Source organism: Muscardinus avellanarius, assembly GCF_963383645.1.
Source record: "Muscardinus avellanarius genome assembly, chromosome: 16".
NCBI lineage: Eukaryota > Metazoa > Chordata > Mammalia > Rodentia > Gliridae > Muscardinus > Muscardinus avellanarius.
The window spans coordinates 40,622,881-40,694,969 of NC_137802.1; positions in this window are offsets into that span (position 1 = coordinate 40,622,881).

Below are 72,089 nucleotides of genomic sequence, written 5' to 3' on the forward strand. Positions count from 1 at the left end.
ATGCATAGATAGAAGCACAGGATGTACATAAGTGTACAATTTGATGCATTTCACTAAGAAAACATATTCTTGTAATCACTACTCAGATTAGGAAACAGAATATCACTATTGCTCTGGAAGTTTCTTTAGTTTTTGTAAAAATAATTAAATCACTTTTTAAATCTTCATATAATGATAACCTTTTGCATCTGGCTTCTTTCATTTGCTATTAGGCTTGTCACAGGCATACAGGTTGGTGTAGGTAGTGATAGTTCATTCTTTCTCATTACCGTTTGGTGCCTTATTATCATGCCATGATTCATTTGTGCAATCTGCTGTTGATAGGCATTTGTTTAAGCTCTAGTTTTTGGCTAATATGAATGGTATTGCAATGGAAAATTTTGGACACATCTGGTGAACACACATATGCATTCTATTGGGTGTGTAGCTAGGAGTGGAATTGCTGAGTTATGGTAGTGCTTGCAGATGTTCACATTTAGTAGATAATGTTAATTTTCTAAGATGATTGTATTACTTTATACTCCCACCTGTAGTTACATGAGAGTTCCAAGTATTTCACAGCATCATAAACAGATGGGATCTTATTTACTTATTTAGTTTGTGCAGTTCTGGGAATGGAACCCAGGACCTTGGGCATGCCAGGCAAGTGTTCTACCTCTGAGCTACACCCCTAGCCTAGGATTTATTCTAATAAAGGAAGTATTTCTCTTTAGTCTTAAAAAATTTTTGTGAAAGTTTCTTCTCTTGTTAGTGCCCCCTTGCCTTCCTGTCTATGTGATTCCTAGAAAATTATCTCCTTTTTTAAATTCCCTCTTTTCATTCTGTCTTCTCTCCTACTCTTTTTTATCAATATTTTTACTGGTTCATTGTAATTAATATATCATAGTGAGGTTCAGAGTGATAAAAAATACATGCACACAGCACTTAGTGTGTTTCTCTCCATGTTATATATCATTCCGCCCTCCTCTAGATACATATTAGATTGGTGATGACACTTCCATATATACATGATATATGAAGGTATCAAATTGCATCATTTGAGCTGTTTGTTCCAACAATTCTTTTTCCCTTCCCTCCCTTCCTCATTTCCCCCCTTCCCTAGTCACCTTCCACTACTTCACTGGTCACTCTCTTCATTTATTTGACGTTTTTTGTTTGTTTGTTTTGTTTTGTTTTCTGTTTTCTTTCTAGCTTCCACATATGATAGAAAACATCCGACCTTGATTTTCTGAGATTGGCTGATCTCATTTAGCATAATATTCTCTAGTTTCATCTATTTTTCTGCAAATGACATCATTTTGTTCTTCTTTATGACTGAATAGAATCGCACTGAGTGTATGTAGTACATTTTCTTTACTCTTTCATCTGTTGACAAATACCTAGGTTGGCTCAGTAATTTGGCTACTGTGAATTGTACTGCCATCAACATGGATATGCATGTATCACCATAAGATTATGATTTTAATTCTTTCAGAAAGCTACCAGAGGAATGGTATAATTAGGTTATGTGGTAGTTCTATTTCCAGTCTTTTGAGAAACCTCCGTACTGATCTCTATAGTGATGGCATTAATCTGTAATTCCATCAACAGTGTATAGGGGTTTCTTTGTCCCTCCATCCTCACCAGCGTTCTTCCTTCCTTTTCCATTTTTGGTGCTGCCTTGAACCCAGGGATACAAGCTATACCTCCATCTCTTTTTATTTTTTATTTTGAAACAAGGTGTTGCTAATTTTCTGAGGTCAGAATTGAACCTGTGATCCTCCTGTCTCAGTTTTCCAAGCGTCACACACAGGGATTACAGGTGTGTGCCACCCTGCCTGGCTTGTCTATAGCATTTGACATTGATAGACATTTACTGCTTTAAACGTTTTCTTCTTTAGGGCCCTTGTACTGTCTTTGTTCTCCTTCTCCTCTGGATCTTACTTTGCCCCTATTTTCTTTTTCTCTACTTATTGACTGTTATTTTTCCAAACGTTGTGACGTTTTCTCTTTTCTTCCCTGTGTTCACTTTCTTCCTTGGTTATTTCATCCATTCCCTCTGATAAAGAATGCTATCAAACCTATGCTCCTACAATTAATTTGTTCAAACCTCTAGTACTGGGTTTCTATTCAAGTACTAGACTAGAGGTTGCAAATGGGTGGTCTAGAGTTCTTTTAATTTAATTATATGCATTCCTTTAAATTTTTAATTAGTTGTCAACATTAAAAAATTGGGGGATTTTACATTAAAATGTATTTATTCTTGTCTTTATTATAGGTAGCTGCAAGGTCTGTGTGACCTATACATTTGTAAGTGTCCTACCCATGACCTTCATTCATTCATGACCTTGACACACCCACCACCTAGACATTAAAATGCTTTAAACTCAGCAAATCATTTAACCAAATGTTTAAGCAAATAATTTAACCAAACATTTAACCAAATGTTTCCACCAGATATTCAAATGCTTTAAACTCAACAAATCTGAGATTGCCATCTCCCTCACCCACTCCCTAACACTGTCAAATGAGCTTAAACTCTGAAAAAAATATTGGTATTGAGGATAGAACCCAGTGAGGCTCTAATCTTGAATTACACTCCTAGCCCATTTTTTAAAAAATTTGAAATAGAGTTTCTCTAAGTTTCTGAGGGTCTCAGTGAGTTGCTAAGTTTAACCTTGAAGCTGTGTTCCTCCTGTCTCAGCCTCCCAAGTGCTAGGATTATAGGCATGTGCCACTGTGCCCAGATTTTTTTTTTTTTGGTTTTGATAATACATGAGTGACAGTCCACTGATCCTATTTGTTCTTTTCCTTCCATGATGAAACATCAACTTTTATAAGTTTATTCATTCCCACTATCCTTACTCAGAATGCCATTTCTGCTGAAGCTACTGCAATAGTCTCTTTCATTGTTGCTAAGTTTTAATTGTTTTCATTAATGCAATCCATCATATAAACTCCTATTTTTTAGTAATCCTTCATAAAGTAATAGCTACATTATGCCATTTCCTGATGAAAAATTATTTGCTAGTCCCTAGTGATTAAAGTCTAAGTTCATCATCTTGTCAGTCATGACCCTCTATATTCTGGCTCCAATTTTATTTTCCTGACCAATTTCCCTCTCCCCCATAGACACTGTGACACCTACCTTTTGTGCTTTGCTCAGGTTTTTCCTTAGCCTGGGTTGTATCTCCTCCCTGAATTGTCTAACTGTAGAAATCTTATTTATTACTTAGAACTATATTGACAGTTATGACTTTCCTAACTTGATCCTGATAATTCCATCATTACAGGTGTAAATTTTCCTGCCCCTTAACTAAATTACAATTTTTCTAATTGGCATTTTTGAGAATTTGACCAAACATAAGAATAATCTGAGCTTTATAAATATATTTAAGTTTGTAAGTATTGGCAAACCCCCCAAATCACAATCTCTACAGAGTATCAGGTATGAAACATCATATTACTATAGAAAACACGCTGGTGTTTCTTTTAATATATCTCCTTATATGCTTAAAATTTTTGGTGTATTATGTGATGTTGTGTACTACATTGTTTAGGGCTTAAGATGGATCTTTATCATTGTGTTTTATGTATTTCTAAACAGTTGTTTGCATGCAGAACCAGAAGTTAAATAAGTAATGTAATTTTGCAGGAAGTTAAAGTGATTATTTTAAAATTTTAGTCGGCCGTGGTGGCGCACGCTTGTAATCTCTGTGCTTGGGAGGAAGAGAGGAGGATCGCACAGGTTTGAAGCTAGCTGTGCTAAGAGACCCTGTTTCCAAAGTTAAGTATAAAATAGGTCTGAGAGTGTAGCCCGGAGGTAGAAAGGCTTCCAGGAACCCCAGTACCACCAAAAAAAAAAAAAAAAAGAAAAAAAGTTTTTATCAAATCACTCCAGTCAAAGCCTATCTCCTCTTGTCCTTTCTCTATTTTTCCCCCTGAAATATCTTCTATCACTCTCTTATTTCTCCTTTTGGCTAAGACTGGTCCTTTCATAATTGGTCTCAGTTCCAACATCTTCCAAGAAAAAGGAAAGCAATTAATTGTATGTCAATATTTCTTATCACTGTGAAAATCTATCTTTGAATCAATTCAGTTACATTATTTTGGGTGAGGGAAGGGGATATTATTCACTCCCACGTATTCTTGTAGCCCAGAGAATGATATGAAAACCATGACTATAGAATGACCTTCCCCCTGTGTGTAAAGATAGAAAGATATCAAATTGCCATGGGTGATTTGTTCGTACAATTGCTCGTGGTGATTTAGTTAACTTCAAGCCTCTTCTAAGTTTTCCAAGGAAAGATAAGGCCAAATTACCTGCTGGTGCCTAATTTTGCAGTCCAATTACTTAAGAGAACACTTCGGGGGCAGTTTTCCACTTTGATGATATTATGGTGCATTCACCACTTAACAATGGTGAGATGATTGTCATTTAGGGGGCCCATCCAAAGAGCACAATGGTTTCTGATTAAGATAAGACCGCAATTGTTGTTGATGAGAGTAATGCACTGTGGTTGGCTGTTCGTGCCCCGTATCTTCTCAGAAAAAGGTGGCACCTGTAAAAATCAATAATGCATGAGTTGAGAAAACTCTGAGATGGCATTTCTGTTGAGTCCAGAAGGGAATCAAACTTTCCCAGTCTCCAAGTTTCTTGGTTCATTCATATCAAAGAGTTTGTATCAGACACCTGTGCTGTGCTTTTCACTATGCCAGCAGCTGTTATAGATCAGACAAGATAAATATAAGGTATTATTCCTACCCTCAAGTAGTTTATCATCTCATTGGATGAGACAAGACATTTAAATATATACAATTAAAAGGCAATGCAAGGGAGTATGTGGGTAGGTTGCAAAGTATGTTATGCAAATAGAAAATGTGACCAGGTTTAAAAGAGAAAGAAGAAAATGTGCCATCCTTAAGGAAGAGTATACTTAAGTCTGGTCCTTGTTTTATCTGAAATGAAATAAGTCAATAATGAACAAGGCCACTGATTTTTTTTTTAATGTCTTTTTCTTCTGGGCCAAGGTAGCTAAATGCTGGCTAGGAAGTCTAAGAATTCTTAAGTGGATGTTTATAGAGTATTTCTTAATGTATGTCGTGTTCATTACCCCCAAAGGTGCCAGAATAGGAACAACCTATTTCTAATAGTGGAGTCTCAATTTGCATTCTCAAAGTGACTTTAATTATATTGGGCTATTTAATTAATTATTATTTATTTAATTATATTGGCTATCTTCATCAGGGGCAACCTTTGAGCCATTTATTTTCAGTCTCCATATTCTGGCATTTTCCTGCTGTCTCTCTTTGTGAGTGTACTTCTTTCTCTGCAGTGATCTATGGTGCTCAAGAAAGGATTTTTAAATTGACAGGCTGAATGATACAAGAACCCAGGAGAGTTTATTAAACCCACAGCCAATGAACTTGGTTCACGCCAATGCCTTTAAAAGAATGAGTGTCTGAGAAGCTGCAGGGCGCTGTATCGTTTTAGCACTGAAAAATGAGATAGGGATTTTGAACAGTGTGAAATGGACATTCTGTTCTGTACTCAAAAGAGAAGATATTACACCAGTAGAAGAATGGAGAAGAAAATACAGTACGAACAGGGACAAATTTATGTAAGTGGCACTTTTCAGAGATTCTGGGGTCTGCTCTTTCCTGAAGGGTCACATAAGAGAGTAGGATTCTACTAGATGGAAACTGAAAAATTCATGGTAGAAATTACCAACAGAGGGAGATTTAGGCCCTCTCTTTATATTCCTGTTTTAAGAAGAAAAACGTGAAGATGTAAATGAAACAAAATCTCCTGGATTAGAGATCCTGCTTGCATGGATAGACCAGATGGTCCCTAAGACCTCATCCAGCCCCTGATTTTGAGAGACTTCATCTCATGAGAAAGCAATCTGTGTTTAATTTAAACATGGTTGAAGTAGAGACTTTTGAGTGTTCTACAATATTGGCCAAACAGCTCAAATAATAATGTTATGGATTGTGTTAAATGCACGTTTCCCAGTATGTTATCTGGATTCCCTCTCCGAACTGTTTCATCCATCTGTTCATTCTCATTTACTGAGCACCTCAAAGTGGCAGGAGACCAGAGTACAAAGATAAATTAGACATAATCCCTCATGACCTCAAGGAGCTTATAGTCCCAGAAGTCAGGCAAGGAATTTCCAAGTATAATTTGTGAAGGAAAGAGAGAGAAGAGACAACTGAACTAGGCTTGGATGTCAGAAATTCTTTTAGAACTGAGCTGGGGTTTGATTTCTTGTAAGAGTCTCCTGAATAAATATGGAAGGGACAGCAGATTACATAGCAGAGAACCTCAGTTAAATAGGTAAATTCTTATGATAGTGGGTAAATTTGTCTTTTGTACATCACACCTTACTGTAATATGCTGCAAATGTTACCAGTACACATGCAATAATAATAATTATAAACTCAAAGAAGAAAGTACTCAAAGGAAAGAAAATTCATTTAGTCATTGATAGTTTGGTATGTTACATATATTTGGATAACAGTTTTTCCTTGACTGAAATGCTACATTACTTTGTCCTAGCCTCTTGCAAGAGACTCAGAAAGTCTGAATACTATCTCTGCTGATGTGCATGTTCTTGAATTTTCATTTGATTTATCTGAATGTCTTTTGGGGGTATGGGCAGTCTAAATTTCAAAGGCCATCTGAAACAGTCATATGAAGAGACATTATATAATTCCTGTTATTTTGGGCTTTAAACTTGTGCTCTGGTGGCTGTACATCTATAACCAACTATCTAAGTGTATGGCTTTGGGAACAACCCTTAACATGCCTCCTTTCTTCTTCATCTATTAAATGGGGAAAAATATCATCTCTTTTTACTCACAGAATTGTGGTGAGGATCAAACAAAGCCATGCATGCAAAAGCTCTTAATAGACTACCAACTCTTTTTTTTTTTTTTTTTGGTGGTACTGGGTTTCCTGGAAGCCCTTCTACCTCTGAGCTACACTCCCAGACCTATTTTCTGTATTATTATTATTATTTTTTGAAACAGGGTCTCTTAAGCCAGCGCGGCTGGCCTCGATCCTCCTGCCTCTGCCTCCCAAGCGCAGGGATTACAAGCGTGCGCCACCACGCCCGGCATGACTACCAACTCTTATAGCATCCTGTTTTTATATCAGAAATACCAAGCAAAACTATCTATGGGAAGTCTTTACTTTCAAATTATTTTACAATGCTTTCAATATTCAATTTTCTATCTTCTTGCTTAAAAATAATAGTGCCTTGTGATTGTACATGATAGCAGGATTCACAATGATGCAGTCATATGTGAATATGACATTATTCAGTCTGTTTCATCTTACTTTTAAGGCACTTTTCATAAAATTTCTGTTTTTCTTTTCTTTTCTTTTCTTTCTTTTTTTTTTTTTTTGGTGGTACTAGGGGTGTAACCCAGAGGCTTTCTACTTCTGGGCTATACCCCCAGACCTAATTTTTTATATTTTATTTGGAAACAGGGTCTCACTAACTTGCTAAGAGCCTCACTAAGTAGCTGAGGCTGGCTTTGAACCTGTGCAATCCTCCTGTCTCAGCCTCCCAAGAGTGGGGATTACAAGCACCATACCCAGCCATATAAATTTAAATGACCACTGAAGATCCACTGATCAGAGCAAGCACTCTGACTTCTTCTTTTTTTTTTTTTTTTTGCTTAAATTGCTGCCCCCAGATCTCTCTTGCAGCTGTGTATCAAATTACAAGAGCTAGTGTGTTTATTGTCATTTACAATTTACAGTGATTTGTAAGACTGTCTAAGGGGCTGAATTACTGGAGGGAAAATATTACTCAGAGTGTTTGTATATAGATAGTGTCATTCAAAGTCAGATTTGACAATAATACATCAAAGAAATGTAGGGTGGCCATTCCAGTTCGATGTCCCTTATAGGAATGAGGAAGGTTTTCAGCTTGGATACTGTCTGAGGGAGAAATAAGCTCAGCTCTGTCTTTTTGACCTGTTGTGGAAATGATGCTAAAATGAATCTGGCCCAGCTTCTACCTAAAGGACCAGAACTCTAGCTTCTAAGCTTAGCACTCTTTCCAGATCATCATCATCTTCCTTTTTTTTTTTTTTCTCCCATGTTTTGGAATTTTACACTTCCCTGTCCAGGCACATTCTGTTTTTCTTCATAGTGCCAATGTGAGATTTGTCAGTTTCCTGAGAGCTTTCCTGCTGGGTTCATATTGTTCAATTCAAGGTTTCATCCTATCAGCCAGGAAGACTGATTTGTGTTTACTCATTCAGTATCATAATTTTGTCAAAAAATCGGGCAAAAACATTTAGCTCTTTATGGTGATCAAATGGTTCTATTGACATAAATTTATGCAGTTTATAAGTCAAACACATATAAGTACATTAGTGCATAGAAAGCCTGGGTTCTAGTCTTGTCCTGTCTATCATTTGGCTGGGAAACTGTTGGTATGTCATTTTATGTTTCAGAATCTCAATTTATGTTTCTGCAAAATGGGGATGTAATCACTAATTGTGCAAGGTAGCTGTATGGTTTGAAAGCATTTGTGAATAATAAAGTTCATATTGTCTGTAATGGATTTTGCAAATGCATCAATATTATTATTTATACTTTATTTGGAAACAGGGTCTCTTAAGCCAGCAAGACTGGCTTCTAACTTGCATGATCCTCCTGTCTCCGCCTCCCAAGGGCGAGGATTACAAGCGTGTGTCACCACTACCGGCCTCAATATTATTATTTAACTGCATGCTGCAGAACCCTCAAGCTCTACTGCCTCTGATAGGCAGTTGAATCAAGTCATGTCTAATTTGATCATTCTGATAGCTCCATAGGTTGTATGTAGGGTCTTCCCTAAAACTTATTTCTGATTATGAATCACCTTCCCTGACTTATTCAATAACACATGAATTCTACTCTTTAAAAGCTTGGACTCTAGAAATGAAGACTAGCAGAGAAAAGAAATCTGTATTAAAACAAACAATCACAAATTAGATGATGCTATCAGGAAACTGAGGCACATTACATCATATGAAGGGGTTAGTATTCAAAGTCTTCAGATGAACTCCAGATTATTTTGAATGTTCATTTTGAAGCAGAATTTCTGTGACTTCCCCCATGTTCGTGTCCACACTAATGTTAACAGATGTCCCACCTTCCAAAACAGAGAGGCAAGCTTGGCAGCTCTTCTCAGCTCGAAAATTTAATTATGGCTGCAAATGTGATAATGGAACAACCTTTCCAAGTTTTAATTGGATCTGCATTTGGCACAAGAAACCTTCGTTTTCCCACCATATGGGTAACTGCGGAGCAAGGTGCCGTCTTGTGCCCTTGCTGTGTTAGCCGACTCCTGATGATAAGCAGAGGGATCGGCCATAGAGCAGAGCAGTCAGGGCTCCTCTACAGCTCCAGCCAGCGTTCCCTGCACCTTTTCGATAGCTGAGTTGCCTCCACACATCCGTCAAATGGTTTACTCTTGGCAAATGGAAACTTACTTTAATATCTACTTGGCAGCACACCGACTATTATACTTGATGCCAACTTATTCATCATGCCCCACCATCAGATAAACCATTTCAAATATGATTTCATGTGGTTTCAGATGTGTGTGGTGCTTTGCAGAATATAAAACAACTGATGGCCTGGTGAGGTCAGCATTACAGGTGAAGAAACTAGGGTTCAGACAGCTCAAGTGACTTGACCAAGGGCATCTTTTAAGTAAGGAGGAGGACTTCAGCTTTATGTCTCTACACCAGGGCTCTTGCTTCTGACAGTTTTCCACAAAAGAATGAGGGGGCTAATTAGATGATCTCTTAATTTGAATGACCTAGACTGAGGGCTCTCTTTATGATTACAGGTAACAGAGAGTTTGAGCTTGAAGAACCAAGAGTTAGGGTACCTAGGTAAAGAGGCAAGAAAATCTCAATATCATAGTTATTAACTTTCTAAATACTGTTCTCTGTCTTTTATTTTCTAAAAAAAACTATATTTTCATCCCAGACATAAACATACCAGACCTGTAGCAGTTCATGAAGTAAAGAGCAGGTAAACACAAGACATTAATGAATAAGTAAGAGGATCTAGGAATGCAAATCAGTGCTGGAGGGCATTTAAATGGTTGTCAGAGAAATGCAAAATGCAAAATATCAATCCCAAAACACATGTATTGGGTATCTGTTAAGTAGCTGCCAGATACTTGGCTGGCTTTAGAAGTAAAAGATAAAATAGAACTAAAATCTATTGCCTTTTAGATTCTTATTGGAGAGTGGGAAAGAAAGACATAGACAAATATAAAACCTGGTAAATAGAAAATTAAAGATAAGCCAGGCATGGTGGCACATACCTAATTCCAGTACTTGGGATGATGAAAAAAGAAGATTGCAAGTTCAAGGCCAGCCTCAGTAACTAAGCAGGACTCTTGTTTCAAAATAAAAATAAAAAGGCTGGGGGTGTAGTTTAGAGGTAGAATGCCCTTGGGTTCAATCCCCTTTACCCCCTTCAAATAAAGAAATAACTAAACAAATGTAAATTCGAAGTACTGTGGGAACCAGAAGAGGAAAAAACTAACTCATTATGGTTGTGAATTTTAATTTTTTCTTGCTTAATTTGGACTTGTGTGGGAGAACGGAAGCCTTTAATAATCATGAAATTAAAGAAAATCTCTTGAGTGCAATAAAGATATGGAAGCTAGATGTATAGAAATACTTAATCTTGCAAGGCTATAGCTGAAACCTGTATAATCAACTGTTTGGGCCATATTTGAACGAAGTCTTTTCATCCTTAGTATGAATAGTCAGCATAAAAGCGTGATGCCAAATAAAGCAGAGAAATGGCCCTCAGCAGCTACGCGGCACAGTTCTCTGGGGGATGCAGATTCAGATAACTGACGGCCTTCTATTTAAAAACATGCTTTAGTTGCAGCAACAAGGCACATGAAAATAGCCTGTTCTGGACACCAGATGGCTCCGGGGAGAGTTCGAGATAATGTGCTTTGGGTGGGGATTGGGGGTGGCAAGGATGAAGCCATTTTATGGGATGCCATAGGCCATCTAAGTGTAGGGCGAGGAGGTGGCCTGTCCAATTTGTCAAAAACTCATTTTTGGGCTACAAGGTCCTAGCAGCAGTATGCTTTCTGGAGCCTGCCCTCTCTTTCTGTGCCAGAATAGGAGTATTTACCCAGATGCAAATGACATGAAATGATGATATTTAAAAAGATTAGAGTGAAGCCGGGCGCAGTGGTGCACGCTTGTAATCCCAGCATTTGGGAGGCTGAGACTGGAGGATCGCAGTTCATGGACAGCCTCAGCTATTTAGTGAGGCCCTCTGCAACTCAGTGAGATCTGGTTTCAAAAAATAAAGAATAAAAAATAGGGCAGGGGGTGTAGCTCAGAGGTCGAATGCCCCTGGGTTCCACCTCCAGACCCGTAAAAAAAAAAGAAAAGAAAAGATCAGTGTTTAAAAATATGGATTTAATTAAGCATTCCTACCATTTGGAGATGGACGGATTCAGAGAGGCATGTGTAAGATGTTTCACTCTCTTGATACCAGGACTCCAATGTGGCCCTCTGTTTGGCTTTTCTGTGGGCTTAGTGGGTGGATGATGGTAAAAATGACTCCTCCTCCTCCTCCTCCTCTTCCTCCTCCTCCTCCTCCTCCTCCTCTTTCTCCTCCTCCTCCTCCTCCTCCTCCTCCTCCTCTTTCTCCTCCTCCTCCTCTTCCTCCTCCTCCTCCTCCTCTTTCTCCTCCTCCTCCTCCTCCTCCTCCTCCTCCTCCTCCTCTTCCTCCTCCTCCTCCTCCTCCTCCTCCTCCTCCTCCTCCTCCTCCTCCTCCTCCTCCTTCTTCTTCTTCTTCTTCTTCTTCTTCTTCTTCTTCTTCTTCTTCTTCTTCTTCCACTCTCTTTCTCTCTTCTTTCTTTCTCCTTTCTCCCCCCCCCCTCTGTGCCAAAATGTAGTGAGGACCATTTCAACACTCCAGTATTCCTGAAGAAGCATTATTTATTCCCAGAATCTCACATACAAATCCTTTATTGGTCCTAGTTTTGGGGCTTCTGGACATCATTTCTCTCTTTATAGGAGTTAGAAATTGGTTCCTATGTCCATCAGGAAGTCAGGTCCCTCTGTCCAGCAGTTCTTTCACTTCTCTTTCTCCTAAATATCTTATTCTCTAATTCTTTCCCACATATTTGTCTCAAGACTCCTTGAACTAAATTCTCCCCTTAAACTTTAGTGCTAACTATAATATTTTATTAATAGATGCTCCATAATGTCATTAGCCTGCTGATTCTATAGATAACTCAGTCCCGAGTCTCAGGTTTGAATCGCCACCCATGGAAGCTTTAGAGAAAGCAGTTATGTGCCCTTGGGAACTGGAAGGTTTCTCTAATTTGCATGCCACAGTGATAAGTTAGAAGGTAGTGATTCAGGTACTTATCAGATTAATTCCAAGAGAGATAAATGTAACATGCTTGGTCAATGCAAATCAAGCTTTGATATGTATATATGAATTTATTAAAGTGACACAAGTAGAAGAATAAAATTATAATTCTGTAAATGATAATGTTTGGAGTCATATTAGTGCCTATTAAAATACTTTTAGATCACTCTCACTTTCAGAAAGTCTTTTATTATTATTACTTATTTAATGATTGTTTTTGATACTGGGGATTTAACCCAGAAACAATCAACTCACACCTAGACTCTTTTATTTTTTATTTTGAAACAGATTCTTGCAAAGTTGCTGAGGGTCTAAGTTACTGAGGTTGGCCTTGAATCTGTGATTCAACTATCTCAGCCTCCCAAGTGCTGGGATTACAAGTGTCATCATTATGTCCAATTCAGAAAGTATTTTAAAATATTTGTTTAAAGTATGCTATAACTTAGGCATAATACTAACCAAATCATAATTGTACTTTATATGAAACAACAATAATTAATAGTAATGAATATAATGAATCATATATATATATATATATATATATATATATATATATCTTTTTTTTTTTTTTTTTGGTGGTACTGGGGTTCTTGGAAGCCCTTCTACCTCCGGGCTACACTCCCAGACCTATTTTTACATTTTCATTTTGGAAACAGGGTCTCCTAAGCCAGCGCACGCGGCTGGCTTCGAACCTGCGCGATCCTCCTGTCTCTGCCTCCCAAGCGCGGGGATTACAAGCGTGCGCCACCACGCCCGGCTAATGAATCATATTTTGTATTTACTGATATCTGGCACAGTTATAAGCAATTTATATATGTTAACACATCTAATCTTTACAACCCTCTGAGATGGGTACTGTTATTATAATTTCACAGATGAGGACAGTGGTGTAGAGAGTTTAAGAACCTTGTCAAAGTCACACAGCCAATAAAATGGTGAAAACTGGAATTTAAAAAAAAAAACTAGGCAATTTATTAATTTTGTTCTTCTTCTCTAATCTGTTCCTTTATATTCTTCGATAACACGTACTGTCTTGTGGAGTGAGTTTTTGTTTAATAGCTTTCTCCCCTACTAAGTGATTTCCCCTGATGGAAAGGACTATGACTTCTGCATAACACCCAGTATTACACACACCTCTCTGCCAAATATAGAACAAGTCATCAGGGAACCTTGGGACTGTTCATCAAATCTCTCCTTAGCATATGGAAAAGGCGACTATGCTAGGCAATGAGAAATAAAAAAAAAATAACCATGACCATATTCTTGTGTTTTTCCTCACCAATTTGAAAATTCCTCCCCAGATAAAGACTTATACAATAATTCTAAAGCAACAGTAATGTATGACAATGAGCCGGCACAGTTTGTGCCTAAGTCCTGTGTGAGTGACCATAAATGCCATGAGTCAGAGGGAGCAGCACTGGGGTGCGCCAAGCCACTCAGAACATGGAGTGAGTCAGGGTTGGGTAAGGACTAACACTGGAGTCTTTTGTGTATCAAACTATGGCTCTGCAGTTAGGCCAGTATGAGTCAGGGCCAGGCACCTACAAGAGAACTAGAGGATATAAGAAAAGTTACTCATTTCCAAAGGTGCCAGTGGTCCAAATAGCAAACTCTCTTGATTTGTAAAACTTCTGTGTTGGCATTGAAACCCTATGGAGTAGAAAAGAGAAAGGGGAAAGGCTGAACTCTTAGAGTAATTTTTCTGACCAGGTCATCATTTCTTGGCACAGCTTAATATTGTGGCAGATGTTTAAGAGACTGCTCATTTGAACTTAAATGCTTTAAATGAGGTAGAATTTCGTCCTTGACTAGCTCTATCAATTCAACTAGCATACTTTAAAGACCCCTATACTTAACATTGTGGGAATAAAGTTAAAAAAGTCCTGTACTGAAAAGATTGCAGTGTACTTCATTAGGTTTTATTGTGGGTCTATAAGCCAGATGGTGTGGGGGCGCAGACGAGGAGGATCTCTTTATGTAATATAGAATGAAGACTATTCTAATTTAATTGGCACCTTGGCTGAGTATATCTGGTCTAGTATCACCATTATCCACATCCTGCTCATCCTCTTGGCTGCTGACAGGCTTATCATTCCCTAGCCCTTTGCAGGTAGATAAGACAATGGAGCAGGTTTTGTTTATTAGGAAGTGAGCATCTGCTTAGCAGACTCTCCTGTGCACTACCCTCACTCGGTTTCTTCACCAGCTGGTAGAATGAGAAGACTTATGAATCTAGAGCTGGATAAAGCCAGGAGATGCCGGAAGCTGGAATGTATGATCAATTACCTACCCATGATGGAGTGACATGAGGGAGAAATTGTGCTAAGTCCCTGTGATCTGGGGGAGTTTGTAGGAATTGGCCTATCTTAGCAGTGTTTTGACTCACATAGTGGTATCCTATCCTGGATTCAGTGTTTTGACTTGCATAGGGCTAAATCTTAAAAGCCAGGATACCAGGTCCAGCCATAAGGAAGGCTAATAATAAAACTTATACAATATACTCAAATGTACAAAGTGTTTTCATGAACGCTAGTTCATTTTATCATTGGGTTTTATTATAAACATAAGATGATTGGGCAGGTAGCATTGTGCCCATCTTTATGGCAGAAAAACTAGGCTGTTTGTCTTAAACTGCATGGGATGATGATGACATCAAAACAAACTGTAGTTCATTTAGGAAAAGCTGCACAGTGCAACTTTCTGTCTGTGGATTAGAGATTTTGTTAAAACAGGCTTTAGAATAATTTACTAAAATTTTTTGTCACCTGCCCTCCTTCACTACTTTAATCTCATACGTGAGTCTGGGATGAAGGGTGAAGAACATAAAAGATGTGAAATCATCTTATGCAGGGTTCATGGGCTTTCTCTGACTATGAACTCATTGGATGTCCCAGAACTGTGTGTGTGGGTGGGGCACATCTACAGGCAGTCTCCATAGCATGGCACTACTAGACTTCTTCCTTCCTGGATCACTGTAATAGCTCAAGGGTGTCCACATTCTTTAGATACAACTTCTGAGAGTATAACATATCTCTTTCCACTTCTAAATCAATGTATGTAATTCTTCCTTCCCTAGGGTAACAAATTCTTGCACAGCCTTTGGTATATCATTTATTTTTCGTGAAGTGCTCAGGATTAGGCTCAGGGGTACTCTGCCACTGAGCTACACCTCCAACCATTTTAATTTTTTTATAACAGGATCTTGCTGCATTAGCACACACCAGCCTCAAACCTGTGATGCTCTTGTCTCAGTCTCTAAGTAATGAAATTATAAGTGTGTTGCACCCTGGAGGGCTCTTTGGCATTCCTTTTGCTTATTTTAGGCATTCATTGATATAATTTTTTTTTTACTAATAAAAGGAGATATTTCTCATGCAAAGTTTTCATATAGTCTGTAGTTGCACTGTTCTGGTGGCTAGCCTTCCCTCCTCCTCCTACCTAATGAATTTTTCTAAATCATTTAAATTATATTAATTTATGCCACTAATATATTGTTTTAGTCAACATTCTTACTGCTGTGACCCAAAGTACTTGATGAAAACAACTTAGAGGAAGGAGATTTATTTGCTTACAGTTCTTGAGTTTTCAGAGGTTATAGTCCATGTTAGGCTGGATGATATCTGCAGACAACAAGGCGTTTTGGCAGGAAGCAGATACAGAATAAATCAAGGCTCTGCTCTCACATGGTGGAGGCCAGGAGCAGAGAGAGAAAGATTTAGAAGGGGGTCCATACCTGCATACCTTACCACCTAATAAATCTATTAATCATTTAGATAGATTTTTTACTGATAAGATTGAATCCTCATGATTCAATTAAATCACCTCTGACCATCAATATATAAGCTTTTCATGGGACATTCTATGGCCAAATCATAACATACACCTAGCATTTCCTTAGACATGAGGTATAAGAAATTGAATAGGGGGTGATCTTCATCCTTACAAGAACAATATTTAGAGAAATTCACCTTAAATATTTTAAGCCAATTGGTATTAATATTTATTTGGGTTGACATCACAAATACATGCCAAATACCCTCAACATACAACTTATTGTTCTACATTGTACCTGAGCAGATTGGGATGAATAAAGCAGTAGAAGACATGAGCCTCATCAGAAAAGAAGCTCTAAGCTGGGCACGATGGTGCATTATTGTAACCCCAGCATTCAGGAGGCTGAGATAGGAGGATTGTGGTTCATGGACAGCCTCAGCTACTTAGTGAGGCCATTTGCTAAGAGTGGAGACCCTGTTTCAAAATAAAGAATAAAAAATAGGGCTAGAGGTGTAGCTTGGTGGTAGAATGCCCCCGGGTTCTATCCCCAGTACCCCAAAAAAGTAAAGAAAAAAAAAGAAACTCTCAAAATGAAGGAAAAGATGCACTTAGCCTTGTTTGAAACTACAGCACTTCATAAGCCTACTTTCGTGGGTTAGTCAGTCACTGTATCGATCAAGTCTTTTTTGTTAGTGAGTTACAGAAAATGCAATTCAAAGTGGTTTGAGAAAAAGGGCAATTATTAGCTCCTGTGACTGAAAAAAATCCAAGCCATGAAATTCTGTATTAGTGGGATTAGAGACAAATTTTCTAGTTTCAGAGGTGGTAATTAGAATAGATTCCTTTTCTTCTAGATCAGTGGGCCTTTTTTGCATAGAAATAGAGTCATTTAATATAGATAAAAACAGAAAAAGCTTTAAGGCAGCCATTTGTCTTTTTTAGTCACAGTAGTGAATAAGATAAAGCACTCCAGCTAAGAGGACATTAGAGGGTTAACAGATCCTCACCAGTACAACCAAGGAGGTAGAAAAGAGTCTATACATATAGTCCTCAATCCTTGAAGAAAGTTGGATAACATTTTTTGTTGTTGTTTTGCAAAAGATTTGTGTAGTCAGTGGATTCTAGCAGATAAAGTAGCAAAAAGACAGGCTGATGTATATCCTTTAACCTTGTGCTGTCCAGAGAGATGAACTCTTTCTCTCTTTTTTAAAAATACTATTATTGGTGCATAATAGTCTCACATTATAATGCAGTTCATAGTGATGATGACATAAATCATACAGAACTTGGTAGACTTTCCCTCACTCCCTTCCCACTTGCCCTCTCCCATACAGAATACTGAGACTGACATTGGTATTCTTACATATGCACACCATGTCAGGGAAGTAATTTCTTCATTGATTTATCATTGCCCTAGACCATTCTCCTCCATTATTTGAAGTCCCTCTGGTTTCACCAACTACTCCCTAGCTTATGTATATGAGAGAAAACATGACTTTTCACTTTCTGTGACTGTCTAATCTTACTAAGCATGGCATTTTACAGGTCCACCCATTTTCCTGCAAATAACATAATTTAAAAGAAATTGATGAGTAGAATTCCATTGTGTGAATATCCCATAATTTTGTAATTTAATCATCTGTTGTTAGATACCTAGGTTGGTTCCATAATTTGACTATTGTGAATTATACTGCTATAAACATGGATATACATATGTTACTATAATATTCTGATTTCTTTTCCTTTGGAAAGACGCTCAGGAGTGGTATTGCTGAATCACATGGTGGATCCATTCTCAATTATCTGAGGAATTTCCACACTGACTTCTATAGCAGCTGTACTAATTAGCAATCCCACCAGTACTGCAGAAAAGTTCCTATTTATCCACATTCTCACCAGCACTTATTCTTGTTTGACTTCTTGATGACTGCCGTTCTGATTGGGGTTAGATAGAATCTCAGTGTAGTTCTGATTTTCATCTCCCTGATTGCTAATGAAGTTGAACATTTTTTATGTATTTATTGGTCATTTGTATTTCTTCTTTTGTAAAGTTCCCATTTAGTTCAATTGCCCATTTCTTGATTGGATTATTTTTAAAGTACTTTGCATGTTCTAGATTTTAGCCCTCAATCAGAAAAATAGCTGGCAAAGATCTTCTCCCATTCTATAGGCTTTCTCTTTAGACTTTTGGTGGTTTCATTTGAATACCAGAAACTTTTTAATGCCATCCCACGTATTAATTCTTGATTTACTTTCCTGAGCTTTTGGGGTCTTATTGAGGAATTTTCTCCCTATACCTATATGTTAGAGTGTTGGGCCTATGCCCTCCTCTAGTAATTTCAAAATGTCTGGTCTAATTTCCAGGTCTTTTATTGTTGTTGTTGTTGTTGTTGTTGTTGTTGTTGTTGTTCTTTGATCTATCTTGAGTTGACTCTTGTGCAGGGTGAGAGAGAGGTAGAAATTTAATTTTTCTACAAATGGATGACCAGGCTTCCCAATATTATTTGTTGAAAAGTCTATCTTTTCTTCAACGTATGTATTTGACACCTTTGTCAAAAATCAAATGGCTATTAGTATGTGGTTTTGTTTTTGCATCTTCTGTTTCATTGGGTTGGGCGTATGTGTCTGCTTTTGTACCAATACAATGTTGATTGAAGTCAGAAATTGTGATGCCTTCTGCATGGTCCTTATTGCTGAGAATTGCTTTGGCTATTCTTGGTCTTTTGTTTCTCCATATTAAATTAAGGACTGATTTTTCTAGGTCTGTGAAGAATGACATTGGTTTTTGGATAGAAATTTCAGTGATTCTGTAGATTGCTTTTTGTAGAATGGCCACTTTGGTAATATTTATTCTGCCTGTCCAAGAGCAAAAGAGATCTTTCCATCTTCCAAAATCTTTTTAAATTTCTTTTTTTAGTATTTTATAATTTTCATTGTAGAGGTTTATTACTTCCTTGGTTAGGTTTATTCCTAGGTATTTTGTTGTTTTTGAGGTTACTAGAATGGAATTATTTTCTGTATTTCTTGTTCAGGGGATTCATGGTTAGCATATGGAAAAGCTGTTGATTTTTTTAGATTAATTTTGTACCTGGCTACTTTGCTAAATTTATTAATCAGCTCTAGCAGTCTTTTGGTTGAGTTTATATTGATCTTTTAAATAGAGGATCATGTCATCTGCAAATAGAGATAACTTCAGTTCTTTTTTTTTTCTAGTTTTAATTCCTTTGATATTCTTCTCTTGCCTTATTACTCTGGAGAAGTTTGAGGAACATATTGAAAAAGAGGTGTGATAGTGGGCATCCTTGTTTTTTTCCTGATTTTAAAGGGATTCCCATAATTTTTTCCCATTCAGTATGATGTTGGCTCTGGTTTTATTGTTTATTGCCTTAAGTTAGGTACTTCGTTTAGATGTTGACCTAACTTCCTTGTATTCTGATTTTCTACAGTTTTTTTTTTTAAACATGATTGGGTGTTGAATTTTGTCAAATGCTTTTCAGCATCCAAGATGATCATGTGATTTTTGTACCTTAGTTCTAGTTGTGTGGTGTATGACACGTATTTATTTGAATATGTTGAACCAGCCCTGCATCGATAGAATAAAACCACTGTGGTCATGGTGTAAAATTTTCTCAATATGGTTTTGAATATGTATTGCTAATATTTTGCTTAGAATTTTTATATCTGGGTTCATAAGGGATATTAGTCTGTAATTTTCTTTTCTTGAGGGATACTTTAAAATATCCATTTGTATTTCTTAGTTATAGTAGGAAATAGTATAACACACTTCTCATAGAAGGAATTTGGAAGGATTCCATCTCTTTCAATTTCACAGAATGAATTTTAAAGTATTTGGTTTAGTTCTTCTGTAAAGGCTTTGTAGAATTCATCTGGGAATCAGAATGGACCTGGGCTTTTCTTTGATGGAAGACTTTTTATTACCATTTCTATCTCCCAGACCTATTTTATATATTTTTTTTAATTTGGAAACAAGGTTTCTTAAGCCAGCGAGGCTGGCTTCACCAATGCAATCCTCCTGTCTCTGCCTCCCAAGCACGGGGATTACAAACGTGCACCATCATGCCCGGCTACTTTCATTTAATTATGATCTGAAAAGATGCAAGGAATTATATTACATTTTTTTAATTTGCTGGTACATGATTTGTGGCCCAGAATGTGATCTGTTTTGGAGAAGATTTCATAAGCAACTAAGAAGAATATATATCTAGCTGCTGCTGATTGGAATACTCTGTATAGATCTTTTAGTTCCATTTGGTTTATAGTGTTATTTAGTTCTGAAGTGTCTTTATACATCTTTTGCCTGAAAAATTGAGCTAATGGTGTGAGTAGTGTGTTGAAGTCTCCCAGTTTTATTGTATTTGGGTTAATTTGAGACCTAACATCCAGGGAACTTGTTTTATAAAAGTGAGTGCCCACGTTTGAGGCACAAATGTTTACTAGATTTTTCCTTTTATTGATAAGTGACTCACTTTGTCTCTTCTGATAACTTTTATCTTACTGTCTGCTTTTTCACATGAATGTTGCTATCCCTGCTTGTTTTCAGTATCCATTTGCATGGTACATCTTTTTCTATTCTTTCATCTTTAGCTTGTGGATATCTTTTCCTATAACGTGAGTTTCTTGCAAGTATCATAGTTAGATTATGTTCTTTAAGCCACAATACCAGTTCATGTCTTTTAATTGGGAGTTCAATGTTATTATTGAGAGATGATTTTGTTTTCTGCCATATTGAATTATATTTTCAGTTTGATATAGTGTTATTTTTTTCTTTTCTTAGTTGCTCGATGGTGGAATTAGCACCTTATCTGTCTCTGGTATTTATTTATATTTTCTTGTTAATAATTTATTTCTATAGATATTTTCTCTAGCTCCTGCTTGGTAGTCATGAATTCTTTTAGTTTCTTCTTGATTGGAAGTTGTTTTTTCTTAGGTTTGGAGCCCTTTTTTATGCAATCATCTATATATGAGTCAGGTATCTCACGCACATCAAGCACTGCTAGGTTTCTAGGCAATAGGGATGAATTCACCCCCAAAATAATAACAGATAAATAAAACTTCTTAAAATTTTTTTCAATATACCATTAAAACTGTTTAAAATTGAATTATCAATGGTGTTACCCAAAATACCAGAAAACAATCACTTGACTAAAGGAAAATGTATTTGCTCATAGTCTGGAGTTTTCAGAAGTTTCAGTTAATATTAGGCTGGGTGAAGTCTGTGGTGGTGCTGCTCAGGACAGGGCAGTGAGGAAGAGAGAGGAGAGAGAGAGAGAGAGAGAGAGAGAGAGAGAGAGAGAGAGAGAGAGAGAGAGAGAGAGAGGAAAATAAATGAGAGAAAAGGACAAGGGGCATACATGAATATATGTTCCCAAAGGCCACATCCCCAGTGACCTACCTTCCTTCATCTACAGTCTACTTGCCTAATTTATCAGCCAATCAATCTAATAATCCATCAATGCATTTATCTACTGATGAGATTAGAACCCTCATGATTTAATTTTTACCTCTAAATGTTAGTGAATTTTCAGTACATGAGCTTTTTCCAGGGGATTTTATATCTTGCCATAACAAAACCCAGCCACATTTAGTCATTTCAATCATAATAGTTGTACCTAGATTCAAATTGCTATGGTGTTGTCAAATTGAACCAGCCAGCTAAACTCTTTAATAATATTATGGCACTACCCAGAATACTAAAAATTTTCTTTTTACAAAATAGTGTTCATTTTGAGAGCCTCAGGTACTCATATCAAGATAATATTCAGATCTGGCTAGATCCAGGTTCTCAGGTGAAGTTTTTTTCTTCTCATTTGTTGGCTTTGCATATCTCCAGTTGGTTCCTTCTTAGAGAAGTTCTCTGACTAAGTTGTCATGACCTCTGCTAGTAGTACTTGTTTGATTTTCCGTTCTCTCCCTAAGCACTAGAAAGAAAAAAATCTTTCTTTTTAACAATTCTAACAAAAATCCTAGAGTTATTAAATGAACTTTTGCCATGAGCCTATCCTGATTAATCACTTCCAATGAGTCTCTGAGAAGTAATAATTAAGTGGGTCAGCCTGGATTGCATGCACCACACTACATGGATTAAGGGAAGGAAGAATCATCAAATCAACTACAGTAATTCACTTAATAGGCTTCCCAGTTTAGGATCATGGAAAGTCCTCAGTCCCTGATTCAGCTGATTCAGCAGTTCAGAACATTTTACTTACAGCTTTCTTTTTCTTCTCCTCCTCCTCCTCCTCCTCCTCCTCCTCCTCCTCCTCCTCCTCCTCCTCCTCTTCCTCCTTCTCTTTCTTCTTTTCCTCCTTTTTTCTCTTTCAACTAGAGGTTGAAACCAGACCCATTCTACCTTCAAGTTACACTCTCAGCCCTATTTTATTTTTTATTTTCAAACAAGTTCTCCCTAAGTTTCTGAGAGTCTCACTAAATTGCTAAGGATAACTATAAACCTCATACCGCGATCCTCCTGTCTCAGCCTTCCAAGTACTAGGATTGCAGGCATGAGATACCATGCCTGACTTCATTTTCTTAATATTTATTTTTGCTTGACTCCATATATTTTTTCTGAGTAAAAGAAACAAAAATCAAGTTAGAGCAACCAACACACCAACCAACTAACCAACCAACCAAACAAATAACCTTTAAATCCATAACTATTTGGAATGATCTTGGGATATTTGTCCAGATCAAAAGAAGTGTTGAATGAGGGTAGGGAGAAAAAAAAGTATTTGGAACTATCTCAAAGTAGAAGTTTAAGGTCTCTCCAGAGTGACAGTATCAACTCACTGCACTACAAAAATTTCAGTTAACATTCCAAATTCTCAGAAGAGAGAATCTGGTTATCCTATTGTGGGTCAAATTTAAACATTCGGATCAGTTGTGGATTTATTGGTGAAAAAATAAACCACACATTACAAAAAGAAACAGATCATTGCCCCTTTTTGGAAAAAGAAATGATGTTCACATAAACTTTTCTAAACTGATACAGCTAATAATAGCAAAACCAGTATTTAAATACAGTTTTGATTAAATGAATTGTTTTATAAATAGTATCACACCTCAAACTTACTGTGATAGGATCCTAAATGCACAATTCTTCAATGCCCTGATTTTGTTTGTACATTTGTGTGCCTTTCTTTCTTTGTATTTTGATAATTCCTTAGTATTAAGTAAGCTGTGCTCAAAACATACCAGTCTCTCACTCAAGACAATGACCATGGGGACTAAATATGAGTGGCACTATGATTAAATGTGGGATTTGCTCATCAGGGAGACAAAAACCCCTAGGGAGAAGTCTCGGTGAGACTTCTGGAGGGCTCTTCTTATTTTCTGTGGGATTTTGAGCTAGTCTATATAAGGAATGATTTTCTTATCACACAACTCTATTCCCCTTGAACATCTATAATTTAAAAATTTCAAATTCTGACAGTTTCTGCTCACAATATGTGGGAGAAAGAGTCAGAAGAACACTCACAGGAAGCTTAAAATGTGGCAAAACTTGATTAAAAAAATTCTGGTTTTGGCACAATCCGATTAGGAATGATAGAGCTGCTTCTTTCATCTATTCTGGGTACCAGATTTTGTATTATTTTTCAGTTCATTTTGATTCATGTCAGGAAATTTCCTGTCATACTTTTTGAAAGTCATATGCACATGCACACACCACACACACACACACACACACACACACACACACACAGAGTTCTGTTTATCTGTGGGTTTCCCATCTGTGGATGCAAACAGCCTCAGATTAAAAATAAAATTGTGTCTGTACTGAATACGTACATTTTTCTTGTTATTACGCTTTAAACAATAGCATTTACATTACATTGTTGTTATAAGTATATGAATATTGTATATGAAGGGATGTGCATAAGTTATACGGCGCTGTGTATAAGGAACTTGAGCATCTTCAGCTTTTGGCATTCATGACAGGGAGAAGGAAGCCTAGAACCAGTCCCTCATGAGTACCAAGATATTATGACATACACATGCCCACGTGTGTGCACAAACACATAGAGACAGAAAAACAATTGAAACCAGGACTAACTTTACACATTCTAGAAACATAACTATATAAAACAAATTAAATTTTATACAATATAGTTTTATGTGTTTGTTTTATTTTTTCATACTGTATTTTCAAAGTTAATGTCTAACATTCTTCACTGAGGAGAACTTAAAAAGCTTTTATGGTTCCTCTTCTTTCACCATTCTCCATGGGTGAGGTTATTTTTTCCTCCTAACCACAGACTGCTCACATCCTAAATAGTTAATGTACTTCTCTTTGTTAGAGAATTTTGGAATACAGAAGATTCAGTCTCCCAGCTGGCAGTAGTTAAGACTTCACTATTGAAACACAGCCTTCATCTTTGTCTACATCTTGTGAGAACTTTCTGTTGCCACTAGCTTCAGCATGGAGTTCCCTTGTGCAGGGTTCCAATTTTTTTGCTTGGTCTCTTTGATCTGCAGAAATGAATAAAACCATTTCTAACCATTGGATCACTTGGGAAGGCTTTCTCCTTTACAGCAGTCATTTGACTTTGGGCTAAAACTGTCTAATACTCTCTGCATACCATATCCCCTTGGCCTGCTTTTTATCCCTTCCCACCCACAATTGGATCTCTGGCTAAGTGGAGTGTTGCTTCTCTTAGCATTTCAAGCCAGCATCAGTGTAGTACACATTGACCTTATTGGCAGATAGTGATACGGGAGTCAAGAAACTTCTCACAAGACATTGAGGATGTACATAACTCTGATGCCTGACTTTCTCCAAAGCAATCTGGCTCAAGGAAGAATTAGAGATACATTTAAGAGATGACTTTCCCATATAGGAAAGTATAGTTAAAAGATTAGCACTTTACAATCTACAAAGCACTTTTATATGCATTATTGCCTTTAATGCTCACCACTGTGAGGCAGATGTTACTCTGATGCCTGTTCAGATGAGGCTCATAAAGGATATGACTTGGCTAAAATGTTTACAGCCAAAACTGGGTCTGAATCTCGGTCTTTGAGCTCTGAATCCCAACTCTCCCTGATGCTTTTAGGCTGTACCAGAAAAGGGAATATTTGTGATTTACTAACACAAATATATACCTTGCATTGCATTTTACATAGGTTTTAAGTATAGGTCTTTTAAATGATTGCCTTAAAGATAGACCAGACAAGCCAGGTGTGGTGGCCTACACCTATAATTCCAGTACTTGGAGGGTGATACAAGAGGATCACAGGTTCAAGACCAGCCTCAGCAACTTAGTGAGACACTCAGCAACCTAGCACAACCCTATTTCAAAGTAAAAAATAAAAAAGGGCGAAGGGTGTAGCTCAGAGGTAGAATGCCCCTGGATTCAACCTCCAATACCAATAATAAGAAGTAGAAAAAGAAGAAGGAGGAGGAGGAGGAAGAGGAGGGAGGAGGAGGAGGAAGAGGAGGGAGGAGGAGGAGAAAAGACAGACACCAGCCAGGTCAAAAAGCCAAAAAGACATCTGTTTATAGTACAAGGAAATCTGCCATAGATTAAGAATCAAATGGTGGCGTGTACTTGTAATTCCAGCATTTGGGAGGCTGAGACAGGAGGATCATGGTTCACGGCCAGCCTCAGCTCCTTAGGCCCTTTGCCACTCGTGATACCCAGTTTCAAAATAAAGACTAAAAAATAGGGCTGGGATGTAGCTCTGAGGTAGAATATCCCCGGATTCCATCCCCAGTAATGCAAAAAGAATCAAGGAAACACTGTAGGCAAAGATCAAAACACGCAGAAGGGGAAAACAGGCTATTTTTTTTCTTGTAATCCATCCATCTTGGACCTTCTCTAACAAACTGAGGAACCCTAACTGCATTCTTTTGCATGATAATATTCTGCTCATATGAATTTCTGAACATCTATATTTAAAAGAATTTAAATATTACATCTTTAGAAGAAAGTCTTGAAATTCTTCAGAATAAACATTAGCTGAGGTTATGACTAGCAATAGCAAAACAGAAAAGTGGAGGGTTCTTGCAAGGAGAACCTGCTGTGGGAGTCAGAGACATTCCTTTGTAGAGCAGCAAAGAAGCCCAGGATGTGCAAGAGGCTGTAATGTAGGTGATCAAATAGGAGACATTCTAAGGTCTTTTCTCTTTTTGATTCTAAGTATGTATGTATGTATTTCTTCTTCTTCCCCATTTTATGAAAAGCCCGATATTTTAGAAGCAGTCGAGTCTCCTTTTCTCTGTGTGACAATGCTGCTGACACACAGCTGGAGACTGATTTATCATTGCATTTAAGGAAAGCTTTTAACAAACCACGGCACATATGGACATTAGGCAGTTTTCTTTCCTCTGCATAAAGCAACGTGACAAACGGTGTGTGAATTTTAGAGGCATTATCCATCCGATGAAAACCCTCAAGTAGGTGAGTTAAAATATCTGAGAATTGCCGTTTCAAATTTACAAGGCGTTTCATAGCAAAAGATTGAGTAAAGTTAGTTGAAGTCTCTACGTTTCTTTTCACCTCCATGAGGTCTTACATCACCATTTCCATGCCTCATGTTTATAAAATGCGTTGTAAACTTTTTTCACCCAAGGCGAATTGATTTTGTGACTAGTCTACCATCCTTTCCATATATATTTAAGATATATGTATATTTAATATATACTAAGGTATATGTGTCATTTTAATATTGATATTTAAATTAGGCTTCTCTAAAGCATATCAGACCAGGAGCATACCCTTGATCCATGAATCCTTGATTTCTATGAGAGAAAATCAAGGTCAAGTCAAGAGAAAGTAAAGTAATATTTCAGTGTTTTCTATAGGACCTGTCAACATGGTATATATGGCAGCTGACTTACCTGCTTGCCTCCATTTTACACATATCTTCAGCTTGAGATTTGACCCCCTTGAGACTCTAAGTTATTCAGCATGACACCAAGACCTACACCAGTGACTGGCAAACATGGTCATACAACAGGCCAGAGCTAGCCTACTGCTGGTCTGCTGGTTCTTATAAATAATTTTTTTTGGTGGTACTGGGGATGGAACCCTTCTACCTCTGGGCTACACTCCCAGACCTATTATATATTTTATTTGGAAACAGGGTTCTCTTAAGCGCGCGAGGTTGGCTTTGAACCTGCGCGATCCTCCTGTCTCCGCCTCCCAAGCGAGGGGATTACAAGCGTGCACCACCACGCCCGGCTTGTAAATGGACGGCACCCATGCTCATTTGCTTATGAGTTGCCTATTATTACTTTCACATCACAATGGGAGTAGTGAATAGTTGTGATGGTTTGAGTCAGAAATGCCCACAATGTTTGCTATCCTGTCCTTGAAACAAATAGTTTCCTTCTGCCTGTTCTAGCCCCATTCAGGCTGAAGTTAATAGGGCTGAAAGCAAGAGATTTTTCTTCCCCTCCTGATTCTTTCATACATAGAAAACTATTTCTTTTTTCAATTTATTCCCTATTATTTGATAATTCACCAGATCTGGCTATAATCCAGATTCCATTTTGTATATTCAAGAGAAAACCATTAGTGCTGACAGACATTTCTCAGTCTGCAACATTACTATTTTGTCATTTTAAAGTACTTTAAATATAAAGATAAAAAGGCATTTATTGAGTACATGGTTAGCTTTACAAATCTTCTCCTTTCCTGCCAATGCTGGATGTAATTTCCAAATGATTTTATCAGTGTTTTCAAATCACCAAACTTCTACTGATCATGTCCCATTCCATTCCTCTTCTCCCATATGTAACTACCTTTCCCAGGGTCAAAATGAGGCAATCCTGAGGACCTGAGAACAGGAAGGGTTAAAGAAGCCATCTGAGCCAGCTGGTGGCGCACACTTGTAATCCCAGCATTCAGGAGGCTGAGACAGGAGGATCTCGGTTTGAGGACAGTCTCAGCTACTTAGTGAAGCCCTTTGCAATTCAGTGAGACCCTGTTTAAAAATAAAGAATAAAAAATAGGGCTGAGGGTATAACTTGGAGGTAGAATGCCCCTGGGTTCCATCCTCAGTACCTCAAAAAAAAGAAAATAAAAGGAGGCCACCTGTTTCAAGGACAAAAACAGGGAAGTTTAACAATATATACGGGTAACAGTGACTAGGCAAGGGCTATGGAAACTAAAACAAAACTTCAGCTCCTTCTCTGGGCTGCATTCTGAGGACAAATGTGTAAACAAGGATGGCGGGAGGACAGCAGACAAGTGGACGCAGGAGATTAAAGCCCAACAACCCATGATTCAAATCAAGGATTGAAACTGGTCAAAAGACATTGAGCCCCCAATACCCAGGTCTAATCAATCACAAAAGAGCAGAGATGGTGTACCACAAGGAAATATGAAAGGTCACCTCCCAAGAATTTCAATGGTCACTCTCTTCAGGGGACCACTCCCTCCTGTGTGTGGAAAGCTGTTTTTTTTTTTTTTAATCTTTTCCCAGCTTACAAATAAACTTTTATATTTTTATACCCTTCTTAGTCCTTAGACTTCATTTGTCAGAATGCACCGGATAAGAACCCAGTAAAAGGAGACACACTGTATCATTTTGGTATTGCAGTAAGAAAGGAATTTGGTTATAGAAATGCTTGGTTCAAATAGAAACATCTAGATCAAGCAGAGAACCCTTTTAGGTAAAGCAGCTCTAATTTTTAGGGGACTTTTCCTTGTTGCACAAACTAAGGTTTCAACAACAACAGCAACAACAGAAATTGACATTCTTTTTAGTTGGTTTGAGTTGAGAGCCTGAAACTTAAATTTTCTCCAAAGAGCTTACTCATAAATCCTTTTGAGCAGGGAGCCTCTAGCATAAGCTCCTATAAAATTAAATATCAAGCAGACCTAGGAAAAACTGGTAGTTATTTTATTATAAGGTTGGGAAAGAGAAGGTGCACAGGAATTTGAACCTCTAATTTTTCATCTTCCTTGGTTGCTCTGCCAGTCTCAAGAAGAGCTGTAGAAACTGTGCTCTCCTATGCGTGGCCAGGTTTTCTGTCCTCAGTTCTGTTACCAGGTGCCAATGTTACTTACTGAGCATGAGAATTCAGTGCAGGTTTTCTTTAGTATTGGTGACATTTTTCCTTTGAAGGAAAAATCTCCACCTTTGGAACACTTGGCCACACATCTGAGGCAGTGAACAATTCTGCAGCGACTCAGCAACAGGTAAACTTCTGTATCAGATATTTTGTTTTGATAATTCTGTAAGCCAGAAGTTAAGCTCTCCAGATCTGTATTCCCTCCAAAATTAAAGAATACAAAAAAATCAGTGTAATATCAAAAGGGAACTAGAAAAATTAGTCTATTCCAACAGCACCAAACACTTAGGTTATCTGGACAGTAATTGAGTTCTAATCATTGTCTGCCTCCAGCTAGCTATATGATTGAAGAGAGCCATTGTGAAACATGGTGTCTTTTCTCTTATTGGGCTCTTGTCCAGCAGATTTTGATGAATGAAGTCCAAGGACTAACAAAGGGGACAGAAGTATAAAAGTTTATTTATAATCCAAGGAAAGATAAAAATCAAAAATAGCATTCCTCACATGGAGAGAAGGGTTCTTGAAAGAGTAATCATTAAAGTTCTTGGGAAGTGAGCTCTTACTCCTGCTTGTACTCCCTCATCTGCTCTTTTGTGATTAGTAAGAATTGGGTCTTGGAAGCTCAATGTCCTTTATCCCAGTTTCAATCTTTAATCTGAATTTTTATTCCAAAGGCCACTGGGCCCTTCTAACTTCTGGTACCATTTGTCCACTCTCCTTTGCATTTTTTTTTATTATTCTTGGGGCTGAAGTTTTGTATTAATTTGCATTGCCATCCCATATGTCTTAACCTTCCCTATTTCTGTTCTTTATACTGATGGCATGTGTGTGTGTGTGTGTGTGTGTGTGTGTGTGTGGTCCTGGGGATGGCACCCAGGGGCATTTATCTCTGAGCTACACTCCAGCCCTATTTTTCATTCTTTATTTTGAGACAGGGTCTCCCTGGGTTGTGAAGGGCCTCATTAAGTAGCTGAGGCTGTCCGGGAACCGTGATCCTCCTGTCTCAGCTTCCCAAATGCTGGGATTACAAGCGTGTGCCACCATGCCTGGCCGATGACATCTTTTAACTCTTCCTATTCCCAGCTCTTCTGCCCTGACTCAACTTTACATCATCTTGTTTTTTTTTTTTAATATAAAGAGGAGAGAGATCCAACTTGATTTTTAATTATTTTCTTGCACACATATTCAGGTTACTCTCAAATTCTGAACTCTGAGGGCTGTCAATCTCTGGAACAGGATTTTAGAGAAAGGCAGTCTTGGAAAATTTACTGTGTTATGTTCTTCCCCTACTGGCCTTGACTAAACTTATTTAGAACTTGCAGGATAGCACAGATCCTTGAACACCCCTGATAAGATAAATGGCACTTCTGTTTAGAAGCTTATGTCCCTTGACCAAATATACATTATAAGTAGCTTTCCAGGTAGAAGGATAAGAAAAGAAAGTGGCAACCATCTTGGTCTTCAGAGAAGACATGTGACACACAGATGGCCTTCACATGACAAAAGTTCTTTCTGTACCATTTTACACATTTTCTCATCTGGAGCCAAAAGAATTGAGAATAAGCTAAGTGACTTCTTTCCGAGGCCTGTAATTTTATGATTTTTATAGGTAATAAGGCTCTGATTTTCTTGTCTATAATTGAAACTTTCATAAGCACACATTTTTATTGAGATGAATCTTGCCTTAACAGCTGCAGGTGGGACATAGTTCATTAAGACCTCTATATTAAGAGATATGTAATCCTCCCCTTAGTTTTTATAGGAAAAAAATCTCAGCAGTGACACCATAATATTTGACCTTAATAACTGCACCTGGAGTCATTCACCAAGAATACCACAGGAATTTTGCCAGCAAATTTAGCTCTGCACATTAGCAATACAATGATTCTGAAATTACATTCATTTGTACTTCTTAGGAGGTTCTAAAGTAGCCTTGATGAATTAGTTCCTTCTCTGAAATAGGGGGATAGCATAACTCATTATTAGTACAATTTATGGAAATGGCATTAATCCAAATTGTTAGCAATTTAAGATGCATATTTCAAAAGCACATGATTTAGAGTAGTGAAATGGAGAAGATTAAAAGTAAATTTGCTCTAACCTCTTGTCATGAATGAGTATAGAGACGTTGTAATGAATGTGGGGTGGTCTTGGCAACATGGCACACTTGGGGATTTAAGTCAATGGATGTCTTTTTTTACCATTGATGTTCCATTCAGGGCTACTGGTTACAAGCAGACCTCTTTCTCACCATGGAGACCAGTGAGTCTTTCATATTCTTGTTCTAGGTCAATAAACATCAGGATGAATCATTCTTGAGGTTATTGAGAAAGATGTGTCTATTGAGGACTAGAATAAATTTAAAAAAATACACATTGTCCAATCCCCAGGAAAAATGCACAAATGCATTTTTGCATCTTGGTCTCCCATATATAGTTAAAAGAATGAAAGTTAGTCTTCTGGAAAGTCAAACCAAGACCTTTCACCCCACCTACAAGAGAGCCATCCATCCCACTGCCAGTGCCCTACATCAAGATCCTTTGCATTTTAACATGAAAAACTAACTGCAAATGCACTGAAAATTGATTCTTTCCTCAAAGTTTCTTTTGCCCCCAGCCCACCTGTCTTCTGTACTGTTAGCAAAGTGAGGTTACTCAAGTGGAGAAAAGTTAAATCTGGCCATTTCTATGCTGGAAATTCTTCTGTCTCCTATAATTATTATGGCAAACTTCAGGTTTGTAAGGATAAGAATCGGAGTTCCTTCCTTACCTTCTGGGTTCTATCTGTACTAAATAGATGCTCTGCATCCCTCAATTCAATCAATGTACACTTTGTCAAATGATTTTTGTGATTTTTGTGTCTCTGATCTTTTGTTTATATGCCATTCAACTTCTCATTTGAGCTGAAACTCAAGGGATAAAAAGATGATAGCTACCATTTATTAGGCACTTAATTAAGAGCCAGACATAATTCCAAGGGTTTCACATTTATTAATGCATTCAATCCTCTCAGCAACAGTATGAAGTAAAAGCTTTTATCATCTTCATTTTGTAAGGGAGGAACACAGAGTATAGAGCAGTTAGGTTACTTGCCTGAGGTTTCATAGGGAGTTAGTGTGAGAGCTGGGATTCCAAGGTACACACTTAGAAACAAAGGCACAGGCTCATAGGGCCGTCTCTAGGTCTTAGCCTTCCAAATTCAGTTCAGAGGGCATTTCATGGGGAGGCCCCCTTCTGATCTCATTTGAAGAAGGTGCTGTGAACTATGCTCTTTAGCCCTGTGATTCTCTCTGTTGCAATACATCTAGCAAAGGCTAGGCAAGGTTGTGCATGCTTGTAATCCCAGTAATTGAAAGGCTGAGATAGCAGGATTATGTTTGAAGCCAGCCTCAACTACTTAGTGAGGCTCTCAGCAATTTAGTGAAACCCCATTTCCAAATAAAATATAAAATAGGTCTGAGAGTGTAGCCAGAAGGTAGAAAGCCCCCGAGTTCCATCCCCAGTACCACAGTATATGTATATATACATATGTACTTACGGTACTGTACATGCTCAGTTCCAAGACAGGTTGCAGGTTGCAATGTCGGCAGTCTCTCTCTCTCTCTCTCTCTCTCTCTCTCTCTCTCTCTCTCTCTCTCTCTCTCTCTCTCTCTGTCTCTGTCTCTCTCTCTCTCCTGCCTTTTCTTGCCTAGTGTTCAGCAAGTATTTATGCAACAAAGAGTAACTCATTGTTTCCCACAGAAAATGATTTCTTTTGTTTTACAATTATCTGTGTTTGTAGCCAGTAATTTAGCCCCTAGTAGACAAAAGAGATATGGACTATCAAATGACAGAATGAAAGAGTAATGAGTTTACATGTTTTTTTGTCCTGGTGTCCATCTGGAAGCAGATCAGCTTTCGTTAAAAGAATAGTTCTCTTTTTTGTGTTACCATTTTATTTTTTTGCCACTCCTTTAACTACAACTTCTCCTACCCCATACAACTATGAAACTATACAAAAAGTTGTTCTTGTGTAGCCTGTGATTTATATGGTATAACCCACTTCTTCATTTTAGCACAGGAATGGAAAAAATTAGTTTTTCCTGATTGCTCTTTCCCATAGCAATAAAGGAAAATAAACATACTATATTTCAAGTGATGCTATAAAATTTTATATGATTTTATTTAATTATCATAGCAATCTTTCTGGATAACTGGTATTATACCTACTTTAAAGATTAAAACACTGAAGTTCAGAGTGATTAAATATCTTACCCAAAGTTACAAAAGGGTAATATGAAAGAATGGAAGTCCAACCCCCAAATCTCCAAAGTATTTGCCCAGTTTAAAGGCTATCCAGGGACATGAATTCTGAGGCTAGGATGGGTTCCTCTACAACTGACACATCTTTGATATCGAATCGAAAAGTCATGAATTGAAAAGTCGTATTAATTCACAAATGAAACAAAGCTGCTCGACTTTATTGTGTGATGGCAGGCTTTGTAGTGAGTTGGCCAGTATAGTAGAAAGACGGTAATATGTCCTTGTGATTTAAAAAGAAACAACTCTGGTATAGACTGCTAGCATGAATCTCTCCTTGTATAGTCTTGGGGAAGTGGCTGAACTGCACTGTATCTAGTTTCTCCCCCCAAAAAACAGGCCCATTAATAAAACCTTATGTAGTCCTTGGACTCTAATTTCTGACTGATGGTGTAAGTTAGAGCTTCTCTGCCAGCTTTCCAGCACTGGGTAAGCAGGAATCTCTTGCCTATTTGGCTTAGTGCTTCTGCCGTCTACTGGAAAAAGAATTTCATTGGTGCATTGTAATTATACAACCTAGCGACGTTTAAAGTGATACACACACACACACACACACACACACACACACACACACACACACACACAGGTCTTGGTGCGTTTCCCTTCAGATTCCACTTCACCATTCACCCCTCTTGTACACATTAGTGAGACTGATAGTAATGCCTTCATATATGGACATAGCATTATCTGAACTGTTTCCTTCATCAGTTCTCTTTCTTTTTATCTCTCCCCACCTTCATCTCCTAATTACTTTCCACTATTCTGCTCTTTTATCACCTCATTTATATGAAGTCCCTTTTTTTTTAAATATGTTTCTTTCTAGCTTCCACATATGAGAGAAAACATCTGACCCTTCACTTTCGGAGACTGGCTGATCTCATTTAGCATACTACCCTCTAGTTCCACCAATTTTCCTGCAAATTACATCATTTTGTTGTTTTTTAATGGCTGAGTAAAATAGTGTGTATATACCGTATTTTCTTTATATATCTATCTGTTGACAGGTAGGTTGTTTCCATAATCTGGCTCTTGTGAACTGTGCTGCTACAAACATGGATATGCGTGAATCACTCTAGGATTCTAACCTCAATTCTTTTGGAAAGGCAGCGAGGAGTGGTATAGTGGGATCATATGGGGATTCTATTCCTAGTCTTTTGAGGAACTTCCACATTGATCTGATTGTATTAATTTACTGGTTGTATTAATTTCCAACCCCACCAACAGTGTATAAGAGTTTTTATTTACCAACATCCTCACCAGAATTTATCGTTGTTTATATTTTTGATGATTTCCATTCTAACTGGAGAGAGAGGAAATCTCACTGATTTGCATTTGCCTGATTGCAAATAGTGTTGACCATTTTTTATATATTTGCTGGCCCTTTGTATTTCTTCTTCTTAGAAATGTCTATTCAGTTCAGTTGCCCATAGAAATTAAAGCAGAATCCGGAAATTACTGGAAGAGCACAGAGGACCAACTTCCCAACATATAGGCACTGATAGAGGCTTCCTTGTTAAGACCCACCTAGCTCAGGAAGTAACACTGAGGATCAGTAAAGGATGTCATCCAGTTGAAAAGCTTTTGCACAGCAAAGCAAACAAGAATCTGAAAAGGGAGCCTACAGAATGGGAGAAAATTTTTATGACCTACCCTGTGATAGAAGACTCACATCTAGAATATATATAGAACTTAAAAAATTAGCAGTAAACAAACAAGCAACCCAATTAAAAAAATGGGCCCTTTAAATGAATAAACACTGCTGTCTATTTTGTCTGATTCTAATTTGTCACTCCTCATTCTAAGCACTGCTGCAGGAGAGTGGGCTGTGGTTGTGAATAATTAAAAAAAATCCTTTGCTAAAACACTTTTTGTTTCCCAAGAAGTGGTGAAAGTTTCATGCCTTAGCTCTAACAGGCAGTTTATGTCTATACCATGCTATGTAAATTGTAGTCAATTACTTAAGGTTAACAACTGAAATTCCCAGCAGCAGTAAAGAAGCTAGCCATTTGTAAGCCACGTGTAGTAATCCTTAGTAACCAATAATTAGACACTAATTAGCTCATTTGCTGAGCCTTGTTTTTACTTAGTAAGACATTTAATGAGTTAATTACAAGAAAAAGAATTGAGTGGTAATTAAATGCCAATTAAGAGGCTTTATATATGTAAGCAGAGTACATTGGCTAAAAAATAATGTTTTAAAACTAAAACAATGAACTAAATGATATAGGGTAATGTGAGAAGAATTGTTCTACTCTTACACTGATTATTATGGTGCATTACTCTTTTTTGATATAGAAATCATTAAAGAAGTTTTTGGTTATTAGAGTTCTTAGTCTTAGTTCTATTGACATCTTGGTGTGATAATAGTTTGTCATAGGGAGCTACCTTATGCCTTGTGGGCTATTTAGCAATGTCACAGTCCTGTATCTGTTGGGTACAGTAGCACTTTGTCAATTGTGAAAACAAAAATGTCTCTAGGGAGTGGGAATTACAAAAGCTCTCTCAGTTGAGAACTACTGAGACCTATATTAAATTTTTTTTTCTGCAAGGTTATCTAATTTTCACTATTTAGCTGAAGCTGATTTTCTAAAAGTTCATTATAATATCTGTGGACTCCACTGGCCAGAGATATTACTAAGAACTAACTTCTTGTTATGGATTGGGTATAAAGTGCCCACCAAAGACGCCCATGTTGAAGGGTTGACCCCAGTGTTCAGAAATGAGGCTTCCGGAGGTCCTCATCTCATCAGTGGGGTAGGCTATTGAGAGATTCATAGCTGAATGGCCTATTGGGAGATGGAGATTGTGGGAGGTGGGGCCTAGGTGAAGGACCTTTGTCCATGGGGGTGTGCCCTTGGAGACCATGTCATGCCCCCTCCATCTCTGGCCTCCTAGTCGCTCTGTGGTGACCAGTTTTCTTTTACCACACACTTCCACCTTGATATTCTACCTTGCTTTAGTCCCAGAGCAATGGGGTCAGTCAACCATGGACCGAAACCTCTGAAACTGTGAGTCAAAAATCAATCTTTTTTTATGTTGCTTTTCTTGGGTAATTTGTCACAGCAACAAAAAGCTGAGTAACACACTGCTTAAGTGGGAAAACACGGAATTCAGTGCCCAAAGGTTTCGGCTCTTAGTAGGCGTCCCAGCGGTTCATGGTCTTGGGTGAACAATATGTCACCTTTTAATACTTTATCAGTTCCTTCATTTATCTAACAAGGGTAAGAGAATTATCTCTACATTTTTCTAAGGTTCAAGGACTTCTCAAGTCCAAAATCACTTTGCAAAATGACTCTTTACCTTTGAAATGTTCCAGGATCATCCAGAATTCTCCCTGATTCATTATACACTTTTTCTTTATTTAAAGTATATGTATTAAGTGCTTTCTTTGCAGTAGGGACTTCTTAGAGATATTGGGGAGAAATCCATAAACAAAAAAGACAACTATATGTTAGAGTAAGACATAATATGGAGATAAAAAAGCAAAGTAGGGATAGAGAATTCAATCTTAAATGTGGCAGTGGAGAAATGCCTACTAAGAATAAGGTAAGCCACACAAAAGGTGGTAAATGAGTCATACAGATATCTAAGGAGACAGTGTCCACAATAGAAAAATGGTCAGTGCAAAGACTTTTTAAAATTCCCAAATAAAAAGGTATTAGCATATACATATGTTAATACTAGGACTTGAACCCAGGACCTTATACATGGCAGGAAAAGTAGTGTTCTACCACTAAGCTGTACTCCCAGCCCTAAAATGCATTAATTTAAGCAGATAATTTAAGCAGATTAATTTTACTGCTTATAAAGTTTAAATTGGACATTTCATGCAAGCATCTTTTAATTTTGCCTTTTAAAAGATGTTAACATATGTCTATATTACATTTTAATGTATTTTAATTATATTTTAATGTATTTTAATTATATTTCAATGTAAGTATTTCTTTCTTTCTGTGGTATTGCAGATGGAACCCAGGGGCATTCTACCTCTGAGCTACACCCCTAGCCTTATTTTTTATTCTTTATTTTGAAACAGAGTCTCATTGAGTTGCAAAGGGCCTCACAAAGTAGCTGAGGCTGTCCTCAGACCATGATCCTCCTGTCTCAGCCTCCCAAATGCTGGGAATACAAGTGTGTGTCACTACACCTGGGTAAGTATTTCTTTTTTATTATGATATTGGAATAATTGAAAAAATAGATTTTTATTTTTGTTTATTATTAATTTTTTTGGTGGTACTGGGGGTGGAACCCAGAGGCTTTCTACCCCCGGGCTATACTCCCAGACCTATTTTATATTTTATTTGGAAACACGGTCTCACTAAGTTGCCGAGAGCCTCACTAAGTAGCTGAGGCTGGCTTTGAACCTGTGCGATCCTCCTGTCTCAGCCTCCCAAGCATGGGTATTACAAGCGTGCGCCACCACGCTTGGCAAAAAAATATATTTTTAAAATTTTTCTAAGAAAAATCAAAAGTTTTATTGTCATTTAAAAATGGGTAAACATTGTATTACTGCCTTCTAGTAATATTAGTTGTTCTTATCAATGTGAGTTTACTGAGAATAATATTTCAGTATCACATTAAGAAGTCACACTATGACCTACACACTTTGAAGTCTTCAGGATAACTGCAATAGCACCACTCATTTTAATTAGAAAGTCTAACAAATTATATAAACATTGAGCTTTAGAATTTTGATCACACTATATAAATCAGGCACAGTTGCAATAAAGGAAATCTTCTGCATTGTTTAGCTTTCATATTCTTTTCAGGTAACAAAATAGAACAAAAGATCACCAATCTTCACTTATATTTGGAAGCATGAAAGTTGACATAAAAATCATTTTACTAGTTGACACTACAATTGATTCTTTTATTCTATTGACAAAGATTGTAGAGATTTATGGTGTAGAGGATAACTTAAAATATTTGTACATTCTGGAATGGCTTAATCAATCAAATTAGCCTATGTATTGCCTCACATAACAGGATTAGTTCAATGATAGTCTAACAAGCTCACATCCATTATCTGTGCCTGATAGAATGTATCTTCTGGAAGTCTAGCGCCACTAGTCTTTGAATCAATGTCTCTTGGATTCCTTAGAGTGTCTTATTCTCTAGTAATTCCTCAGGAAACATGGAAAGAAACTTCACTCCCCAAATTCTTGAATGCTCATAATAGTTATCCATAGACATTATATTTAAAAACCAATTTATTTGTGTATAAGATTACTGGCTCACAGTTAAGTATGATGAAGTACCCCTTTAATCCTAGTATTTGGGAGGGTGAGATCAGAGGATTGCAGGTTTATGGCCAGTCTCAGAAATTTATTGAAGCCCTCAGCAATTTTGTGAGCTACTATTTCAATATAAAAAATAAAAAAGGGCTAGGGGTGCCTGGGATCAATCCCCAGTGTCTCTCTGTCTCTGTCTCTGTCTCTGTCTCTGTCTCTCTCTCTCTCTCTCTCTCTCTCTCTCTCTCTTTCTCATACACACACACACAAATATTTTCTCATATTCTCTTTCCTTTAGTGACTTAAAATATTAATTCATTGTTAACTGGAATAATGCATTGATACGCTGTCTCAGCCTCCCAAGCGTGGGGATTACAAGCCTGCACCACCACGCCTGGCTTAAGAGTTCAGTCTTTTCAGTTCAGGGTACTTATTAAAAAAAAAAAAAAAAAAAAAAAAGAAACATGATAGTGCTTTAATTTTACTTTCCTTATAAGTGAATTGATTGGTTTATTTGAGAGTCCAAGGGAATATATTAGAGAATAAATATATATTATATATAAAAAGGGACTGTATATATACATATATACACATATATATAAATACACACATAAATAGTTATAACCGATTATATATATATATATATATATATATATATCAGTCTAGTAATTTTACTAGAAAACTGCATGTCTGAGTTTGGATCCTTTTGGGTTGATTTTTTAGGTAAATTTTGTATTGTTCTAGTTTTTTAAAGCTTCTTCAATTAAAGTTTTAATATTTGTTCTGTTCCATTGCTTTGGTTTACTTTGGCAAGGATTCTATTACAAGTTTTGTGACAGTTGTACTATTTCACAGATGGTCACACCAAAATATTCTTTGTGTGTGTGTGTGTGTGTGTGGTACTGGGGATGGAATCCAGGGGCATTCTACCTCCGAGCTACAACCCCAGCCCTATTTTTTAGTCTTTTTTAAATTTATTTTTTATTTTTTTGATGGTACTGGGGTTCCTGGAAACCCTTCTACCTCCGGGCTACACTCCCATACACCTATTTTTTATATTTTGATTTGGAAACAGGGTCTCTTAAGCCAGCACAGCTGGCTTCGAACCTGCAATCCTCCAGTCTCTGCCTCCCAAGCGCGGGGATTACAAGCTTATGCCACTACTCCCAGCTCTTTTTATTTTTTGAAACAGGGTCTCACTGAGTTGCAAAGGGCCTCACTAAGTAGTTGAGGCTGTCTGTGAACCGTGATCCTCTGGTCTCCACCTCCAGAATGCTAGGATTACAAGTGTGCACCACAATGCACGGCCTTAAAATATTTATTCTAACTCATATCCTCTTTGCACAGTCTGATTGGCACATCTCAACAAGAGCAGGGCCTCTCTCTCTCGAACCTAAATAATTCTCTGTGATTACCTTGAACAATTCATGACACAAGAAATATTGCCAGATGACTTTAGAGATTTGATCACAAAAATAATGTAGTTTCCTTTTGGCTATCTCTGTATCAGGCTGCTTTTCTTTGAAACTCTGCCATCATATTATGAGGAATCCCAGGCTACCTAGAGAGGACAGGTGCAGTTGATTGAGCCAGTATACTCCGTAGAGCTCTAAGACATCCACCCACATCAACCAACAAGTATATGCATGAATAGTGTCTAGATAATTTCAGCCTGCAGCCTTCAAGTCTTCCAGTTGAAGTTCCTAGCATCATGGAGCTAAGATAAATCCTCCCATCTGTCTGACTCCCCCCAAAAAACCATAAGAAGTAATTATTATTTTTAACGTCTCTAGGTATTGGAAAGATTGGACATATAGACTAACAAAATAACACAAATGTGTTGGTTATTTTCCCCCTTGATTTTCTTTATCTTTTACTTTTTTCTTTTCAATTTCCATTATCTTTTGTGTTTCTTTCCTTCTGAATTTCTTCTAATCTAGTAGTAGTCTTCATTTCTGAAAGTCTTTAGGAATTTACTTTGAATTTTTTTCACAATTTTTCTGAGTTTTTTTTTTTTTTTTTTTTTTTTGGTGGCACTGGGGTTCCTGGAAGCCCTTCTACCTTCGGGCTACATTCCCAGACCTATTTTATACTTTTTTTTAAAATTTTTGGAAACAGGGTCTCTTAAGCCAGCGCAGCTGGCTTCGAACCTGCGCGATCCTCCTGTCTCTGCCTCCCAAGCGTGGGGATTACAAGCGTGCGCCACCACGCCCGGCTTTTCTGAGTTTTTTTTTAAGCCTTACTAATGTTGTACTTTCACGTATTATCTTCTAATTTTGTCAAAACAAAGCCACTAGTTAAAGTGGCAAGGACAGAGTTTAATACTTTTGCAACAAGAAAAAGAGACTTGTGTGATTTGAACTTAGCTTCAATTTGTACACAGGTGAGATTTGATGTTTTAAATGGAGAATTTGAAAATAAGGAGGATGAATGAGGACTTGTTAGAGTCAGGGAAGTGGGAAAAAAAAAATCACAAATTGTGGGTAGGGTACGATTTGCACATGTGAAACCCATCTAGGTTTGTTAACTAGTGCTTTTCAAAGTTAGGTTCTCTCTAACAGAAGCCAGAAGCCAGGAGATGGGAGCCCGCTCTTCAGGAGGTGGTAAGCTCTTTTGACAGCCTTGAATTTGTCAGGCAGGTACTTCAAGAGAGGTTGGGGTTCACCCTAGAGATATGACCTCGAGCTGTTAAAAACTCTGTTAGTATTTCTTTGAGTCTCCCGAAGCCAATGTTAAGAGTGTGTTAAAGGAGGGCTCAGAGGAGCCTGCCTGGAGTTTGCAGGGGGAGAATGTTTATCACTGCCTTCTAGCTTGATTTTTTTTTGGGGGGGGGTGTGGGGGGGAGTTGGTTACGGTTTTGATTTGTTTCATGCATGCGTCTTTCCAGTGTATCTTCAATGTTTTTCAGTGTGTTATTTGCTCCTCTGCTTTATTTTGCTTATAAGAACTTTGTATGGCACTTCACCTCCATCTCTTTCAGTGGTTTGTTTGTATGTGAAGTTGGTTTTTCTGAACATTTAGGAGGAAGAATTGGAAGGTATCCATGCTAGTTCTGTATCCCTAGAGCTCCTACTTCAGTTCGCTTTTTCTTTGTTTCTTCTTTTGTTTTTCCCCCTTTTTCTCAGTGTGAAGGACACTGTCCATTCTGAGAGCTGCCTCTTCCTCGGTTTGCCAGGGCTGTGGGGCGTGTGTGTGTGTGTGTGTGTGTGTGTGTGTGTGTGTGTGTGTGTGCCTTCTTTGTTCTTGCTCTGTTCAGTTGGGACTCTCTTCCCGGCAGTTTCTCCTCGGTGCAGAGCTCTGTCTTGGAAGGATGCTTTGGTTTATTAGTTTTGAGAGTTTGCAGGGCCTATATTCTGTTCAGTACTTTCAAGCCTCTCTGCAGGTTTCTTGTACCCAGATGACTATACGGGAGTCTTCAAGACCCCTCTCAGGCTTATGGTGGTCCTGAAGGTCTGCAGTGTGTTATTTGCAGTGAACACTCATAACAGTCTTGGGGTTCACCTGTTCTTTTGTGGGTTTCATGCCCAGTGACTTTCTGTTGCTTCATCCTAAATAGAAGCTGGTTGCCCAAGAGCCTGTGGGCTCTAAGTAATTTTACTCCTTCTGTATATATTTTGGGGTTCATGGACATGCTTTTGTTATATAGTTTTGCCGTGGCTATTCCCTGTGTGATTTTTATTTTGCTACTTTAGCTTCTCTGTTTAAATGGGAGAAATCAAGGAGTCTTATATACTATATGGTCACAACCACTGCAGTTATTTCAGAATGCCACATATACATTTGGATGTTACATCATTGTAGGTATTACAGAAGCTCCCTTGAGCCAATTGACTATAAGAAAAGAATATAAATAACTATAGAGAAAAGACCTCTGCTTTCCTCATAGCAAAACTCTAGAGTGTAGCCATAATTTTTCCTCAATGTTGCCCAGTTATAGGGACCTCTGCAGAAACTTCATGGCTTCAAAATCTATAAAAGGGAATTTCAGGCTTTACAACTTAAAGAAATACAAGGGTTCTTCCATTCACACAGCTTCTTACAGATATATTGTTCTTTGTCAACACTTCCTCTCAAGCCCTTGAAACCTGAGAATTATTTGAGATGTAGAGGGGTGGGTCTGAGGAGAAGTGGAGTGAAGGAAAAGTAGTGGAAATTCTGGCAGCACAGGGTTCTGGAGATTTCTTACTCCCTACAAGAGCAACATACTAGAAGGTCCCTTCTCCACGCCAACTGCTGCACAACACTATAGCCCTTAACAGCTGAAAACCCAGGTGAAATAACTTTAATGGAGAACTTGGTGCAGAGGTTTGGGTAGGGAATTCTGGAGTGATTGTACATGTAATGTTATCAACACTGCCTTAAACCTTTATTCTGAAGATCTCCTTTCCAAAGGCTGGTTAAGTTACTGGAGTCTTCTAGTTAGAAATCTGTCTGAATTTCCTGATCCTCCCAAAGGTGTATTGAGCACAGGCAGCGAAACCCAGATGTTTCCGACTTTAACTTTGGTTTAAGGTGTTAAGGGAGATTAGACTTGAATCACATTTGGGGAAATCATCTCTACTATTATGAAGCAAATGAATCTTTAATAGTATTAAAAGGGTACTTCAAAGTTTTTGTTCCGCCTTTTTTCCCCACCAAATCTTACTTTCTGAACAACATATTGCAGAGTTATGTGTGAACGAATCGGTAGCATATGACTTAATCGTCCCTCAAATCCCCTTTGGGCTTGAGAAATTAATCGACAAATTCAGTGGCGAAGCTTCCTGGCAGTATTTGGAACCCCAAATTTAGGAAGCTGGAATCATTTAAGGACTGTAGTTCTGGTTAATGCTGCCTTCTCTAAGGAACGTTCTTCAAAGGCGATTGGGAAAAGCGGCCTTCATAGCTGACTACCTCAAGGTCAGCACCAGGGTTTCCCTTGTTAGTTCTTGAAGGTTTTATTAGGAAATGCTTATGCACCAGTTAAATTCAAACCAAAGAGACTGTGGCCACCTCCTAACTGTAACAGTCATGCATGGGCAAATGAAGAGAAAAACAGCTTCCTTACTACCTACTGTTCTAGAAATCCCATAGAGTCTAAGTATCCCATGGAGAAATGGAGATGATATCCAAGGGATTAGGTTTATGATGAATCCTTGTGGATTCTTATTACAAGTTTCTCCCTATGGGCAACTTAATTAGGATTCTTTTGTGTCTGTCAACGTTGAAATCCCTGGCAGGGTAGTCAGTGTGGAAGGCTTGAAGGACTATAAACTCTGGAGTGTTGAAAGATTGGAGTTTGAATCATCTCTTTGCTTCTCACTAGTTTTTTGGCTGTTTACAAATCTGAGCTGAAAAGTCAGGCTCATTGCCTGGGGCTGTTGGGAACACCAGTGAGCTCTTGCCTGGAGCCTGGCTAGGGATGATCTGTAGAGTCAAGGGATTTGGACAAAGGCAGAATCAATCCAGGCAGCACCCTCTGCTCAGATTCCAGCCAGTTGCCTGAATGTAGAGTGATGAAAAACTGTAGAAACCACAGTACCAGGCACCTAAAGTAAGTTGCTTCGATAGCCTCGCTCCTACCACTTAAGGAACAAACAACTGCCTACCTGTCTCCAAAACAATTTAATTTGCTCTTGCCTAACCTCATGTACTTTTTATGCTTGCGGGAGAAAGGAGAGGACTTAGTTTCTGTGCCGTGTTTGTGGGGCTGAAGTATGGGGCCTGGGGACTTGGAGATGGCATTCTCAGACTCTCTTTTTTCTCTTTTGTTGTACTGAGGATGGAATCCAGGGGCATTCCACCTCCAAGCTACACACATACTTTTATTGGTGCACCGTAGTCTCACATCATAATGTAGTTCAAATGGGGACGTTCATGCACGTAGCACTTGGTGAGCTTTCCTCCAGCTCCCTCTACACCCTGTCCCTTTCCCCACACTTGGTACTGAGTTTGGCATTGGTAATTTCACATTTGGAAATAATGCCCTTAGAAGTATTCGCTTCATTAACTCTCCCCTGCCCCCACTCTGCCCTCCTCTAGACCTTCTTCATTGCTCCACTAAAGTTTGTCCTTGGTTATCTAAACTCCCTCTTGTGTCTCCATTGTGACACTTTCTGTGGCTGGCTAGTCTCCTTTTAATGTTCTCCAGGCCCCCTCCATTATTCCTATAAATGACACAATCTTGTTCCTCTTTACTGCTGAGTGAATTCCATCGTGTGTGTATCCCATGATTTTGCGATTTATTCATCTGTTGATGGATACTTGGGTTGTTTCATAATTTGGTAATTAATTGTGTTGCTATAAAGATATGCATCTTTTTCAATAATTGTCTTTTTTCATCAACAACATTTGGGCTACAGGCCTTATAAGAAGAATCTATTTCTTCTTCTGTCAAATGGTTATATTAACATTATCTAATAATATTATAGCGAGGATTAAGTAAAGTGCTGTATACAATCTGTTGGGGGCTGCAAATGGAACACCACTGAGGCTCATTGTTAGGTCTCCTCGAGTTTTCTACCTCTTGGTTTGTGTAGTTGGTATTAATGATGAGGGATACTGTATTCTGAAAATGGTAGGGCAGGGTAATCGTGAAGTGCAGGTGGTTCCGCTTGTGTGCAATTTGATTGAAAGTTTTAGGAGTAGTAATGAGTCTTGGAAAGGTTATTCCCAAAAGCCCTTTAAAAGGCATACCCATCAAAAGCAAGGTGCCCCTGAATATTCAAGCTGCTGTTTTCCAACAATTGTACCTGAAGGAATGGAGCCTCCTTTCCCTAAATAACCACAAAATTCAATCAGTTTAATTACAGAAATCACTGCTGACTCATATTTTTTCTTCTGCTGTTTTATGTTGCTTTATTATCTCTGTCACTCATTGTTTTATGGTTGTTTTACAACTCTCATGATGCTTTGAGACACCAAACTTCAAATAGCTATTTTTTATTTTGAAAAAATTAAATTGAGAAAAGAATGGATAATATTAGTATTAACACCCATGTACTGACTATAAAAATTAACAAATGTGAAATTGATAAATTTCTTCTTACTTTTAATCTTTCAAGTTGAATTCTCTCCATACCTCACTAGTCTTATTTTTCTAGCCCAGAGGCAATTCTTATTATAAATTTAATGTGACTCTTCCTAGTCCATGCATTTTTATTTTTACTAAATGCAAACACTTTATATCAGTGCAATGCTGTTTTGTATATTTTAAATGTGTATAAATGTTCTGAAATTCTCTTTCATTTAAAAAAATTTGAGAATGATATGTGCAGATCTAATTAACTAATATTAAATTTTAAATTATATCTCATCATGTGACTACACCAGAAAATTATCCTTTGTTGATACACATTTATATTATTCCCAATTTTCTGCTATTTATTTCTTAAAATTGGTTTAATATTTGGGTAATATTTATGTAACTGCAGGATAACCAAAGTATGTTTTATACACGTAGAATAATGAAGAATAGTCACGTTTAAGATGAAACCCTTTGCACCAGAATCTTGTTTGTAATGACATTTGCTTGCTATCATTAGTAGAATTAAATCAATTCAATCCATATTCAGAACTCTCCAATTTTAGTCTTTTGATCAGAATCTGGTAATCCATTTACTCTAGCAAGGCTAGTGATATCTTCACCTTGTTTTGCACTTATAATTTATTCTGATTTTTCTATTATCTTTCTCTCCTTTTCTAACTTCTATTTTGATGATGTAGTTTCCTTTATTTCTGTATCTTCTCTACTGGTTAAAAACATCACTGATTTTTATTCATCTAGAAATTATGCTTAAAATTTTACTTATTTGCACTGGGCACACACTTGTAATCCCCGTGCTTGGGAGGCTGAGACAGGAGGATCACACAGGTTCGAAGCCAGCCTCAGGTACCTAGTGAGGCTCCCAGCAACTTAGTGAAACCCTGTTTCCAAATAAAATATAAAATAGGGCTGGGGGTGTATCTCAGAGGTAGAAAGCCTCTGGGTTCCACCCGTAGTACCAAAAAAAAATTTTTTTTTTTACTTATTTGCTTAGAGACAAAAGTTAGTTTCTATACAACTTTAGAACAATACAAGACCTGTGAAATATTTGTAATTTAATCATGTGCTTCCCAACTTAAATGTTCATAGCAACCGTTCCACCCATTAGAGATGACCTTAATGTGTCTACATCTTTATTGGTTTCTTTGACCAGTGTCTGCCATCAATCCTCGCTTTTTGATATTCAGTTTTCTAATAGTGGCACTTAGTCATGATTTGAATATGTATTTTTCTGGTGACTGTGACTAACAATGTTGATCATTTTGTCATGTGCTTACTTACTATTTCTAGGTCTTTTTGAGGAAGTATCTGTTGAAATCTTTGTCTATTTTTATTGCATTATTTCTTATTGAATGGTAAGAGTTTATTATATATTCTAGATACAAGTCTATTATTGTCTGTATTTTACAAATTGTGTTCTTAGACCGTGGTTTGATTTTTCTTTTTTTTTAAGTTGTGCATGTTAATTATATGAAATGGTGGGTTTCATTTTGGCATATTTGTGTGCACATCAAAAGCATAAACGTAGTATCTCCCCTGCCCTCGCGTCTTACTCCTCTCGCCCCCTTCCTCTACCTTAATGGTCACCTTCCTCTTTCCTTTTTTATGTTTTCTCCTGTTTTTTTCCTTCTAGCTTTCACATATGAAATAAAACATATGATACTTTTCTCTCTGAATCTGACTTATTATGCTCAAATTTGTGGTCTTCTGTTTTATCCATTTTTCTGTAAATGGCATCATTTTGTCATTTATGGCTAAATAAAACATTTATGGCTAAATAAAATTATACACATATAAACGTATGTTTATGTACATAATGTGTATATATGTATATATGCACATATGTATATGTATAAGAATACACACACACACACACACATATATATCATTCTTTCTTTTTCTCTTTTCCATTCTTTCCTGCCTTTCTGCCTCCCTTCCTTGTAACTGGAGCTCAAACCCAGGAACATTGTATCTGTGAGCTACATTCCCAACCAGTTTTTATTTTGGAACAAGGTCTCACTAAGTTACTCTTCTCTGGCCTCAAAGTGGAGAGCCTCATGTCTTGGCCTCCAAAGCACTAGGGTCATAGGCATGTGTCACCAAACCCAGCTTATTTCATAATTTCTTTATCCATTCATCTGCTGATGGGCACCTCCGTTGATTTTATAATTTAGCCATTGTGAATTGTTCTGTGTAAGCATGTATTTCTAGACTATGCTGAAGTTCTTTTGACCATACGCCAAGGAGCGGTATAGCTGGATTATATGGTAGTTCTATTTTGAGTTTCGAGAAACCTCCACACTGATATCCATAGTGGCTGTAGTAATTTATATTTCTAAGAAAAGTGTCTAAGACTTTCTTTTCCTCCACATCCTTACCAGTATTTATTGTTATTTGTATTCTTAATATTTGTTATTTTAATTGGAGTGAGATGAAATCTCCATATAATTCTGGTTTGTGTTTCCCTTATGGCTAAAGATGTTGACCATGTTTTATATAATTGTACTTCTTGAAGTGTCTGTTCATTTTATTTGACATTTATTAATTGGGTTATTTTTATAATGTTGAGTTTTTAAGTTCTTTGCATATTCTGTATATTAATCTCTGTTGAAAGAGTAGCTGGCAAAGATTTTCTCCTATTCTGTAAGGTATCTCTTCACTCAATTAATTGGTTCCTCTGCTATGGTTTTTTATTTGTATGGCATTTTTATTAGAAAGTTTTAAACTTTTGAATTAGAAGTTTTGAGCAATCAGCATGAAAAAGAAACTTTTCTGGCTGCCGCTACGTGTTGCTTTTGTAGGAAGTCCAATTAATCGATTCTTTTAACAGTTTGTGCTTTGTATTTTGTGGTCCATAAGAAATCCTTGCCAACAGGTGCATTATGAGTTCCTCGTAGGTTCTCTTCCAGAAAATTGCAATTTTAGGTTTTATTATTTAGTCCTGTGATATATTTCAAGTTAATTTTTGCATATTGAGGTAAGGAATTTTGCTTAAGGGTATTCAATTTTTCTAGCATGATTTTGTTGAAAACACTATCCCTTTCTCATTAAATTGATTTTGTATTTTTGTCACACACACAAGGTCTTAGTTGCTATAGCTTAATGGTAAGACTTGAAATCAAGTAGTGTATATCATCCAACTTTCTCTTTTTCAAAGTTGTGGCTATTCTATGTCCTTCAAATTTTCATATAAATTTTAAAATAATGTCAACTTGTACCAAACTCCCTGGGATTTTATTTATTGAACAGAGAAAAATGTCTATATTTATTGTTTACCACAAGATATTTGGAAATATTTACACTTTGGGTACGGCTATATCAAGCTAATTTATACATGTTTTATTTTACATGTGTGTCTTTTTGTGGTGAGAACACTTAAAATCCATGTTTTTAGTTGTTTTTCAAGTATATACAATATAGTATTAGCTACAGTCACTGGGTTGTACAATAGATTTTTTTTATACCTTCTAGGGTTTTGATAGTGATTGTATCGAATGGATGTTTAAAATAAATATGGGAGACTTGACATTACTGACATCCAATTCATAAGTACAACATGCAAACACACACACGCGCGCACACACACATACACACACACACAAACACACACATTTTTCATATATTTAAGCATTTGATTTTCCTGAGTAGAATTTTCTAGATTTCAGTATACAGGTCTTATATGCATTCTATCAAATGTATCATCAAATTTATCATTAAATATTTTATATTTTATCTTACCCTATAGCAAATTATTTTAAAATTTAATTAATGAGTATTTATTGGTGTGTATGTAACATACAATTAATTTTCAGAATTGGTTTTTATCCTGAAATTTTATCATTCTTATTAGTTCTAGTAGCCTGTTTGTAGGTTTGGGGAGATTTCCTACATAGGCAAGCATTGGCAAATAAAACAGGTTCAACTCTTCCATTATAATTGGGATGCCCTGGAAGCCTTTTCTGGACAATTGTACCAACTAGAGCCCTTCTGTAAAATGCTGAGTAGAAACGCTAAGCATAGCTATCTTTTGCCATCTTCCTGATTTTAGGGGAACAAATTCTATGTTTCATTGTTAAGTATGTTGTTGGTATAGGTTTCTCATAGTTGCCTGTTTTAAGATGTTGAGAAAGCTCCACTCTCTCCTGCTTTGCTGAGAGTTCATATTATGAATTGATGCTGTCAAATGCTTTTTCTGTATCTATCCAGATGATTGTGACTTTTGTCTTTATGTTTTTAGTATTGTTAATTGCATTGATTCATTTTGAAATATTAAACCAACCTTGCATTTCTGGGATAAATGTTCTTGGTTATAATGTATTTTCCTTTATACAAAAATTTGATTTGCTAACATTTTATAAATAATTTTTGTATATTTCATGAAGCATGTTGCCCTAAAGCTTTATTTTTATAGTGTCTTTGATTTTCACAGAATAATTATGGCATCGTAGAATAAATTAATAAGTGTTTATATGTATTCAATTTTCTAGAAGAGTTTTTGTAGAATTGAATTATTAACTTCTAAAATTCTTTGTAGAATTCACCAAAAAAAATTGGCTTTGAATTTCTTTTGTAAAAATGTTTTGCAGTGCTGTAAAGTATATTAATTATTCCTGAATAAGTTTAATTTCTAGGAATTTTTTTCATTCTAATTCATCAAATTTATAGCCATTAAGTTCATAATATTTCCTTACTATCATTTTAACATTTGTGGGACCTGTATCTATACTTCTCAGCTGTATTGTTTAATTTTTAATCATCATGAGTCCAGCTAAAGGTCTTACCACTTTTATTTATGGACTCAAAGAATCAGCTCTTGGTTTTATTGATTCTTACTGTTGTTTTTATATGTTTCTATATCATTGGCTTTTGCTCTGATTTTTGTTTTATTTTTTCTGCTAAGTTTGATTTTAATTTAATCAATCAATCATTTATTTTTAATTGGTTCAGTGTAATCATACATCTTAATGTTATCATACATCTTAACAGAGTACAAGATGGTAGAGACATACATGGCACACATCACTTGTTTAGCCCTTTCCCAATTCCCATCCCATTCCCCTCCCCTTTTCCTCCTTCTTCGGTTTGGCTTAGTGATTGACTTTCATATGTTTGTCAATGTACATCATATACATTATGGAATTTCCCTCTCCTCTCCAATCCCCCTCAGTAAGGTCACCTTACTTGCTCATCTATGGTTCCTCCTCCTTTGTCTAGAGTTCCTCTGGTAATTTGTTCCTAGAACTTGCTACTTTGACTTTCCTGGACTCTCAAGTTTAGCTCCTTGACTCAGCCTGAGAACCCTCAGGTCTCTAGGTGAAGCAGTGTTAAAGTATAGCTTGTTTTTTTCTCAGGGATTATCGTCCCTGTGCTAACCATCATACAGTGCTGAAAATCTTTTTTTTTCCATATATTTTCCTCAGTTGTTAAATTATTTCAAACAGAAGTCAATCCAGCCATTGTTGCCTCATCTTTTTATATTTATTAATTTTTAGTATACTTTTATTGATGTCTTATAAGCTCAGAGTGATAGAGACATATATGTACACAGCACTTGGTGTCCATGCAATTATTTATTTATTTTTATAGTATGAGGGGCTGAACTCAGTAGTGCTCTATGTCTTGAGTTGCACACCTATTTTATTTTTTATCCTGAAACAGAGTTTTGCTAAGCTGCTGAGGGCCTTACTAAATTGCTGAGGTTGGCCTTGAACCTGTGATCCTCCTGTCTCAGTTTCCAAAGTACTGGAATAATAGGAGTATGTCACTGCACCTGGCCTCAGTGCAGTTATTTTTTTAAGAGTAAATAGAGCTGTGTGTGGTGGAGCATGCCTATAATCCCCGTTCTTGGGAGGCTGAGACAGGAGAACCACGGGTCTGAGGACAGCCTCAGCAAGTAGTAAGACTCTCAACAATCTAGTGAGAGCCTGTTTCAAAAAGAAAAAAAAAAAAAGATAGAGTTGGGGTCGAGCTCAAAGACAGAATGCCACTGGGTTCAATCTCTAGCACCATAAAGCAAACAAAACAAAACAAAAAAAACCCCAAAAAACAAAACAAAACAAAAAGAAACTCCACAAAACCCCATACACAAACAAAAAATAAAATGGGGCCAGGACTATAGCTCATAGGTAGAATGCACCTGGGCTTAATCCCCAGTACCCTAAGGGAGTATAACTTTAGATTTTTTTTTGATAGAAGTTACAGTGTATTTGTTGGGGCAACTAAGGTAAATAGCTGTATGGTACTTGGAACAGGCTAGATATCACTCACAATTTCATGTTTAATGTACCTTGGAAGAAATTTATGAGTAGCCTAGAGTAGGCAGAAAAGTGAAGTTAGAATGGGAATGTGTTTAGGATATGACAACTGTCTTCTACCATTTCTTCTCTACATAGCAGTCAGAATAATTCCTTTAAATCAGAAATAAAGTAATGCCAGTGACTTATTTAAAACTCTCCTGTGGCTTTCCATTTTACTGGAACAAAACAAAAACTCCACAGCAAAGCCTATATAAGGCCCTCCAGGATCTGGCCAGAGCCTGCGTTCTGATTTCCAAGCATCCTGTCCTACTCTCTCTAGGCTTGGCTCATGCAGCCTTTCTTGCTCTTCAAACATGTTAAACTCCCTCCTAACTCAGGGCCTTTATCCTGGCTCTTCTGGCCATCTGAGTGATCTTTTCCAAATCTATCCAATATCAGCTTTAGGAAAAATAATTCATACTGTTAATCAGATATTAGCTCTTTGGAGAAGCCAGATAAAATTTTCCTATATAAATAGTCAGTCCTCAGTGTCTATTATGTTCTTTGGAGCGTCGCAGCCATTTTTCCCTATGTTACTCTGTTTATGGCTTAGATGCCACTGTCTTTGCCCTCAGCATGGGAACTTCAAGGTGTTATCTTATTTTCCTTTTATGCACAAATTCTAAGTATCTGGCAGAATGTGGAATACAATACATTCTCATTTAATGAGTGAAGAAATGTAGAAGAGTAGACTTTTATCTGTGCTTTAGATATTTTTTTAAATTTTATTTTATTGGTGCACTGTATTCATACATCATAGTGGGATACAAACTTTTGTAGACATACATGCACACATCGCCCAGTCAGCCCCCACCCGATCCCCACCCCATTCTCTCCCCGTCCCTCCCTCCCATGCTTGGCTTAGTGGTTGACATCTAGTATTATAGCAATTTATCCAAAATTAAAAATGACAATCTCACATAACAGTTTCATTTGTCTGATACCAAGCTTTTGATGACTTAAAGATAACATTTCAATATTTCTTTTTGCTTTCTTTCTTACCAGAGAATATTTTTTTCTTTTTTTTAGGTGAAACTATCATATATTTATTTTTCAGAAAAAAATCTATCCTGATATGGAATATGGACTCTAGATACCCAAAACAATCTCGAAGCAAAAACAAAGCTAGAAGATGTATATTTTCTGATTTCAAACCATATAAAGCTACAATAATTGAAACAGTGTAGTACTGTTCTAAAGGCAGATATATAGACCATTGGAGTTAAATACAAGCCTAGAGCTAACTTCTTCCCTATATTGTCAAGTTATTTTTGACAAGGTTTCCACAAAGATTTGGTGGTGGAAATAATAATCTTTTAACTAAATATTGTTGAAAAATAATAATTACATGGAAAAGAATAAAATTGGACCCTTACCTAATCCCACATACAAGTATTAACTCAAACTAGATAAAAGACCTAAATATAAATCTTAAGACTATAAACTTTTAGGAGAAAATCTGGGTCATAAAACCTCACAACATTGAAATTGGCAGTGATTTCTTGGATATGATTTCAATGGCACAGGCAACAGAAGAATATACAAACTCCCTAAAAAATAAAAGAAAATATTGTATATCCAAAGACAATGTAAACAGAGTTAAAAGTTACTAATAGAATTGGATAAAATATTTCCAAATGCTATATCTGAAGGTATATTAATATTCCAACTAGAAATACTAAAAATTAACAACAATAAAGGCAAACAATGCAATTTAGAGATAGGTAAAAGACTAACATAAATAATGAATCTCCACAGATAACCAATCTTAGTTGTCTGTTGGATGGAAACTCTTGTTTCTCTGGTTCTGGTGAGTGTTACCTATTTCTTCTTTGTAGTTAATCTCTTTGAGTATTTTCTCTAGCGCTGGTTTTGAAGACATAAATTCCTTCAGTTTCTGTTTGTCATGGAAGCTTCTTATTTCTCCATCTAATTTGATAGAAAGTTTTGCTGGATAGGAAATTTTTGGCTGGAAGTTGTTTTCTTTCAGAGTTTGGAATATGTTACTCCAAGCCCTTCTGGCTCTCATGACTTGGTTTGGGAAGTCTGGAGTGATTCTAATTGGTTTGCCTCTGAATGTCACTTGGCCCTTTGTTTTTGTTGCCTTTAAGATTCTCTGCTTGGCTTCCACATTGGTCATTTTGACAATTATGTGGCGTGGGGATCCTCTTCTCCGATCCTGTCTAAAGGGAGATCTATAAGTTTCCTTGATCTGTGTATCAACCTCTTGCTTTATATTTGGAAAATTTTCTGCTATTACTTCCTTGAAGAGATTGTTGATCCCTTTGGTATCACTTTCTTTTCCCTCCTCTATTCCAATTATTCTTAGGTTAGCTCTCTTAAGATGGGCCCATATTTCTTCAATGTCAGATTCCTGCTGTTGGATATCTTTTTCTAGATTAGAAACTATGCATTCATTTTTGGATTGCTCATCTTCTAAGAGCGAGATTCTGTTCTCCATGTGGTCTAATCGGTTGTTTGTGCTTTGAATTGAGGCCTTTACTTCATTAATTGCATCCTTTATCTCTTTTTGGCTCTCTCTGAGTTCTTTTCGAAGCACCTCTATTATTTCTACAGTTATTTTCCTGATTTGTTCTTCTAGAAATCTCTGATTTTCTGTTTTATCAGGTTCTGATGTTGTGGGGTTGTGCACATTCATTACTTCAGTGTTATTCCTCTTTCCCATGATTTCGGAGGTTTGTGCCTTCTCTGGGTTCTTCCCTTGGGTCACTATGGCTTCGCTTAAGGTGCTCTGGATCTAGAGTCTGTATTATCTCAGACCCTACTACTCCTTTACTGGGTTGTATCACAGAGTCTCCGACCCAGGGAGTCGATAGAGGCTGCTTTAAACTATGGGGGGTGCCAGGTTGCACGCTCTCCTATGGTGTGATATCTCTGCCACCACCACTCCCTCACTGGGTCAAGTCCCAGGAGGCACAATACTGGGATTTCTCCTCTGTGGCTCGCAATTTGACTCACTGTTCTTGAGTACGTAGATGTAGCTGTACTGGACTCGGTGAATTCACTGCTGCTGCCGCTGCCGGTGGCAATATGGCGCCTCTGCCACGCCCTCGGCCATGAGGCTGGTGTATTTTTTCTTCTCTGGTTTTGATTTCCACTCTGAATCCCTGCAGCGTGTGCTGAGCTTAGCCACTGGGAGCTTTAAATGCTGTCTGCGCCGAAAGATCCCGCCTGGCTGTTCCGCATCGGCTCACCTCGGCTTGCTGTAGCTGTCCGCTGAGTTCGCCGCTGCTGCCAGCAGTATGGAGCTGCTGCCGCGTCCTCGGGCGCGTGTGTCTCCTCTGTGGCCCTGAGCTCTGTTCTCAGTCCGCTTTCTCTCTGGAGCCTGGTGGTTTTTTTGTTTTTCTGGTGATGGTGTTTTCTGGCTATGAAAGGCGCTCTTTTTGTGGTAATGGAGATTGGTTGTTAGCGGGACTCTTAAGCCCCGCTTTTCTCAGTCGCCATCTTCCCGGAAGTCCTCTGCTTTAGATATTATACCTTTTGTTATACTAACATAAAAAAGATTGTTATTAAAGTCACTTTACATATGCAATCACATTGAATAGGACAAAATTAAATAATTTTATAGATATCGGATAAGGTTCAGAAGGGTTATTGTTTTTTTGTTCAGTTAACAGAAGAGCAGGAATATAAATTCAAGTCTTTCTCCAAATGCCATGATCTTTCTGTCATATTCCAGTGTTGTCACTAGAACATGGATAGGGTCATGAATTCCATTTAAAGGAATCGGTCACATTGGCCATATGGTATAAGATGTGAGACAGAAACAACTAATGTCTTTGCTGGTGGTTATCTTAGTGCAAGCAAAATTTACACACCAATGAAGTAAAACATGTGGTATTCTTCACAGTTTCTTGCTCATTCTGTTTTCTCTGTTATCCTTCCTTTATCTTCTCAAGGAACATTTAAAATGCTGTCTGGAACTCCAAGACAAAACCTAGAGAGAAATAGGTCTAGCTAGCCGGAAACATCTGTGGTTGGGTCTAAAGAACTTTTGTTTTTCCTGGAGGGATCTCTGAGAAAACGCCTTCTAAGGAGAACTTCTCTTCAAACTTTTCAGCTGTAACACTTGTGAAAATTGACAAGCACTGAATATATTTTCAGGGACAGCAGTAATAAAGTAAGTTTTCTTCCAGCTCATAGCCCACGAGGGCAGGGCAAATAATGGAGCTACATTTGTACACTTTCTCAAGTCTTGAATTTTCAATTGTAAGAATGCCATGGATTGTTTTTTGTAGGCAAAGCAGCTCCTTCTAAAGGGTGGAGCGATCATGCAGAGAGCCTTTGAGCAGAAGGAATAAGGGAGATAATTCCATAGATACATTGGGATATATAATAGACCCTGGGTTTATGGTTGTTGTTTTGGTGGTTGTACTAGGGATTGAACTCAGGGGAGTTCTACCTTTGAACTATACCCTGAGCCCTATTTTATTAATTTTTAAAGAGGGGTTCGTATATTGCTGAGGATCATGCTAAATTGCAGAGGCTGGCATTGTACCTGCCCTGGTCCTGTCTCAGTCTCCCAAGTACTAGGATTACAGGTTCACACCACCACACCTGTATTATTTATCTTTTATTTCGAAACAGGGTCTCACTAAGTTGCTTAGGATGTCCTCAAATCTGTAATTCTTCTGTCTCAGCTTCCTAAGTACTAGGATTATAGATTTGTACCACTATGTCCACCTGATCCTTGATTTTCAAGCAACCTATTACTTATTCCAGTCCTGTTGTTTTATAATAGCATTTCAATTAACGTTTGAGCTACAACTCCTCTGTGATTATGTCTCATCCTATTTTCAAAGTTCATATCTGCTGTTTATCGTTCAGTCAGCTGGCTACTGTATGTTCATGGATAATGTAACTTTGGGTGCTGAAAGCATTTTCCCAATTAAGATGCAAAAATGAATGAGCCAGGAAGTAAATCAAAATAAGGAATTTCTTTTTTTTTTCTTTTTTTTTGTGGTACTGGGACTTCTCGGGGGGTATTCTGCCTCTGAGCTACATCTCTAGCCCCATTTTATTTTTTATTTTGAAATAGTCATTCTAAGTTGCTAAGAGTCTTGCTAAATTGATGAGGCTGACCTTGAACCTGTGATCCTTCTCTCTCAGCCTCCCAAGTACTGAGATCACAGTCATGTGCCATCATGTCCAGCTACAAGGAATTTCTTTATAGTGGAGTTGGTGGATTCTTGAACGCTGCTTTGACTTTACCCTAAGCCCATGACTCTAGAGTCTTCAAATTTTATGTGTTCCTAGATAATAGAGTTTGGGGATCTCTTAGAGGAAAGAGTGAGAATTATTAAGTTGCCTTCACTTCCTTGTTTTTTAAATGTCTTTGTCTTTTTACACTGCTTATTTAATGATTTGATAACATGCTGATGTGGTAGCAACATGAAGCAAGCCAAGCTATCATTCTCACACTCTTGAACTAGCCCTTGGCCATCTGGCCTAGTTCAACAAGTTTCCTCCTTGGCCATCAAGTATATTAGATACATCCCTCAGCATAATAGAGCTTCCTCATTAAGAATGCAATTAATGATATTTCTTTTTCAATAAGAACACATGGCACAAGCCTTCTTCAATAGGTCTCACTAACCTTATTTGAAATTCTAAGAACATCATAGATTTCCCACAATACTTTCTTTACAAACTCATGTATGGATATTCACACTTTGGGGCATCAGGAGTAATATAAAAGTTCGATACACTGGATTATTTCTCATCAGGTCTAGTCTAGGTATCTCATTCTTTACAAGAAAAAAAGCTAAATATTACAATGTTTTATAGTTTTAAATTTGGGATGTTTGTTACTAGAGATTGGTTTTACATTTCAAAGCAAAATGACCCCAGAAGGCAATGGAAGCCAAGGAACAGAAATCAGAAACAGAAGAACATGATGTTCATTGAAACTCTGGGGGATTTTGGTATAGGGTATGGAATTTAGACATGAAGGTCTGGTAAGGATGGTAAGAAATGTGAATTACTCAAAGCTTTCTGCTGAAAAATATATTTGTGTGTAGAGCCTGGATCTGGGAAAGAAATAGGAAGGTCCTTTGACAGCCATTGAAGGAGAGTGCTGAAAAGAATCACAGTCTGGTATCCAGCCAGAGATCACTTATCTGGACTGACAGTAGAGATTAGTCTAAAGACGTGGTGGCATGGTGATAGGGTTCTGGAAGAGCGTTTGTTCTACAGGAGGCTCTTGAAGATTCAGAAAGAAGGAGCCTAAGTGTGTGCAAAGTTATTGGCAGAAATAGAAATTCAGTGTAGAAAAGGATATTTGGGACAGAAGGGTCTCTGGGTTCTAGTTTCAAGCATTATCTTCAGGCTCTAACAGGCCTAGGAAAAGGATATAGAGAGTATTGTTAGTTATGGACTTAAGATGCAAGGGTGGTGGGATGGGAGGTTGTGAGAACTGATAGAAAGAATAGAAGGCGGGTGTGGTGGCACACACTTGTAATCCCAGCATTTGGGAGGCTGAGACAGGAGGATCATGGTTTGTGGATAGCCTCAGCTACTTAGTGAGGCCCTTTGCAACTCAGTGAGACCCTGTTTCAAAATAAAGAATAAAAAATAGGGCTAGAGGTGTCATTCTGAGGTAAAAATTCTCTGAGTTCCACCCCAAGTACTGCAAAAAAAAAAAAACCCACAATAAAAATAAAAATAAGGATGGGCTAGAAAAGGGTGGTACATAATTATAGATGACAGGGGATACAGGAGGGACTCAACAATGGTGATAATGGCATAGGACACAGAGATTGAACACAGAGACACGGGGTAATTATAACTTACAACTTCTGTGAATGGCATTCCTGTAAGGGGATTCTTTCATATATTCTACTGAAAAGAATCTGAGTAAGACAGAATAAAAGGAAACAGGCAAAGGGCTGACATATGTGACCTCTCCTCCCCTAAAGAATTAGAATTAGCTTTTATTGAATTACCTGTAAAGATCAACGAGATGAATGTAAATTCTTTGAGTATTTATATCCTAGTTATTTTTAAAAAAATGAGGCTTAGATAACAAGTTGGAAAGCTCCATGGTGAGACATATTAGAAGTACCATATGTGGAGAAATTTATCCTCAAATTAATATAAATTGGCTGAGAAGACAAGTCAGAAAGACAAGTGGCTTCCCACTGCTTTGATAATTTTAGGAAAGAAACACATTTGGGGCTTTATCAGATAAAGCAGTACTAGATCCTTTCATATGAGTGCTAAGAAGCAGTGGAGGTTTCATTCATTACAAACATTTTTATTTTCTAATTGGGTCTTTTATTTATTGGGCCTAATGTTTCACAATAATATTTAAGAAGAATCTTAAAATTCAAAGCACTCATTCTGGAAAGGGTCATTATCCTGATACTTTGTCAGGGTGTGTGCATTTTCTTCCTCTGCCCGCTGCTCCTTTGAATGGTGATTGAATCCTCTTCTCAAATTTACAGTTCAAGGACAGTTTGATGTGCCTGGTTTCTAGCTCCATTTCCAGTTTCAGTGCTCTATCTGGTTTGGTTTCTGTTAAAGTGAGTTGGGATTTTATCTTACTCCCCAGTGGCTGTTGATAGTACTCTGAACTAATGGAGAACATAAAAACAATATCAACAGCAATAATAAATCCAAAGAAAAACAAAAACAGCTTTGCACACAGGCCTCAGCCTGCACGGTGGGTTTTCCCCACTATTGCTTCCGTGATGTTTTACCTGTGGAACTGTAATGGAACCTGGCAGGTTGCTGCCTTTTAACCCCCAAATTCCGGTCCTCTTTCTTTTTCCAGTTCTAACAAAGGGTCTCAGTCTCCATTGGAGATAGAAGTTCTCTTCTTCAAATATTAGTAGCTGGTCAGGAGGGAGGCTGGTGTTCAGTTTCTGGCTGTCACTGATTCCAGGGTGGGCTGGGGGGTGTTCTTTTTTTTCTAGCAGTGTTTGATCTGATGAAACATTGTGCTAATAAACCACTAGACTTATGGTCTAATTTTGCACAACAGTTGCACATTTTTTTCTGTCTTCATATACATAAATATCTATTCATTAGGTTATAGAAAAATCAACAAATGTCTATTTTAGGACCTAAAAATCAGAGAAAAGGTAAAAGTCTTGGTCACATTAAAACAATAGGTATAACAACATTAAAACAATAACAACAAACAATCTATAATGGTCCCTGGCTTCTTTTTAAATATGATTGAAATCATTTATTTCCTACCCAAAATATGTACTTGAGCATGTCTATTTTTTTAATTTTCATAAATGGAATCTAGATAAAAGGGATCTTTTGTTTTTAAGTATTAACTCATATATATATATGAATTATATATATAAAATATATGAAATATATACGTATATACATATATATACATATAAATTAATACTTATATATATAGTGATAAAGTGATAAAGTTTGAACATAGGAGGGAAATTTTTTCACTCTTTTGCTTGACATATGGAGTATCTACTTTTTAAATCCCAAACTGATAATACCCTTCTCAGAAAGCTTTGACATGCTATAGCTTCTCTCCTCAGTCTGTGTGTACTGTTTTATGCCCAGTTTTTGCCAATGCAATTAGAAAAGTCTTCCCCTAAAAGTCAAGCTCTAAACCACGTTTAACAGAAACACTTTTGATTATTCATTGCTCTGCAGTACTCACCCATTTCAGGATGAGAAAATGTATGATCATTTCAAGGGAAGTTTAGACTTTCTGACTTTTAGGTAAATGAGGTCAGAAATAATATGACTGAGCCAGGCGTGGTGGCACACGCTTGTAATCCCCGCACTTGGGAGGCAGAGACAGGAGGATCACGCAGGTTCGAAGCCACCCTCGCTGGCATAAGAGACCCTGTTTCCAAATAAAATAAATATAAAAATAGGTCTGGGAGTGTAGCCTGGAGGTAGAAGGGTTTCCAGGAACCCCGGTACTCCCCTCCCAAATAAAGAAATAACATGATTGACTGATTGATTGTGGGGCTGGGGATTGAATGAAGGATATTCTGCCTCTGAGTTACATCTTCAGGCCTATTTTAGTTTTTTTTTTTTTTTGAAGAATGATCTTGCTAAGTTACTGTGTGATATTGACCTTGGACCTCTGATCCTCCGTTCTCAGCCTCCCAAGTACTGGGATTACAGGTGTGTGCCACCACGCCTGGCCAGGAACAATTTAAATAAAGAAGTATAAATTAGTTTTTGTGAAATGGTGTTTCCTGAACATATCAATCTGTTTTATGGGTGATTATGTGGTGGGAGGATCAAACATATTTTTATTCTTCCTTTGCTATAACTGTTTAAATCTATGAAATCTAAGATATTTTTGGTGAAGGCATGCATAAAATTAAAATTTTTCATGCAGTTTCCCTTATTTTTAGAACCACAACATCATTGATTCTGGCTTAATAACCAGACATAATACAATAAGCAAACTATAAAGTGCTCATTTTCCAAGTTGCATTCCTTGAGCAGCCTTCGAACAGCTCTTCTACTATTTGAAAGTGTTGAGGATTTTTTTGTAGGGTTGGCAACCCTGAAGGCTGGTGAGGATGGATGGATAGGAAAAGTTGGTAAAGGGCAGAGCTCTGTTTACCTGCATGAAACGAATTCTCCAAGGTTTACTTTACTCACTGCACATGGAAGAAAACTTCAAAAAGTGCAGCAAGAGAAAGAAAACTCTCAAATCCCTTGATTGCCCATCTGTTTCACCTAAAAATCAGGCTCATCTCCCCTGGCTGCTATAATATTTTACCTTGCCTTCTGACTTCAGAACTTCAGTTCACTTAAAGAAGTCAAGAAAAGTATCTATAACGGAAAAAACTTAAATAGGAGTAAAGGAGATGGAATATGGTTCACTGATTGGCAGAATTTTTTTATTGTTACTCTTTGTTTTAGCTGCAGGGTAAAAATTCAAGTATCAGGGATGTTGTTTTTGAAATCTCCTACTATGAGACCACCAGACTCCTCTCCAGAAACTTTCTGCCTAAATAGCCCACCCATATATCCATGAAAAATATGGAAGAAGTGGTTGACACTGGAAGTGACTTTCACTAGGCGTTGATCACAGTGACCCATTCTTGCTTTCCACATTTAAGATCAAAACAGAGAGGGTAAACAAGTTGGTGCCATGGACATGCAACATACAGTCACAGAGGTCCATGCCCAGAGGGCCTTGTGATTTTTTTCAATACTCTTCTTTCCCCTTCTTAAAATTTCTTACATTTGTTTTTGGCCCTGAGAATAAATCATAGGCATTTTTTATTTTGATGGCAGACTAAGAATGGCGACATAAGCCCTGGGTGGGGAGATCTGGGCTACCAGGCACCACTGATGAGCAGTCTGACCATGGGCAGTTGACCATTCAACCACTCTGGTACACTTTTGGTTAGTGAGTTGGTCTAGATAAGTGGTTTAAAGTGGATGCCATGTTCTCCTTGAGATATTGTAATTTTTTCTGCAGTATTATGAAGTATAAACCAGGTGGACTGCCTCCTGGATCCTCTTTCTACTTCCTTGCAAAGTGTGAATTTTCTCTTATATATACAAAAGATCTCCTTACTATCTAAAATTCTATGAATATTATTCCTGGTTATAGAGCTTGTGGTTGGAGAAGGGATAGGTTAAAGTAGAGAAAATGCAGGACAATAATCAGCCAGAGAGAAGTGTACTTAGAGAGGTAGGTTGGGAGGTGGAGATCCCAAGAAAATAATGGTGACAAATTCATTATGTACCTACTAAGATAATATTTCTACAAAAGAATCCTTTTCCTTGACTCATCTAATTTCTTGTGACCTTTCTTGCCTTAAAATGCCCATGGTCCTTGTGTAATCTATATTACTCACTTTATACATTCTTGTGCTGTTTAAAATACTATTTGGTGGTAATAAAAATAAAAATAAAAATAAATAATAATATTTATATTATAATGTTATATTTTTGGTTTCTGGAAGAGAAAGTTTTCATTTCTTTGCCTGACCTCCCTAGCTGGATATCACTTAGCACATGATAATTTTCTCAAAAGTATTTTTTGAATGTATGAATGGTATGGGTGAATAGATTGTAAGCCCCTTTAAGGCAGACAAAATTAAATTGGATTTCTTGTATTACTCTCAGGGTCTAGCAGGGGATCATTCATTTCTCACATGATACTAGTTCTGAAGTGATTTATCAGTTGCTTTCTTAGAATTTTGCCTGGGGGAGGTTTTATGAAACTACACAGGAAGTGAGAGTATACAATAAAATAGAAAGCCCATGTTCAGTTTTATTTCCTGGCAGAGAGTGACTTTTATCACAATTCTCTCAAAATCAATTGATTGATCAGTAAATAAATAAAAATTAAAGAAAAATAAAGCAACCCATCCTCTTTCCATCTCCCAACACAGTAGCCTTAGAGTGAAGAAAACCTTGATCCTTCAGAGGGAAGTTATCTCAGATAAATATCCCACTTTTAGTGCTCAGGTTGTAGAAACATAGATCAGTAGCATCATAAAGCCTTAACCAGCATTTTTTAGATCATGTTGGAAGGAAAGAAAACTGCCCTTGGAAATAACTTGATTCAGATTCCATCGCTTTAGCACTATGTTTTGACTGAACATATAAACCACGAATTCAGATAACCCTGGAAATGAGACATGAAAACAGAAAAAGTCAAAGTGCTGAGAAACCCATAAAGGAAATTTCCCCCCAAGGGAAATTTTATCAGGGGTAATTCATTAGACCCTAAGGTAATTAAGAATTATTAGTGCTTTAATATAAAGAGGAGTAGAAGATAGATAGGTAGATATTATTACACATTCCATACTATATATTTAGAGCATATTCACATTACAGATTGCTAATTCAGTTCTTTTAATCAATCCTTTTTGTCATCTTCGTACAATTTCAAGCTAAAGAAACCCTCCAGGTGCTGTTAAATATAGAATAGTAGGGCAGAATCAATGTCGCCAGATTATTAGAATTAACATTGGCACCTGTACCATTTGCAGAATGTTTTTTTTAACAAGATTAAACTGCGGAGTGTTATTTAGTTAAGCACTTGGCATTCCTGTACACAGACAATTTATAAGAACATCTACCAACTTGATAAATCAATCATCTTATCACTAGACAATCAAGTGGGGGAATAAATCAGAAGAGCAAATCTCTCCATCTGCTTCTGCTTTACTTATAGTCCTATCTAATCATGACGCTTCTCTGTCTTTCATTCAATAAAATAAATTTCTCTTCCTCTCATACTTTCTTCTCTCTCTAGTCTCATTTCTTTCTCATTCTTCCCTTCATCTTTCTGTCAGTATCTTAAGAAAAACATCCTCTGAGTTACTGTGGAAATAGGAATGCCATGATATTCTACCATACTGTTATTCAGCCACCAATGGTAAGATAATGTTGCCTTGTGGATTATATGAGATAAAATATTGATCATGACCTAGATTTTCTGGTTATTTTGTTAAAGTGTTTCTCCATTTTTGAGGTGATAAATTTCCATGTGTCAAGAGACTAAAAGGTGTGGGATAGGACATGATGAGGTAAGTTCGGGTCTATCCGCACTGGACCTCCTGCCTTAGCTTCCCAGCTTTGATATGTTGAAAATATACATTTCAACATATCAAAATCATTGATATTAGAGAATATCTTGAAGACAGTATTTTATTCTCTCATCATCTTGGATTGATATGACATTTCATTAAATAGGATCTCTAGACCTTGCTCTTTAGCGTCCTAGACCTTGAATGTCTTCTTCTAGAATACTTTCTTCCATTTATAGTGGCATGATTTATTCCTATCTCAAGGCTTGAGGAGGCTAGTATTCTAGAATTTCTTCTATTGCTAGCAAATTTCTCCATTCTTTTTTAAACCTGTAGACATATCCAATTACTCTAGAGCACTTTAAAAAAGCAAGGCACAGTAGAGTTGAGTTGGCTTCGATTCTGTGGTCTTTGGTTGTGTTGAACTGACATGTTCCACTAGATTGTCTTGCTATGATCTACACAGCTTCAGGTCTCATCCGGCTACCATTTCACAGAATACAAATGAAGAATTGAACGATTTGCTTAATGTCTACACAATAATGCCTACATTATTTTCTGCATCTGTTTCTTTGAACCCAGTCTTGATCTTAAAATCTGTTTCTTCCCCAGATATTAAGAGGAAATAGGGCATACACCACAGGTAGGTTTTGTTTGGATTCAAAGAATTTAAATATTTTCAACTGATTGCCAATATTTATTGGGAGTCTTCAAATACATGTATGCATTTTCAGATCTTTGGAGATGAAAAGTACAATGTTTGAAATGAAATACATACTAAGTATGTATGTTTGGTATGTATGTTTGAAATACAGGGAAATTTAAAGCAAGTAGAAGATTAATGAACTTAAATAGGAATGCAGCACACGCATAAAAAACAGAATGTTTTTGAGCTAAGAGACAACTTAAAATGGCCAATAATTATGAAATTTGGGTCCTCAAAGTGAATGAACTGATCGCTAGAATGGCCCAACACTCTAGAAAAAGAATAATAAAAATAAAAAGAACAAATGTAGCCAATTGTTGGCCAGAGCATCCACTTCTCAGATAACTGCCTGAAGTTCAGAAAATTGTGTTGATCTGTGGGTCCCCTCATGGAAGCCCTGCTTAAGGGAGGAAAATCAGCCACATTCCACAAATCTCACCACATAGGACAAAGGCACTGCTGTCATATCATACCTATGTCCCTTTGCCATTCACTCCAGGGGCTGCTCCAGTGGCCAAATAATTCCGGATGGGTGACCTTTTTCAGCACCATGGTCTCTGGCAAGAGTCTAAGGACAGGAGAGTATGTGAGAAGGTCCAGGTTTGGCTGCATGCATTGGTAAGGATTGGCTGTGCCTGACTTGCAAATACTACTTCCATGACCCGCTTAGGCATGGAGGGGTCGCAGGTTAGGACCTCTAAGACCTTCTGTTTCCGAGAAAGCTCTATTTGGCCAGCAATTACGGATTAATGGTATATAGCATGGGTTGAAGAAAAAGGCAATTCATTTTTGCATCAAAAGTCAAGGGACAATGTATGGCTATCATGGGTGGTTCAAAAACTTCAGGATTCATGAGGCTGGGTTGTTAACGTCTCTGCAGTACAGTTGTCTCTGGGGATACTGTTGAAATAGTGCAGGATAGAACATATTAGCCAAATCTACAATGGTTAATAATATTTGCTGATTTCTGATGAGATGAAATCAATACTTTCAGTAATAGTTGTGTGTGTGTGTGTGTGTGTGTGTGTGTGTGTGTGTGTGTGTGTTAGAGAAATTGAACCCAGGGGCATTCTACCTCTGAGCTCTACCTTCAGCCCTTTTATATTTTTTAGGATCTCAATAAGTTACTAAGGGTCACTATGTTGCTGAGGCTAGCCTTGAACTTCTGAGCCTTAGCTTCCCAAACCCTAGGACTACAGATGTTCACAACCATGCTTGATTGCAGTAACAGGTCTTAATGGAGGTAAACCCCATCATGCAGCATCATTCCTTTTTTGCAAGTTTAAGAACAAGCCTAATTGGGCTTTTTTTTTTATAGACAGAGATTTATTTGGGAAATTAAGAAATCCACATTCAAGGAAGAATGTGGGTCACCTCTAAAGTGAGAAAGGCTGCAAATTGGGCTTTGAAATGGGAAAGCATTAAGATTGTCAATCTGTAACTAAATAGTCCTTGTACAAAGGGCTCAATCTTTGAGAGGATTTTTTAAATCGATATTGGAACATTACAGTTCGCTCTCTAAGTTTCTCCTCTGTAACACAGAGGCATGGTAATACCTCTTCTAATATTCTAGTAGTCAATGAGATTTATTTTATTTGAGTACCTGATACTACAAGGTATTTAGTCAATGGATACCTCCATCCCCTATTACATGCTGCTGTCCATCTTGCTGTTTCCAAGGAATACCATGTCTCAGACACTGCTGTTGCTAGTAAGTCATGCTCAGATGGCCCATGGGACATCCAGAAAGATTTTGCCTCTCAAGGCTGACCTTACACTGCTGTTGGTAACTTAGTTGGGTTTTCTCTTGACCAGTTATTTCTAGTAGTGGGTACTTGCAAATAGAAATTCGAACTTGCTAACACCTTGGAAATCAGTTTCCTGCCACAGAGCCTGAGCAGATGGCATCTGCTGATCCTTCTGCTATATTCTGAAGGGTGAAGGTTGTTTGCATTTTTTTCAATCCTGATGATACTATTTCTTGTGAATGAAGCACGAAAATAGAATTCACTGCCTACTCCACTTCTGTTTAGAAAACTGTCCTTCAGCCTTGCTCATCTGTATCCATCCTCAAAACCTTTACACAGCCCACTTCTCTTCCTCCCTAAGGCAGCCACGCTCTCTCCTTCCATCTGACAACATGTCTCCCACAAACTTTATATAATCCTGGAAAAGAATTAAAAGTGGCCCTTCCACTTCACCAGGACTAATTTAAAAAGTATTACTTTACAGATTAAATTAGCTGAACTTTTCCCTTAGTCATAAAGAAAAAGAGGCTTTGGAGATTCACAAGTCAGTACTAAGTCATATTTATTTAAATATTAATTATTCATACAAACCATACAGTTTGATATGATAACTTAAATAGAGAGATCTTTAGGTTAAAATGGATAGTATTTTCTTTCATGTTATAGTTCTTCCCTTTTCAATGTAAACACAGTTAAAAGCATACTGTTTATAATTCCATTTATTTTTATTTATGCAAGATTGTACTCTATGTAATTATAAAACAGAATCAAATTTGTGTTAATCTGAATTTTTTTTTTTTGGTGGTACTGGGGTTCTGAAAGCCCTTCTACCTCCGGGCTACACTCCCAGACCTATTTTATATTTTTGAAACAGGGTCTCTTACGCCAGCGCGGCTGGCTTCGAACCTGCGATATCCTCCTGTCTCCGCCTCCCAAGCGCGGGGATTACAAGTGTGTGCCACCACGCCCGGCTAATCTGAATTCTTTTAACGTTAGCCTATTTCATGAATATACTTTCAAGTCAATATTTAAAAATATGGGTCAGTTTTAAAAATGACTACATTTTATTCCATATTAATAATTTCTATAATTTGGTCAGTTGTTCTCATCTTGATGGACATTTACATTTCAAGTTTTTTTTGCTAATGACATATTGCTTTTAGAAATGTTTATATATATTTAATTAATGCATTAATCTATAAATGTTAATGTATATTTAGAAATTAATAAATTCTCAGAGATAAGATTACTTGGTCAGCAGATATCTGCATTATGAATTTTAATTAACACTACTAGAAGGCTATTTGAAAAATTTGAAAATTATAGGTCTCAAAGGAATGCAAATAGACTAATTTTCTTACTTTCTTGCTATTATGGATTGTTATTCAAATATTTTCGTCAGAGGAAAAAAATTATAACTTTATAAAAATTTGGCCATACATGGTGTCATTCATCTATAATCCCAGTACTCAAGAGGCTGAGACATGAGGTTCATGGACAGTCTTAACAACTTAGTGAGGTCCTCATCAATCTAGTAAGACCCTATTCAAAAATAAAAGATTAAATAGGGCCAGGGATGTATTGCAGAGATAGAATGCCCCCTGGTTTCAATCCCCACTACCACACACACACACACACACACACACACACACACATACCATACACACACACACACATGCACACAGACACAGAGAGAAACAAACACACGGGATCTATTATTTTATCAACTGTTCTGAATATTTTAACATATTTATTGAACTTTTATGTTTTTTTGCTATTGTCTCTTCAAATATTTTTCTACTTTTATGCTGGTTTATTTGTCATTTTAATCATTTAGAAACTTTTGTAAATTAACAGTAATTATCCTTGTTTTTCATATGTTTTGAATATGTATTGTATTTCTCCATGTCTATCTTTACTTTCGATTTTGCTGTAAAATACTTTTATACCTCATATAATGAAGTTTCCTTTAAAATTTATGCATGGATTTTATGCTTTTCTTAAGATAATTTTGACATGGAATGCGTATTTCAAATGAAAGAATTTACAGGTAAATTCTCATGTTTTTCTCATTTTGCAGAATTTGTATCCTCTCATTCTTAGGATATATTTTTTATTGCCTAGGAAGACTTTTCTCATTGTATTCTCATCTCCTTCTTTTATGGAGTTGTGTCCTTAATTAAATTGACTGTACCAATTATTAATGTATTATTTCTTAGCTTGAAATTTACCCTTCTTTGCCATATTTGGTGATACTGGAGCAGGACTCTGTGCATGTTTCTTCTTTCCAGCTGGTACAATAAAGGGTGCTCAAGTAATTCTTCAAGGCCACACCAGAGAGAAGGGATTTCTATATTGCTACTGCATTCAGTATTCTGTGGCATAATGCTGTGTGTGTGTGTGTGTGTGTGTGTGTGACAATTATGTTCACTTCAGCAACCTTCATCGTGTAGCTGTAGCCTATGTTCTTCGATAAATTCTTCCTCTGCTCAGCAGCAGGATGCTCTACTGGTCCAGCTAGTACTGGTACCCTCAAGCAAGCTGATTCTCTAATGGACCGTGTGTTCTATACCAGACACCTTTCCTCAGAGGTCTGAATCTCAGCCTGTGGAAAGGGTTCCTTTAAATTCCTAGGTTCCTTCCTTCTTTGTCTCTCGGACCTGGGACTAGCCAGTGCTCCCTGCAATTGCTATGTCATTGTCAGTTACTACTATGACATGGAATCCTCTTTTATACCTTTTAATAGGCAACCCTGCTGGGAGGCATTCTATTTTATTTATTTTTATTTATTTTATTTCATTTTTGTGGTACTGGAGATGGAACCCGGGTGCATTCTACCTCAGAGCTACACTCCCACCCCTATTTATTTATTTATTTATTTATTTATTTATTTATTTATTTAATTTTCGTGGTACTGGGGTTCCTGGATGCCCTTCTACCTCCCGGCTACACTCCCAGACCTATTTTATACTTTTTTTTTTTGGAAACAGGGTCTCTTAAGCCAGTGCAGCTGGCTTCGAACCTGCGCCATCCTCCTGTCTCCGCCTCCCAAGCACAGGGATTACAAGCGTGCGCCACCACGCCTAGCTCCCAACCCTATTTTTTATTCTTTATTTTGAAACAGGGTCTCACCGAGTTGCCAAGGGCCTCACTAAGTAGCTGAGGCTGTCTGCAATTTATGATTCTCCTGTCTCAGCCTCCCAAATGCTGGGATTACAAGCGTGTGCCACCAGTCCGGTTTGAGAGCCATTTTAGAACTGTACACTGAGATTCATATCTTGGACATGGCTCAGCTTTTGCACACAATACTGATTGAGTGGATTTGTTTCTCTGACCTGATGAGATCCATAAGAGTGTGGACTTTGATGTCTTTTCCATGTATCAATAACATTGAGACTTCCATCCTCTAGGCTTGTCCCATGACGACTTTGCTGTCTTTTCTTATCTTGACCCATGACACTTTGCTGGCTCCTGTGTTTAATCGTTTTTCATGATGCTTTGTTTTGTTTAAATCTCCTATAAAAGAAAAGTGCTGGCTGCAGGGGAATGGGAGATCCACACTACCTCCTCTCCAGTCACCCCAAGTATCAAATATTAAATATAATAATTTTCTCTAAATTATCATTTCTGATTCAGTCATTTCATGTGGATTATCATTTCTCACTCAGAGTCATTTCATGTGGGGAACTTCTAATTAGCAGAAGCTTTTCATAGCAAGAACACAGAACAAATAGTATACACTACACAACTCCTCTTTATTCCTTAAACATTTTTATGTTAATTTTTCCTTGTTCAAATCACTGTGATTTCAGTTTTCATGCTTTGTCCCTCTTAGATAGATGGAGAATAGCTGTGAGGTTTCTAGAAGAGATACACACAGCAGATAATCCTGAGTCCTTACAACAATAAAGAATGCAGTAGAGATTGACCTTAGAAGATAACTTTGGCCGGGCGTGGTGGGGCACTCTTGTAATCCCCAAGCTTGGGAGGCGGAGACAGGAGGATCACACAGGTTCGAAGCCAGCCCCACTGGCTTAAGAGACCCTGTTTCCAAATTTAAAAAAATATAAAAATAGGTCTGGGAGTGTAACCTGGAGGTAGAAGGGTTTCCAGGAACCACACACACACACACACAAAAAAAAAAGGAAGATAACTTTGTACCTACTAGGTAGACAGAGCTCTACACCGAAGCTTAAGATCTGACTGGGCTAATAACTGTGTGATTCTTTTATTCATGATTGACTCATGTATAAATGATCTATAGTAGTTTGCATTTTGCTTTATGTCTGTTATAACTATGGGTCATCTCTGTTTCTATTTATTTCATGTTTTCTCAATGATGCAATTTCAAGTTAATACTTTTTATATTTAGTACAGATTTAAGTTTATAGAAAAATTGAGCAGATAATTTGTATCAACTCATTTTCAAACTTAAACTTGTTTAAAAATAAGCTTTATGGGCTGGGGAACTCAGTGTAGAGCACTTTCCTAGCATGTGCAAAGCCCTAGGTTTGATCTCCAGGATGCATGCATGCATCTTTATAATATTAATAGTTGGTAATGATATAAATTTTCCATAAACAGAATGTACTGATAAAATCAGCCACTTATTTGCCAAAATAAAACATTCACATATGAATTAAAAATAGGTCTGGGAGTGTAACCCGGAGGTAGAAGGGTTTCCAGGAACCCCAGTAATATTACATATATTAAACTTGGAGAAACACCTGACTAAAATACCCTTTAGGAATGCCTATTTTATCTCTGAAATTCTAGACTATGGGTATGTATAATATGTTCACATATTTTAGTTTGAGAGCAGTGTGAAGATATTTTTTTCTAAATTCTACATTAATAAATGAACAGAAATATCTATATCCATATCATACATACATACCTATGTTTGCATTTGTGTGTATATATACAAATACATATAAACCTGTGGCTATTCTCTGTGTAATGTCTTAAACTTTCGGATTTGTTCACTTACTTGATGTACTTTCATAAATCAAAGCCATCATTATTCCTCTTCTGGTC